This window comes from Lissotriton helveticus, chromosome 1_1, assembly GCF_964261635.1.
Source record: "Lissotriton helveticus chromosome 1_1, aLisHel1.1, whole genome shotgun sequence".
NCBI classification, from domain to species: Eukaryota; Metazoa; Chordata; class Amphibia; order Caudata; family Salamandridae; genus Lissotriton; species Lissotriton helveticus.
In genome coordinates, this window is record NC_136057.1 from 681,590,566 (window position 1) to 681,662,654 (window position 72,089).

Sequence of the window (72,089 nt, forward strand, 5' to 3'; positions counted from 1 at the left end):
GAGGGAGAGAGGTTTTTAAAGTAAGTAAGATTGTTGCAATCACAATCCCACACACAGCACAGTATTTTAAAAAGATTTAAAAGTTTGCTACAGCCTAACCCCCGGCTTCCGCCTCAGGGGAAATACAATGCTAATTCTAAGCGCTCGCGTATCAGCGCGCCTTAAGTACTATTGAGAGGGCGGGAGGCAGCCAACAGCTGGAGCGCTAACCTCGTTCACACCTAAGATGGCGCCCAACCCTGTCTGCGCCCGTGTCAGAGCCTACTCGCCTGATCGGGGAGCGGGGTTCTAATTACGGCGAGGGAGCGAGGTTTTTAAAGTAAGTAAGATTGTTGCAATCACAATCCCACACACAGCACAGTATTTTAAAAAGATTAAAAAGTTTGCTACAGCCTAACCCCCGGCTTCCGCCTCAGGAGAAGTACAATGCTAATTCTAAGCGCTCGCGTATCAGCGCGCCTTAAGTACTATTGGGAGGGCGGGAGGCAGCCAACAGCTGGAGCGCTAACCTCGTTCACACCTAAGATGGTGCCCAACCCTGTCTGCACCCGTGTCAGAGCCTACTCACCTGATCGGGGAGCGGGGTTCTAATTACGGCGAGGGAGCGAGGTTTTTAAAGTAAGTAAGATTGTTGCAATCACAATCCCACACACAGCACAGTATTGTAAAAAGATTTTAAAAGTTTGCTACAGCCTAACCCCGGCTTCCGCCTCAGGGGAAGTACAATGCTAATTCTTAATAATTACTTAGGGAACTGGTAGTGTGATCCCCAACTACCCTTATGCTCTCTTCAGTTTAATGTTATTCTGTTATGCATCATGTGTGCAACATGTTCCACGTGTTATTTCCATGCACTTTTATACCTTTATTTTCTTTATTTCCTGTGGTAACATGCATGGTCCTTTGCTATTGATATCTAATGACATGTTTCCTATTCAGTTATGCATCATGTGTGCAATGTGTTCCGCTTATTATTTCTATGCACCTTTATTGCATCTCGTTTGCTATAGTGTAAACATGTATGCAAGAGTTTCTAATGTTATCCTTTGTAAAGAAGGGAGATGTGTTATACCTGATGCTCTGCCAGTGTGATTGGGGTTGTGAAATGTTGGTGCGTGGTGATGGTGATGCTGTGGAATGTTGGATGAGTGAGCGAGTCAGTTGGAGAATGGGCTGAGCAGCAGGAAGGCTGCTCCTGGTAGGGCTCTTCATGCCATCTACTTAAATAAACATCTTACACAATCTACCCTGGACTACTGGACGTCTTTCTATTACATCACTGACCTTGTTATGAAGATTTATGTTCCTTGTAGGCAGACTCCTATGTCATCTTTTGGGAGGTGCCTGGCTCCCAGGTTTAGTTCCTGGTTGCTGCGAGGGCTATTGTTACAAGGGCGGATTCCCTTTTATGTTTATTTTGATTGTTTTTAATTTTTGCACTTGTCTTCTAGTTTATTTTTATTCACTAGTAGAGACTGTCTCACAGGGGGGCCTACAGATGAGTCCCAGGGGTTGCTAGGTGGGTGTGTGAGTGTCTGTGTGGTTCTGTGAGTGGGTCTGGGAGTTGGTAAGTGGGTCTGTGAGCGGGTGTGTGAGTGGCTGAGCGGCCCGCTCCCCAGGCCGATTTTGGTCACGTAGACTCCAACCCCGGGACCTGACATAATTGAATGGGGGAAAAGGGGAGCACAGTCCCCCTCCCTCTACTGATTTCTCCATTTGGGATTCCATGCTCCGGGGCCTGGCCACATTTGAATGGTGACCTCAGGACACAAGTGGATTTCATCCCCCGAGCAGCAGTGCACCAAGAGGTGCGTTTACAGAGTGGTGTAAAAAGGGGGCGTGGCCTCGGACCACCTCTCTGCAATCAAACCGTGTTGCGCTTACTAGAAGGACCTGGTGGGCTAGTTGGCCCCAGGGACCCTCAGTATTCCAGGGGACTTAATCCCCCAATTTAGAACGCACCAGGGGGTGCGTTTGCAGAGTGAGGGAGAAAGGGGGCATGGCCTTTGTCCACCTCTCAGCAATCCACTGTGTGGGGCTTACTTGAGGTAAGAGGTAGGCTAGTTGGCCCCTAAAGGACCCCCAGCAGTGAAGGGGACTTCAATCCCCATCCAAGAGCGCACCAGGAAGCGCGTTTGTAGAGTGGTGGGCAAAAAGGGCGTGGCCTGCTACGAGTACTTACCAATGCTGCTGTGTTGGATTTGCTGGAGGTAATAGGAGGGGTAGTTGGCCCCCAAGGATGTCCTTGGGGGCCAACGACCCCTCTTGTGACCTCCAGTAAGTCCCACACAGTGGGATTGCTAAGACGTCTTCGGAGGCCTTGCCCCTGTTCTCCACCACTCTGCAAACGCATCTCCTAGCAGACTACGATGACGTCCAATTTACTCCTAAGGGAGTTTGGGGGCCAAAAAGCCCTCCTGGTACCTCCTGTAAGTCCTACGCAGTGGAATTCCTGAGAGCTGATTGGAGGCCCAGCACCCTTTCTCCACCAGTCTGCAAACATGACTACTACTTAAAGCAGCATCTTTCTGCACATCTGACTTAAAGGCGTTGTTTGCTGAAACAAGTGTAGACAGATGAAATTGAAAGATTAAGAGAAGGCACTTGGACAGAATATCTACAAGCCACAATTTAAATTTAATATAATATAGACTGTACATCCGGAATAGATCAATTCTGCTACTAAAAATTGTGTTACCAAACATTGAATAAGAATGTACAACCAATGGTGTTGGTACTTCAGGATCTAACTTTTCCAGATTATGTTAGGCATCACAAGATTTGAGAACATGAATGTGTATTTGATTATAATAATATGAAGGATGGTATGATTGGTGTGAATGCTGCATGTTGAAATTATACTATAAGCTGTATGGTAATGTTTAGTATTGATTTAGGAGACATTATATACAACATGAGAATATTAGTATGAATCTCATTAATTTTGATTGTCAATAAAGATTTTGATACAAAGAAGAACCATTTTCTCTGAGCCATGAAACTGTATGAATTTACAGAAGAATGAATGAGGTTGCCGAAGTTTCTTGTACAATGTAGTTATTTTCCCTGCCCTAGGAACTTTTATTCATAGCAGGGGGTCCTGTTTTTTTCATATGTCATGCATGCCCAGCTAGTAATCCAACCTAGCCCAGAGGTCATGTGCGTTGGAGATATGTGTAAGCGACAATAGTGACGGGTGCCTCTGCCACCACAAATCGATCTACCCATTAGTCTCCATTATATTCTAAACTTCACTGCCTGTGCTCAGTGAGCACAGGATTCTGCATTGGAACAGTCCTTGACTCAACGACCAGGTTGAAGTCCCAGCCTTGGCATGTTTTTGCCATACCTGCTGGATGAACTCTTGGTTGTCTGTGTTAGGGGCATAGATGTTTATCGGTGTGATACATCTACCGTGTATGAAGACCTGAATAACGTTGGATTGTCCCTAAGTGTCACTGACCTGACCTGCTTGAATAGCAAGCTGCGGTTTACGAGAAGGGCCATGCCTCTACCAGCCCCAACCAGCTAGTGCATCCCGACCCAATTTCCCCTCACAGTTCAAATTAAATGAAAATTTGATTTATAACGCGCGCTTATACCCGGAGGTGTTTAGGCGCGGCGGCTCCCCTTAATATACTAACCAGAATGGATAGTTAAAATGCTGTGATGGGCTAGTTAATAAAATGCTGAGTTTTTTAAAGTTTACAAAATCCCAGTAAACTCTTTTCTGTTTTTAGAGCCATTGGGAGGGGGTTCTACAATCTGGCTCCACCTGAGATAAAACTTCCCCCCCACAGGAGGCCATCTTGGCCCTGGGGATTATCAGACTTGCAGAGGTCGCAGAGCACAACTGCCTTCCAGGAATATACTACTTGAGCTTGGCTGTGGAAAATTCAGGGCCCAGCCCGTGTATTCTTTAAAGGCGATACAGAGGGCCTTGAATTATATCCTTCTTTTAACTGGAAGCCAGTGTAGAATTGGGAGGGCATGGGCCACTGATTGACGTTTCGGGATGTAAAGTAAAAGACAAGATGCTGCATTTTGGAGGACTTGCATTTTGTTAAGGAGATGTGACTATATAATTAGAAACACCCCGCTACAGTATTCTAAACAGAATCAAGGCTGTTTACATCAACATGCCATTAACTAAATTAAGAAGTTAATTAACTGTTTCTTAATACCAGAGGGGTTTACCCCAAGGGAGAATAAAAGCGCCTGCGATCCAGCTGATACTTTTGGAAGTATCTGGCAGGATGAAACATCACAGTCAAGTCAGGGACATTTGTATAGCGCACAAATCACATCCGGAGAGTCTCATGGCGCTTGCAGACAGCTCTGACCAGAGGGGCAGGACAACTAGTTTGCACAAAGCCAGGTCTTTAGCTTCTTACGGAAACAGCTGTGTTCTGGAATAATGCGAAGGTGAAGGGGCATTTTATTCCACGAAGCAGGAGCTAGAAAAGAAAACGCGCGGCCGCCGTTTCTGGAAGTTTGTATTCTTAGAGGTGTCAGTAGGAGTTCATTGCTGGATCTGAGTTTTCTTTGAGGCTGATACCATCTTAGTTTTTTTGACAAGTATCTGGGCCTCTTTCATACATGTGTCTATGAGCCAGGCATAGAGTTTTAAAAAGGATTTGCTTTTTCACCGGAAGCCAATGGAGGCTTCTCAGGCATGTGGCTAACGACGTTCTTCATGGGAGGTTAAGAACTGGCCGAGCTGCCGTGTTCTGAAGAACCTGGAGCCTGCTCAGATGATGTTCATTTATGGAGGCTAAGAGCTCGTTCCCGTAGTCCATTCTGTTTATGATTAGACCCTGAGCTAGGGGTTTCCGGCCCTGAACGGGAATCCACTTGGAAATCTTCCTCAGGCTACACATTAGTCCGAAGCAGGTACCTATGATGTGGTTGATTTGGTTTTCCATAGACAGTTTATTGTCCATGTATAAGCCCAAATTTCGAAATGATTCCTTGAGCACTGGACAGCTGCCTAAATTAGTTGGCCACCAGTCATGAGACCAATGTTCTGCCGCTTTGCCGAAAAGCATAATTTCTGATTTGCTGCCATTTAACTGGAGGTGATTGGTATTCATCCATTCCTCAACATGAGTCAGGCAGTTTTTGAAACGTTGTTTGGTTTCATTCGGATCAGGGCCCAGAGTGACAAAGATCTGGGTATCGTCGACATAGGACAGAACATCAAAGCCATAGGTTCTAATCAATTCGGCCAGTGGGGGTCATATAGACATTAAAAAGCATTAGGCTCAAGATCGAGCCTTGTGGAACGCCCATCTTAACAGGTCTTTCGCCTGCTCTGTTTTTGTCAATCTGGACCGCTGTTGTGCGATCGGATAGGTAGCTGGAAAACCATTTTAGGGCATTTCCTCTGACACCAATCTCTCACAGTCGTTGAATTAGGATGCTGTGGGAGATGGTGTCAAAGGCCACGGATAGGTCGAGCAGGACAAGGATGTTTGACTGGCGTTTATCCAATGCCAGTCTGATATTATCAGCAACCTCGACCAGTGCGGTTTCTGTGCTGTGTAGTGCCCTAAAACCAGATTGCGAAGGGTCCAGGAGTCCATGAATTTCTAGGTGGCTCACAAGCTGTTTGTTGACAAAGGATTCGAGCATTTTTCCAAAATATGGAAGTAATTAGATGGGCCGATAATTTAGAAGAACGTTGGGGTCGGCCGTGGGCTTTTTCAAAATAGGTCTAATTTTTGCTGCTTTCCATATTGCAGGGAAGTCTGCATCCGCAAATGATTTATTGAAAAGATTGGTGAGATGTTCCACTAGTGCCAGCATAAGTATAGAAAAAAGTTTGGGGGAAATGTGATCAGAAGGAGACCCTGACTTTATTTTCAGCCCGGTAGACATGGTCGCATCGCAATCAAATTTTGTAAATTCATTCATTATATAGGGAGGGTCAGGTAGCAGTGTTGCCAGGGCATCGGACTGAATTGGGTTTTGATTAGAAGGAAAGGAGAGGTGAATAGTAGTGATTTTGTCCTCAAAGAATTTAGAAAGTGCATTGGCCCACTCTAGGGAATTCGGAGTTGCTGTTGGAGATAGTAAATTCTTTCATGATTTGAACGAGTTCTTTAGAGGAATTTTGAGCTTTGTTTATACGCTCCATAAGGAATGCTCTCTTTGTCGACTTTATGTCACTCATATAACTAGAGTGCAGTAGTTTGTATGTTTTCCGGTCTATCTGATCTTTTACTTTTCCGCCATTTTTTCTCAGCGGTTCTGCATTTAGTTTTCGTGATTTTCAATTGCTCTGTGAACCAGGGAGCAGTTCTGATCTTGCGCTTGACTTTGCTCAAAGGAGCAGTTGTATCCAATGCTGTCTCTATGGCTTTGTCAAATTGAAGTGCTGCAATACTAGCGCTTGAAGTAGAAAATCGTTTATCTAGATGGAAGTTTTTTAAGAACATGGATAGGGTGATTTTTTTCAGGGGTCTGCATAATGTAAAATCATTTTCTAATACCGTTTTTGTTATGGTCGTAGGAAAACAATTTTTAAATCGGCAGTGGTCTGTCCAGAGCAATGAGACGGGAGGGTCTGCTATAAATCAGGGGTATTTGAAAAGAGGAGGTCCTACGTGTGGCCAGCTTGATGAGTAGGGCCAATGACCTTCTGGTCAAGGCCCAGAGTGTTCATGTTGGAGATTAGCTTTCCGGTGTCCGAGTCAGATTGTATTTCCGCATGATAGCTAAAGTTGCCTACAAGAAGGAATCTATCAGAGGCTAGAACATGTGGCGCAATGATTTCAAGTAGCTTATTTGCACAGTCTCCTTTGGCACCAGGGGTCGGTATATTAAGGCTCCTTTCCAAACATTCTTCGGTTTTCCCTCAGTCTTAAATATAATAATTTCTAGATAGTTGAAGACAAAGTTTTCCAAACTAACCACATTTACATTTGTTTTAGTTGCAATCAATAATCCCCCCTCTAGTTTCTTTCCTGTCGAGTCATGTTATTTTGTACTCTGGCGGGAAAGCGGTATGTATATCGGGAGTGGCATGTTCGTGCAACCAAGTCTTGGCAACAAAACAGATGTCTGGGGCTGCTAAGTCAAGAAGGGCCCAAATTTCCAGTGCATGTTTGGGGATAGAGCGAGCGTTAAAATAAATGGAATTCAGTTTTTCAACGGGGTGCTCGTATTAGAGAAATTAAGTCTGGGGGGGGGGGGAAATCTCCGTCTGATCAAGTGGACGGGCGAATCGAGAGATTTGAGGACATCTAGCTATCTCAGCTGCTACAGTCCCGGTGGGTTTGATCAGAGGGGTGTTTAACTTTTTAATTTCTTCGCTCGATTATCTAAAAATAGTCATGTTTTCAGATGAGTCAAGGTTAGGATAGGGGATGTGTTACCGGAGAAAAGATGCAGGGGTCCTGGCATCTGGCGTCGTTCGGGCGCAGACAGGCTTGCTTTTGGCGCGCCATCGGCGCGCCGCTGCCCGCGTCCATGCCCCGCTCCTGTTGAAATAGGGAATGAGCAGCGAAAGACTAGAACGCCAATCTAGACTTCCGGTGATCCCACCGGAAGTGTAATAGTGCCAAGAGCAGACCCTCCGTACAAACGGCACAAGCCGTGACGGACCGGGGTCAGTGGCAGCGGATGGGAAGAGAAACAAAGTTTACGGCGCAATTTAAAAGTAGTGAGTTAAAAGCACGTTTCAATATTATTTTTATGCAAACAACATCAGATATTGGCAGATTACAACAGCGTGTACCTCAGGTCAGAGGCACCGCTTCGCGCCTCCGCGCCCTGCTCCTGTTGAAATAGGGAATGAGCAGGGAAAGACTAGAACGCCAATCCAGACTTCCGGTGATCCCACCGGAAGTGTAATAGTGCCAAGAGCAGACCCTCCGTTCAAACGGCTCAAACCGTGATGGACCGGGTTGGTGGCAGCGGATGGGAAGAGAAACAAAGTTTACGGCGCAATTTAAAAGCAGTGAGGTAAAAGCATGTTTCAATATTATTTTTATGCAAACAACATCAGATATTGGCAGATTACAACAGCGTGTACCTCAGGTCAAAGGCACCGCTGCGCTCGTCGGCACCCTGCTCCTGTTGAAATAGGGAATGAGCAGGGAAAGACTAGAACACCAATCTAGACTTCCGGTGATCCCACCGGAAGTGTAATAGTGCCAAGAGCAGACCCTCCGTACAAACGGCACAAGCCGTGACGGACCGGGGTCGGTGACAGCGGATGGGAAGAGAAACAAAGTTTACAGCGTAATTTAAAAGCAGTGAGTTAAAAGCATGCTTCAATATTATTTTTATGCAAACAACATCAGATATTGGCAGATTACAACAGAGTGTACCTCAGGTCAGAGGCATGTGCTAACAGTAAACAACCAATAGTGAATTATAGTTTAGTTGATTGCTAGTGGCAAGATGATCATGGCCTTACTTCTCTTCACTTAGTCCACCATCCAGAGTGTTTGGGCACGGGAATGAGATTCCACCCTGTGTTGTGACGACCTGCTTGACAAATGGTGCTGCAGCCTTAGGTGTCTGAAACACATGTGGTTTATTTCAGTGAGTTATTTCCAGGCATGCATGCATGTATATCTTTCCGTATTGGATGTCAGCTTGGCAAAGTTTACATTTCATTGGTAGATATTTGTGTTGTAACTCCCTCACAGCGAGGGTAAAGTCTGGTAATGGAGAAGCAAACCCTGACACTTGAAGGCACAACCATCTCTGTTTTTCCAGATGGACCACTGAATCATGGTCTCTGTTCAGTAATCTGAATATAGTGGGGCACTGGAGGCTCCCATCAAATGCTGGTGCGCAGCAGGTGGTGCGCCTGTTCCCACGCAAAAAGCACAGAAAGGTTGTCTGGTCCAAACAGAGATTTTACCAGCTCCTTCACACAGTCCAGCGTGATGCAAGAGTCAGTGGATTCAAATATGCCCACCATGTGCAAATTGTTTCATTTAGATCTGGCTTCCAGGTCCTCATTCTTGGCTTTTATGACCTTGAGCCCTTTCACCATATCCAGCCACTTTTTATTGTTGTTGGTTGCACCATCTTCAGAGGTAAAATTCGTGTTTCGGCAGTGGATATTCATTTTTACTGCTTGTCAAGCTTGGCATTGGCTTTATCCACCCTTGTAGTGAGCATGTCAAGTTTGCTGTCTATGGAAGTGAATATTTGTCTCATATGAATCAGGAGTGGTTTTACGTCAAAATCTTCCATCTCCCCTGAGGTCTCTCACTTGGCATCAACCTCATCAGAAGATGTCCTTGAAGTCCAGCTTGGCCTGCTTGTGATCCTTTTTGCACATGCCAGTGATAGTCTGTAGTAGCAGTCCCTGCTTTAGGATCGCCACTTGATAACCACAAATAGTTGTGCTGTTGGAGGGCAGGTCAGATCACTATCTGAGTTGTGTCAGCTTCCGGAAGAGGTCCTCAAATGGCAAGGATCTGCTGGACAGGACTAGGACTTAAGTCCTCCTGTGCACACTATCTCATCAGTCTCAACGATCTTCTGGAGCCGGCAACCCCTAGTGCACTGCTAAATGAGTCACACAGGCCAGTATATACCCCTGCGATCCTCCTGCTGGCCTCCGGACCATCATCAATAGTATCTAGGCCAGACTTACTGGCCTGCAGCACACAGTGAGCTCACAGCACCCCCGACATTAATGTTGGGGAGCTTGAGCAGGCCTCGCCACTTTAAGTGCAGTTTGTCTTCCCCTCAGGCAAGCTTTTACTGGTGTTGCACTGCTTCCATCCTGCATGTACGATCACATTGGAACCAACCCCGCCCCATGTCGATGGTTCTCAAGGCCACTCAACCCAAGCAGAGTTCCAGGCCAGTGGCTTGTATGCCTCATCTGCCTCTATCTTGTCCATTTTACTTCATCAGAGGAATGCGGGTAGTGGGACGTGAATCTCAGCACTAGTGACTCACCTTCGAGTCCAGTCACTATGCCTCCGGCCCCAGTTCACGGCCGGCTTTATCGCAGCTCCTGCCATCCAGCACACCCAAGTCAGGTAGGCCAAAACGTGGGACCTCAGGCAGCTGCCTCCTCCCCATCCCGCAGGGCCAGGCTGAATGACTTTGTCAGTTGGCAAAAGTGTTCATTTTTATTTTTCCGGCCCATTCACTTCTTTCCTGCACCAGCTAGTATTGAATATTGTTTGGGCAATGAATTATGCCTGTAGTTGCGATGGTAAACAACCTTTACCACGCAACTTTTACAATGCACTACAATTACAACAAAACTTTTACTATGCAACATCCATTACATCGCATGCCATTGCAATGCAACCATTACAACGCATAACACTACAACGCATACCACTACAACGCATGTCATTACGACGCAGTCGTTACAACGCATACCATTACAACGCATAACATTACCATCCAACACTTACCATACTGTTGCACCCCCTGGAGTTAGAATAGTAATTTTTACCCCTACACTATCCAACACTTACCCTACTGTTGCACCCCCTGGAGTTAGAATAGTAATTTTTACCCTTACACTATCCAACACTTACCCTACTGTTGCACCCCCTGGAGTTAGAATAGTAATTTTTACCCCTACACTATCCAATACTTACCAAACATGCAATGTAATGTTATGTGTTGTAATGGTATGCGTTGTAAAGGTAGTATGCGTCGTAATGGAATGCGTTGTAAATGTAGTTTTTTAAAATTCGTTGTAATGGCATGCGTTGTAATAGAATGCATTGTAATGGATGTTGCGTTGTAAAAAATGCGTTGTAAAGGTATGCGTTATAAAAGTATGCGTTATAACGTCATACATCCGTTGCGATGATGGTGTTTTATGTTGGTCCCAGTACCAAAAGTATCATCCAAGGGCAGCCATGTTTAGACCAGGCATTCAGGTGCCCCCAAATGTCATAGGAACTTAAGATGAAAGCAATAAATACAAAGCTAAATGATAAATCTGTTTATAGTTATTTATAACAAAACTGTGTAATCCATAGAATTTAGAATACAATCTTAAATTGTTAAATTTTACTTTAAAAATTATACAATTAATAGCAAAGTTTAAATATGTCAGGTAGATAAAAAAAAAAGGAATTGCTCCTAACCAGGGTACAATCCCACGTGTAGCCATCATAAGAGTTATTATATAGCGCATTTGCTCAGGAGATAAACACAGGCAAGATAATAAATAGTGCACGCACCGAATCCTGAATTGAACAGGAACAGAGACTGCATTTCCTTGCAAAGGCTGAGAAAATGGGACCACAGTTTGTCAGATATTTGAAAAGCTTCCGTTTTAAAATTGTAATGAAAACGACAAACCTACGCGTTTAAGTTAGCTCTGAGATAAAACTGCATCCAATGATTAGGCAATCCTTACAAAGCAATCCAAGTCTTCCGACAGTAGTTAAAATCATGTAAGCGACTTTTGATCTTTGCCAGCTTATTTTAAACATTTTCTAGATTTATTCATGGGCATTGCATAATCAAATGGATCAAAACTGATTACCACATCACTAGTAGCATTGTTTTAACAGGGTGATAAAAAAGCAGATTTAGCAGATCAAATGCATCAAGACTGATGAATAAATCACAAGCAGCGTTTTTTTTCACAGTTTGATAAAAAGCAAATTTAGAATGCGATTTAGCTAATTCGTCATAAACATGACGCTATAAAGATAATGCTTCATTTGTTCTAAATGAAAATCATGTCCGTATTATTTGAATTTACCCCGGTGTAATATGTCAACCATGTCGAAGCTCTAACCTTAAAGCTTCAACAGGTCAGCATTTCCTAATCCTCAAGTAGTGTTTCCAAAGTGGGCTTTCTACTTTTGATAAAATATGATAATCTGAATTTCTATAGCATTCGAAGGCATAAAGTTAAATACCAGGGATCTGGGCTGTGTAGACCTTCAGAAGTGCACCAATGTTTTGCCTGCCTATGGAATTGGAGAATCAAAGTAGCCAATTACGTGCACTTGTGGCTTTAGAAGCCTGGACGTTTGCAATATCTTTAGTAGAAGAATTATGTTGAATTAAAACCTCTGAGTAAGTGTAGCGAGACACTACTTCCAGCAATAAGAAACTGTAGGAAATAATATAGTTTGTGTGACTGGCAATGAAGGTTTCAGTCCAAGAGGGGCCCTGACACTGCACATCTAGATGTTGTAAATACTATATTTGACATTCTGCATGAAGGCTCAGTTGCCACGTGCATGTGTCATCCTTGATCAACCATTGCTTCTTGTTACAGTGCCTTAGCCAATGAAAGAGGTAGTAGGAGTGGGACTGAGAGAGATAAGGTCTTGTTAGCAACACATGGCTGAAATTCAGGATTTGGACATTTCATACCAGATGTGAGTTGCAGGTTCCTTTTCAAGGTTTAGCCCATTTTGCCTTGTTGTGGCTAGATGCTTAAAACCAGAAATTCTATGATGAAACCCAGTCATGGAAAGGCTCTTTCCAAGCAAGACAGTAGAATTGTCTAACTGATATTTACCAATATCCAGATGTCGATGGGACTTTGTTTGTGGCGCTAAATTGAATCAAGGTAAAAACTCTTTGTTTCTAAACAGTAATGGCCAACACTTTTAAAATGTAATAGATACAGATAGATGTGCGAAGTGGTGAATGTATTGAATGAAATCTTTGCCGCTGAACGCGCGACACGCAGGGGAGCATGAGCGGGCAGCGCTCTAGTCCCATACCCATACCATACCCATACCCATGCCCTTTGCGCATCTCCCCTCCCTGTGCCTCCTCCCACGCAAGCAGCCAATAGGGAGGGGTCACCTGGGAGATGGGGGCGTCCCCTATGGACAGTAAGGGTACCTCTGCGGCACAAGGATACAGTCTAGATACCTCTGCCTGGCACAGTAAGGGTGCCTGAGCCAAGCACCTGGAGCCGAAGGGGGTTCCAGGAAACAGCGTAGGCGCCCTGTTAGTCCTTCGGGCGGTCGGGGGGCCTGAACCGACCGGGGGTGTGCCTCATTGCTCCGCCCTGACAGGGGGGGCGGGAGTATAACAAAATGGTAATTTACTGCACCGTCAGAGCATCGTCTCGCCGTGCAAGATGGCTCCTTAGGCATGCGGGTCAGCGAGGGGCTGCCGCATTGGATCGCCTGTAAGATGACCCACCTTAACTGCTACCTGTGTTGTACGAAATAAACCTGCAGCACTGCTTTCCCCACAAATATGTCTCATGAGTTTCCTTTGGTATGTAAGTGGATAATGTATAATGTGCAATGCGGGGCGAGCACTGGCGGTGTGGGCACTAGAAGTCTGGTATGACCATAGAAAAGTAGCCGAATTCTTGTTCTCGTTAATCTGCCTCATTACTATATAGGAGATGGCTATTTCTAGTATATATGCACTGAGCGCCTACAGCAATAATGTTTATTTGCGAAACAATTGAGTAGTGTGTTGATGGAGACAGCATCAAGACATATTTGAAAACTGCAGTCTACAGAATGCGGTGGCCTAGATAATTGCAATTGTTTTTGGATAGAGCATATGTTCCTTGTTCTCAAAAGGTGAATTGATAGATGGCTGAGACACGGCAGCAGGTTAAGATTCTCACACTGACTCCTATGATGATAAACACATACATTCAACAAGACATGGTGTGGTTTCTAGATTAACGTCTTTCAGCCTGGCTTAATGATTGTATTGCATGTGTGACTGTGCGCCTGTAGTCAGGACATACAAATACAATGTAATCAAGGCTAGTGCAAATCTGAATTTCAATTAGCAAAGAGCATATATTTATATTAATAGAGCTTGATTGTGCATGAACACTCCTGTGTGTACAAAGTTCTGCTTTTGGTCATTTGTGCAAAAAAGGGGCATGTTTCTGGTGTTCACTGATTTTATACAGTTCCTTTGTTCTGTTCTACAGGCAGAATAGGCTGCATAACGTTTTACTGGCAAAGAGAAGGCCTATCCTCGGGATGTTTGTTTCACAGCTTTCTAGAAGACTGCCATTGCCAGCATACTAAATTGGTGGCTGACTGCATAAAAGAACACTCACACTGCACATGATTGTGACTTGTGCTGGCCAATGCAGTCCATATTTGAGAGTGCAGATGCCTGCAGACATCTGGAATTAGTGTGTGTGCTGCTGCAACTGTATTGGAATAACTCATTAAGTGACTGAGCTGTTTGCAGGATGTCACTTTATATTCTTCCTGCATGGTCACTTCTTTAGCACTCTGTCTGAGTGGATTGTCTCCTTCTCTTAGATTCAGCCTTATTTATTTGTATGTCATTTATAGTTGTGTTTGTGTAGCTTGGACCTGGCCCACAAGTGCAGGGATTTGCTCCTTAGGCCTGACAAGAGAATGACAACATATTAGAAAAGATCCATAGCACAATATTATAGAGTTAACTTGAGGAAGCAGGTGAGCTTTGGGGAGGCGCCTTCACAGAGTGCCAGAGTGCTATGAGTACAGCGGCCAGAAGAGAAACTCCCAAAGTAAGACACGATGGTGGAGAGGACTCGACTTTGTCTATAATTTGTTGAATTTTGGATTTTCCTGCATATGTGGTGTATCCTCAAGGTACGCGAGTTGAGGACAATAGAAGGCATTAGGCACCAATGCAATGCTGAAGGAGATGGAGACATCCAAGGAGTCAGCAGGGAGCAGTGATTGTTAACAAGTGGGAGTTTCAGAATGAAGAATTAATTTCAAAGGAGCTGGTATAGATTTTCACAAACCAACAAAGATTGCAAGATTGAGAGGGTATAGGAGGGATGGGAGGGGAAGTCGAGCAAAGATTTGGGGCCTTATTTATGAGGCCTTGCGACAGTTTTGCTCTTCCGTTGCGTCACTTTTTGTGACGCATCAGCGGTGTAAAGCATGCCTTCTGGTGCGCCCTATTTACAAAGTGACACATCTAAGCAGATCCGTCACTTTGTAAACCCATGCGCTACATTATACCTGCATCAGGTATAATGTATGCAGGGTGGGCGTTCCCACGTAAGTAAGCCTTGCAGAAGTGACGCAGTGAAATCTACCAGATTTCACTGCACCACTTCTAGGGTGCAAATGCTTTAATATCTTACGCCTGCCTCACAGCAGGCGTAAGAATGACACAGGCCCTTTCACATGGGGCTTGTCCCATGTGAAAGGACACATTGCTGGAGTTGCGTCACTTTTGTGACACACTCCAGCAATGCGTCACTTTTGCACCATACAGATACGTCAGAAATACTGACGTATCTGTAACTTCTTCCGACATCTCATACAGTAAATATGACGCATCAATCATGTCGCAAGGAGGGCGCACTGAGAAGTGACGCATCGCTGCTTTCACGCAGCGATGCGTCACTTCTCATAAATGAGGCCCTCTGTATTTTGACTAATGTCTTAACCAGGGACGGTTCTAGGATTTTTGGGGCCTGAACAGAAACGGAATGTACGAAGCTATCTAGTTTGCATATACCGTGCCCCATTCATGGCTCCTGCATCCCAACAGATGATCCTGCTCCAGAAGCTGCTTCCGGCAGACCGCTCCTGAGCTGCAGCTCCTCCCTCTCAGCCACCCAGAAGCATCTCTTTTACAGTTCATGAAGGGCTCAAAGTGTGAGAGCTGCTTATCACAGAAAGGGTTAAAACTGCTGGGACAGTGTGCGCCCTGCAGTGCCACTGTATGGGTAGCAGGCTTGATTGCAGGAGAAAGTGGAAAATGAGTCTCCTTGCTACTGTGACTCAAGGAGGGGCCCCTCTCCTCTGGGCCTCGCCTCCCTATTCAATATCAAAGTGGCCGGGGGAGAAGCCCCCCTCCCTGTGGGAACAATTGCAACGAGACACCTTGTTCTCAATTAGATGAGCAGGGGGCACAAGACGACCGATGTGCTGTGGCATACTGGGTGGGGCCCCATATTGGTGGGCTGAGTGTGGGGCCCTGGCCAGCTGCCCACGTTGCCCATGCCTAGCTCCAGCCCTGGCCTTGACATTCTGTGAATTGGAGAGGAGATGTGAGTACCCCTTCCCCGCCCGCCCCATCTTTGCAAAGTGGAGAGGAGTGTCTATGAAAAGGCACCCACATTTCCTGGGCGGAGCGAAGGAGAGGTGGGGGTGGGTGCATGGCAAGCCCCTGGCCTCTTCACAGCTGGAATGGTAAATCTAAGGCCTGCTACACACGGCGGCAGGTCAGCAAATCCCAAAGCAAAGCCAGGGCGTTTCAAAACCTGAAAAGAAGCTGCCATATTCCTAACAAGTCGTATCCCTCCAGAAGACCGGGATCCGCATGCCATGTACGCAGGGAACAAACATGCAGCAAGTCCTACCATGCAAAGTGTTGCCGGTTGTAAAGACTGGACCAGCCAAAGGTGCGACACCCGTGCTGACTTGATGGAAAGGCCCCTCGATCGCAGACAAACAGATGAATATGGTTACTGGGTGTGTGGCCAAGTGTAAATGTCCTCATGGGAAGAACAGAGCGCGGACATACGTTTAACGTTTAACAGACCAGCCTGTTTCCCAGACAATATTTCACTTTCATAAACAACGACAGACAAGGAAGAGAGGACGTGGCAATGTCATTTTTCTTTTTTTGCTGCAATATTTTTCTTCCCATTTTTTATTGTTGTTATTCAAGAAAATATACTTTTTTATCGAATATCTTATTATATATTTTGAATATTTGACATGAAAATGATTTCCAGGCCTCGAGGTTTCATTGGAAACAAGGTTTTAATTGCAGCGGGTAATGCGCTTAACTTTATGTCTGGGTCGTCTCAGGTTCTTGTGCAGTGTCTGCGGTGGGGCTGAGGGAATATGGAGTCCAAATAAGTTCTTTTAGCACAGAGTATAATTACCATTAAACTTTTTGAGACCAGCACAACTGGTGCGTGCCGGATTATGCATCTCCGAGGCGCGCGAGGGAGCAGCTTTGACTTTGAAGTGCAGATCTGTGATCATATTTAATAATGAGATCTTTTTTTGAGAGAGGCTTACTGAGGGCTGTTGATAATTATTCTGCATCACTGATAGCGGCTCAGGCACGCGAGAGTTTCCAGCAAAACCTGGCCTCATTTATATGCATGCTGCATAATTAGCATGGAGCACCGATTTTGCTACTAAATTGATTTTCATTTTAATAGAGAACGTTATTATGGGGAACGTTAGGAGAAGCTGGTTGCACACCTGGAAGAGAATACTTCTGCGTCTCTTGTGGATACTAAAGAAAGCAGCCAGGAACGTGAATTGCTTTTAATGGACACTGAAGCCGAAGGATACGCGCTAGGCTGCCATTTTAGCGTCAGATTCACAAAGGTTTCTCTAAGCATAAGTTACAAGTATGCAGAGGCATAGCAAGGTTGCCATCGGTACTAATGAGAGCAAGCAAATTGAACCCCTGGTCCCCTCATTTGGTAGTCAAAGTATGCTCAAATTGGGGCAACTGGGCCCTAACGGGGGCTCCTCACACCATGGGCCCGGCGCCACAGTACTTGCTGCACTATTGATAGCTACATCCCTGGAGGAAGGCCTGAATTAAATGTATTAGATACTCATTTACTACTGGGCATGATTCATAGCAGTATGCAAGGTACAACTGAAGGACTGTGCAGGTGCTCATTTTGAACTTCTGTGCAAACCTCACTTTATTAAGATTATTGTAAGATCATAAGATAACAACAATCAAAAGATACTAGAATGTGATTTAATGAGCCATTTTGGTGTATCATTGTGAATATAATGAATTAATCTTATTCAATATTACCAGCTACACCCAATGTGTTTTCACTTATATCTTAGAAAAAAAAGGATTAATTTGAATATGGGATGAAGGGATCTTGTCTGATTTTAAACTTGACTTTATTATATTAGGAATAAAAGCGAAGAAGTAGCCCTCCAGTGGACTCCCTCAACAATGATTAGGTACAGAAAGAAAGAGTAAGGGGGTGAACCCACTCTGAGCCTTCCTGTCTCCCTCTAGTGGTAATAGAAGATCTTGCAACCCCCACCTCTGGTTTACGGGAAACAACAAAATTCAACCTCATTCAAATACCAAATGATTGCAGTGTCCATCACCTATCTGCAATCATAGGATACTGGCAGAGCCGGACTGGCCGTAGCGGGCATCATGCATTTTGCCGGAAGACTTGAAGGGCGCGGTCGGGTTGTGCAGCAGTGGGGGACTTTTTTGTTACTGGGGACCAGTTTTGCAGCGGTGCTGCAATATTGGCCCCCAGTAACAAAGGCAGCAGCGCTTCACACTAGCCCCCTCCCCTCACCGGGGCTGGTCCTACAAAATCTCCAGGGCTGCTTTGGGTTCCCAGTCTGGCCCTAGAGACTGGCATACAAGAAGCGAAGGGCCCAGTGCTTCTGGCATTAGAAGATAGAAGGCAGGACATCACGGGGGCCGGACTTGAAAGACTCGGAGCAGCATCCGGCTAGAAGCCTGGCCTCCAGATCACATGTCTTGTCTGCACATGCATGCTAAAGAAAGAGGGCAGAGTCTTTCAAGTTTATATGTTTATCAAGAAAAGCAGGAAAGCAACACCATGACCTTGACGTTTATATTGATAAATCTTGACATCTTGCATCCATACTGCCAAGAAGGAGGTAGAAAGAAATTAATTTTATGGCAGAAAACATATCTTGTCACACTTTATGTTTCTTTGAGTCCTGCTGGTCAACCTCGAGTGACAACCATGGACAAAACTGACTAAATAAGTACTGTTCACAATAATATTCTTTAACTGGGCATTTTCCTAACGCTAGAATATTTGATAAAAGTCTACTCTGAAGGGCAGTTTAAGAGCACTGGGCAGTCACTCTTCTTGACAGTCCACTCTCCATCTCAGTTTGCGCACCTCTCCTTTGTATCTGTGCTTTCCTCCTTCTCTCTTCCTCTTCCAGGCTCTGCCACTTGTTTATTTGCTTCCTTCTTGCCTTGGTGCCTGCACCAGTGTCTATTTCTGCCTGCTCCTCATCTCATCTGAATGTTTTGCCATCAGAAAATCTATATACACTGAATCCATAGGGAGCAGGACACACCAAATGCACCCGGACCCCCTGAAAAATATGTATCATTGGCGGAATATCGGAAACAAAAATATTGTGTGGCCAGAATATCGTGTCAAAAATATTGAGGACGAAAATATCAAGAAAGTAAGTGCAAATAGGTAAGTATATATGTACTATTCTTACCTCCACATCAACGTACCTTGAAGATATATTTATTTTCAAAGACATGTATGTAGAGTTTTATATATAGTAAAACTTTGCTTACCTATAGACATTTACCGTCACAATATTTTTGTCCTCTATATTCTTGACAGAATATTTTGTCTCACGATATTTTGGCTTCTGTTATTCTATCTACCGAAAATTATACGTACAATAACATGCCTTCTGCATATTATTAAATAACTAAGCAAGGATCAGATCCATGATTTGTGATAAATAAGTGATAAAGAGAAATAGATTACAGGATTAAAACATGGCATGCAAATGGGGGAAAAATAGAGTACCCTAATGTCAAAACTGTTCCATTTTCCCTGGGCGCATAGTAGTTCACTGAGACCCTAGACACCTCCCTGCCTGGCAAAGATCCGCAGAAAAATGTCCTTGTGCATAGTATTCAATTCAAGAAGTTTTTGAAAACAGAGATATTCAGATGAGCTTTCGGCATGGTATCTTCCTGATCAAGTGGATTAACTGAAGAACGGAGGACCTAGAATCAGTTTCCCCAACCTCGCATGTAGCTAGACTCTAAGGGGCATATTATTAAGGAACGGTGTTAAATTATCGCCGCTTTAGCGGCAGGAAACTGCCGCTAAAACAGCGATAATGGGCTTGATAATATGCCATAGCAGAGAATTCCAATCGAAGCCCATGTTAACACCAGAACATGGGCTTCTATTGGAATTCTCAAGGGCATATTATCAAGCCCATTATCGCCCCTTTAGCGGCAGTTTCCTGCCGCTAAAGGGGCGATAATTTTAACGCCATTCCTTGATAATATGCTCCCAAATCCCTTGACCTTTTTCCTCTCTTTAGTCTGTGTGGTGTCTGCAAGTACTCTGAAGTAGCTTATATGCAATGTGGCGCTTCATAATACGACATAGCAATGCATATGTAATAAAGTAAAAATGCTCGAAGTTTATCAATTTCAGTACTCAAAATCAATCAATCAATCAATCATAAACATTTGTAAAGCGCACTACTCACCCGGAAGGGTCTCAAGGCGCTTGGGGGAAGGGGTCCGCCATTGCTCGAACAGCCAGGTCTTGAGTTGTCTCCTGAAGGCGAGATGGTCCTGGGTCAGTCGAAGGTGGATGGGGAGGGAGTTCCATGTCTTGGCCGCCAGGAAGGAGAAGGATCTTCCTCCGGCGGTGGCTCTTCGGATGCGTGGTACGGCGGCGAGGGCGAGGCTTGTAGAGCATAGCTGGCGGGTGGGCGTGTAGAAGGTCAGGCGGTCGTTGAGGTACTTGGGGCCCAGGTCGTGGAGAGACTTGTGTGCGTGTGTGAGGAGCCTGAACGTGATTCTCTTGCTGACGGGGAGCCAGTGTAGGTCCTTCAGGTGGCCGGAGATGTGGCTGCATTGGGGGATGTCCAGGATGAGTCGGGCGGAGGCGTTCTGGTTGCGTTGGAGTCTTTTCTGTAGCTTGGCTGTGGTTCCGGCGTAGAGGGTGTTTCCGTAGTCCAGTCGGCTGGTGACGAGTGCCTGGGTGACCGTCCTCCTGGTTTCAGTCGGGATCCATCGGAAAATCTTGCGGAGCATGCGAAGGGTGATGAAGCATGATGAGGAGACGGCGTTGACTTGTCTGGTCATCGAGAGGGAGGAGTCCAGGATGAAGCCCAGGTTGCGTGCGTGGTCTGTTGGCTTGGGAGTGGTGCCCAGGGCGGGGGGCCACCAGGAGTCGTCCCAGGCGGAGGGCGATGGTCCCAGGATGAGGACTTCCGTCTTGTCTGAGTTCAGTTTCAGGTGGCTGTTCTTAATCCACTCTGCGACGTCTTTCATCCCTTCGTGTAGGCTAGTTCTGGTGGTGGCGGGGTCTCTGGTGAGGGAGAGGATCAGTTGGGTGTCGTCGGCGTAGGAGATGATGTTGAGGTTGTGTTGGCGTGCGATGGCTGCAAGAGGTCTCATGTAGACGTTGAAGAGGGTGGGGCTGAGTGATGATCCTTGCGGTACGCCGCAGATGACTTCGGTGGCCTCGGATCGAAACGGGGGAGGCGGACTCTCTGTGTTCTTCCGGCGAGGAACGAGATGATCCACTCCAGTGCCTTCTCTTGGATACCGATGTTGCTGAGGTGTTGAACTAGGGTGCGATGGCAGACAGTGTTGAATGCTGCAGCAAGGTCCAGGAGGATGAGGGCCGCTGTTTCCCCGTTGTCGAGCAGGGTTCTGATGTCGTCGGTGGCTGCGATGAGGACGGTCTCGGTGCTGTGGTTGGCTGGAAAACCGGACTGCGAGGGGTCGAGGGATCCGTTCGTCTCAAGGAAGGCGGCAAGCTGTCTGTTGACGGTCTTCTCGATGACTTTGGCAGGAAAAGGGAGGAGCTGAGGTTCTAGAAATCCTCAAACTCCTTCTCAGGGGTCTTACCAATAGGTAGTCCATTCAAAAGCAGCAAAGGAATTGACAGAGAATCTGAAATATGAAAAGACATCTTTATTACATACAACTGTGAGGCTACGTCGCCCAGCCACGCCTAAAAGCGACTGAATGAGATAGCCTGCCTTCATGGACTCCGCACAGTCCTTTTATACAGATTGTTTATGCCTTAGGCACATATTTGAAATACATTCCCAGAACGTGCACACAGATGCAAAACCCACTTTCAAGATAAGTCCAGGCCATAAACAATGTCCACATAATGAATACATTCTTTAGCTGACAAGGCCGGATAACCCCAAAACAGTAAGATCACAGCCCATGGCATAAATAGCTCGTGGTGGCAGGAACAGGGACAGATGGAAGTAAGATAGGCAGGGTGTGTATGCGATGAAAAGGTTTATGGCATGTTGGGCCTTGATGCTATCTTGCTCGGCCACTGGGAGAGGAACTGACCAAACAGGCTCGGCCTGGGGCAATGGTTTCACCTGGTCCAGGTCAGGAAAAAGTCAATCAAGGTGTACGTGGCTTTTTGGAATCGAATTTAGCTGTGTGTTATAGCCTATGTAAAGGGCAACACACAACATGGCTGCTGTACACAAAATGGATGCCAAGGGTTCAAAACGAAAATGACAATTTCGAGGTGAAATTGTTACTGGAACATAACGAAAATGCTTGTACATAGTGTACTGGCCATTCTCGGTCTTTTGATATAAAAATCGTTATGCTACGACAAAGTTTATTACATGAGTCCAGAATTTTCAGTACCACAGACGCACCTTTTGCCCTTACATAGGCAATAACCTATACTCACGCTAGTCTGAGTCCAGATCTATATTTTATAAAAATCCTCAAGATGTTACTGAAGCATAATCCTATTACCTAGCGACTCTCTCGGGACAGGTCTCCCTACACACGCAGTAGCACAAAGGCCATATATGGCAGGACAAAAATAGGGAATGTCTCTATCTGTAGTATGTGGTACAAGACCACACACCCAACAATAAGTGATGTTCAACTACTAACTGGTGTTGATGAAAACGGTACAAAAGGGATTTATCAGTAAACTCTGATCTCCTAACTATCCGTGTTCGGGTAACATCTGGAAAGATGAAAAGAAGTAGAAGTAGGAAAAGACATAGGTTTGGGAGGTGGGTGCAGATGTGATTTGGGCAGCAAAAACAATCCCACCCATAAAAGACAATGCCTGCTTAAAACACACTAGAAAACACGTCATTAGGAACATAAGAACAAAGTAGTGACCGCTATTACAAATGAATCATAATTTTCCACAACCCTAAGCAAACGTACATCCTAAAATTATCTAGTACATTTTAGGTCTTCTTATGCATTTCTGTAATTCATTATATGTTCAAGTGAAACAGTGGTGACTCTCATTAATGCTCTGAGGTGAAAAGGGAATACTCTTTCACAGAAAATGGACGTTATTCTGCTTCTACTCAAGGGAATAGTACTTTAAAATAATGCTAGCAAAGCTGCAAAAATTACTTTCCAAACTCCAATTCTATACAAGCTCACAGAAAATACCCAGAGTCCGTCAAAGCCTCTGCTGGTAGGCTTCTATTGTCCATCAAATCCGCTTCCAGTGTCTTCTTCGCGTTGGGCCTCTCCATTCAGGCTCTTCATGACTCAGTATCCGTTGGAGTGCCCTCCTGGCAAACACTCATAGCTCAATTACAAAGTCTCAATGTCTCAAGGCAGTGCACCAGTGTCTCTTCTTCGTGGCAGATACTACAGATGATGCACCCTTCATTGATCAAGGGCACAAAGCATTTCATGCAGATCCAAGCACTACTGAGAAACAACCCAGCAAGATCAGCAGCACTTTCAGACTCCAACACTCATCAGAGTGTCAGAGGACGCTCAAGCTGCTCTCTCATGGGCACCGGAATGTAGTGTCTTTTTATCCTCGGGTGCACTGCCTTTCCGCTGGAGCAAAGGAAAAGAGGTGTGTGGAGGGCCAAAAACTTAGGCCAAGGGGATCAGGGGACCGCGCGCTGTCAGAGGTTCAAGCACATGACAGTTGAACAAACTGAACAAACTGGATGACAGCCCTGCCATCAACAACAGGGATCCTTCGCATCTTTGAAACCAGCTCCTCTTTTCTTTTTCTGTTTACAACGCCTTCTGATGAAACAAATGGCTTGCTTGGGAGGTACCATTGGGGGCACGCTGATGATCGCTGTCACGCTGATGATTGCTGTCACACTACTTTCTGGTTGTAGGAATTGTAGAGCCAAGAAGTCTGTCTTTCATCTGTCACTGATGGAGAGTGTGCTTAGTCTCGATCACAGGTCTGCAGGGTATCACTCTTCCTTTGACTCTGGAAGATTCCCGCAGAACCTAGTGATATAGGAAATGTGACAACTGTTAGTTTCCTTCAAATCAAGCACAAAAACAGTTCATGGGTTTTGACAAGGGGACTGAAAGCAAGTGGCCTGCAATCTGCAAAGGAGTGGCCACACGCCATGGGACAATGTTGGTCTAGAATGCACTGTCATTTTCAAAAAGCAATTTAAAACATAAAGGCAGTAGGCAAACGGTATCTCTGGGCTTTTCAATTGGGTTTCCGTGTCAGAGCATATCCTTCATCATCTAAGGGTAAATAACTACATGAAAATTCTATCTAAATGGATGTTTTTACATATGGTGGCATTGTCTAATGGTGCAAATACATATATTCCTCAATGATTAAGCCTAGGTGTTCTAAATTCCTTATCTAGAACATCTCAAATAGAGAAATGACATAATACAGAATATCAAGGACATGAAGAAAAATCCCTTCAAAAATGTGCATTAAGTGCACTATGCAATACAAAGGCTAATGATCAAATGTGCAGACAACAAGACCAGAACTGGAGAGTCCCGCTATTTGCATGATTAAAACACATCTGATCCCACCACAAATTAAAGCAGCAGGAATAAAAGAGAACTGAGGAATTAAAATAGACATTGAAGATTCGTCATGTTAAAAAGGTAAACTTAAGATATCTCCTATTGAGATGGAAAACGTGTCTTACTAAAACATTGGGTCAGTTAACCAGCCTGTCACTACCCCGACGATCAGTCTGAAAAAAACTTTTTACATAACATGGGGGATCCCTGATACATCACTCTAGTCTAAAAGTGTGCACATAAACAATACACCCATAATAATAAATGGGCTGACTGGTGAAAGGAATATGGAAAAGTGAAATGGAAATAGGACACAACTAAAATCCCCAATAACTAAGCATGATGCGACATCGGTCAGGGGAGAAACAACAAAAGAATAATCTATAGGAAGAACAAAAATTCTTGGGTGATAGTCAAGTTTGTGACATAATACCAAAAAGCATGGACACAAAAGTCACAAATAGTGCAGAAATGTGGACTCTACCACGCCCTTACACCATATACGGTAATGTCAGTTAATGGTCCAGTTCCTTCTGCAGGGAAAAAAATGAAAAGTTTAGGTCACCTTTAACAAGAGCCACAAATCCATAATTTCATCCTTAGGTCCAATCAAGGATACATAAATTTAGAATTACCTGGTCCATAAGGGAGAGGGCAATATCATGACTCATGTATATCTCTTTTATTTTACTTCAATACTATTATGGCCAAATTTTGACATACACTGGTGAGGTGTTGTCTATTCGTGTCAACAGCATGCAAACATCATGTCTGTGAAATTTAGTATCAATACAAATTTTACCCAATTATTGTAAAAGTGACACATATCGTCATACATGCCTCCTTGCAATAAAGGCAAACTTGTAATAATTTCTTAAGTAGCAACATAAAACACAGCCAACATATACCAAGCCATCAAATATACATGCAGTATAGCAAGCACAAAAAGGCATGGACAAATCACAATAACATAAGCAGTGACGCATGTATTCATGCAGCCCAAAACCCATCAATGCAGGCCTGCTTAATTTGTCAGGTTTAGAATCAAAAATCAAAATTGCACCAAAATTATACTTTCATTTAATCGCAAAATTTACACTTTCACTTACTCCCACCCTTTTGACAGATCATCACCAGCACTGGAGATTGAACTGTCAAATAAAACTTACAGTATCGACCAGTAGGAACCATTCATAAAGGGGAAAATGCAAAATCATGAAAAAAACACAAACATTTCCTTGCAAAGAAGTCATTAAAAAAAAACATCTCTTTTCAACATACTGCTGACTGCACATAACATACAAAATACCAACTGTAATTAACCATCTTCCAAAAACATACTAATTCCAACTTCTCAAAAAGCAGAACTCATTCACAGACACTCTACATCCCCTGCACCAGAATGCCCTGAGGTCCGAAAGGCCCTCAGCAGAACATCTGGTTTCACTTACTCCTAACCCCCACCTCACTGACCTTCAGGTCAAACTCTGCCTGACATACTTCGTGCATTCCTTGACCATCCTCCTATTCGTCCCTGGAGCTGACAAATGCAAAAACTGTCCCACTCTTTTTAACCCTCCAATAATCAACCCTATTGAAAAACCACATATTATAAATGACTTCTTTAAAGCGTTAAAAGTCATTTATTCTTAGAATTTTTAAAACATTCACTGTGAAGAATTTGCTGAGCACAACAACACAACATACCAGCTTAAAACAACTGCTTGTTACCACCCTATGCAACGATACCCATTTCATCAACCCTAAACATGAATGTCCAAGTAGGCCCTGCCAAAGCTAGAACCTTCAATCCTGATACAAAACAAAACCCGTGCACCATTCACATTGGCTCACTGAGGCAGCATAGCACCCCAAATAAGAATAACTGGCAAACTTATATGATACCTAAATGTATGTATTTACTAAAGCCTAAGACACTGTGAAAGTTACTCTAATGGCAAGAATGCCTCTTTAAATAGTCTAATTACCCATTTTCGACTTTGGCATTTAGGGAACTTAAAAGTTAATATCCTATGATTGCTTTACATATTAATCATCCTCAGAATGTCCTTTACACATGACAGAGGTTGAACATTGGGCATCTCTCATGTAAATCCTAGAAAAAAAGTCTTTTACGCCTGCGCCAAGCGAAAACCAACATGCAAATTACCTAATTATTCAGTAACACATAACTTAAATCAAATTTTAATGCTAGGGAGTCATAGCATGAGTACTAAGCTTTATAAATATCAAAAAACGATATTAAAAAGCACTTATTTTTTTTCAGATAATTTTTTTCATATTGAATAATTTTTCTTTCAAAGAAACCAATTATCTTTTTATGAGAATTCCACATATAAAGGTAAGTTGCATCCCTTGCCTATAATTTTAGACGAGTTCATTTATGCGCCGAAGCACAAAAACCTAACTTTAAACATGACATTTTCCTGCGTCACATTTCTGCGCCACTTTCATTTAAATGGACGGTTATGCAAAGTTCCACCCATCTTTATCTGGGAAAGTGCTGGCTGAATGAACATTCCTATCAAATGTACTGCAGCTGAAAGGCTTGCCTGTAAACATCTAATACAGTGCAATTTAAGAAAAAATGCTGTTTATTTATTTTTTTGAAAAAAATAGACAATTTCGTTTTTTTCTTTTTGGGGCCTTATTTATATCCATTGAATGTTTTTCCTAATTTTATCCTTTTTAAGCGTGTAACGGCAGTTTTGTATGCGTGCATATACTAATGCATGTAGGTACAAAAAATGCTATAAATTCGTTTTTCTATAAAACACACAATTTATTTTTGAGGCCTTTCATATTCCTAGTAAATACGAATTTTAACTTTATCTAATTTCAATCCTTTAACATTTTGCACATATGCGTTTTGCTTAATGTATAAATTAAATAGCAACATATAGCGATTTTAGCATGTCGCATGGTAAACTGCTGCATTGTTCATGTAATTTTCGACCTAATATTAATTAATCCAACATTTCACTCAACAAACTGAAAAACATCAAAACTCTTAATACACACATGAGCTCATTTCAAACAGAAACAGAAAGTGTTCAAAACATTCAGGACACACAATACAGCGCTTTTAGGCATTATGTTTCATAAATTCGCGCCAACGCTATTCACAACAGAAGTTACAGTAACGGCAAAAACCACATTTAAACACACATGGAACCCACAGGTCAATACATAGGACGGAAACAGGGCAGCCCAGACTGTACTCAAAACCCAACCAGTGTAGCTGTGACCATATTTACAAGAAACACTTCTCAATAGTGTTAAAAAAAAAAACTGCATAAACAGCTCAACAGACCACTGTATGTGCAGGAAACCAAAAATACACTTAATACACTAGCTTTAGATGGCAGAACACCAAAAATCGTTTTGCATGTAAAATTGCCCAGAGCAAAGGATCCTTGTTTTGCATTATGTCATATTTTAATTCCCTGGGGATACAAAATCACCAAGGAAGAAATATGTTTGTATATCTAAACCTATTTAGATATTCCCTAAGGGAAACCGGCAAATTCAAACGTATACCAGAGTTGGCCAACACAAATCTCCAAAAATGCTAAGATCAGGCATCCTATATCCCACTAATCTAGCTTCTAAACTTCAAGGGGTTATCTCTATCAATACACTCGTAAATTTACAAGACCCTTGGTTATTGAAAATTGCAATGTTCAAATAATCTTAAGCGCAATACCAAAGAACTAAGTAATGGGCGCGACCCACAAATACTTCAACTGGAGCAGATGGAGAAAAGTCTCTTCATATCCGCCTACACAAATTGCAATTCGCATATCCAAACCTATACAAATCTATCAAAGCTATAGCAAACAAATAGTTGTCCAAATTCTAACTGCCAATTCCCAACCGTCCCAACAGTCTCTTTTAAAATACTTACGCCACAAAAAGAAAGGGTTTCTCAATCAAGAGTGGCATCTTTTGGAGATTCTGAGTCAGAAAAAAATAAAAAACATACTGAGCCGCAAAGACAAAGAATCCCCCAGAACCTCTGTGCCCAGAGTACCTTTTTAGTAGATTTCTGTCTTGCCTTCCCCAGCAGTTTTTCCATCCTCTGACACAATTACTCCTCAGATAGCCACTGGACGATTGAGCCCAACGTTGGGCGCCAATTGAGGTTCTAGAAATCCTCAAACTCCTTCTCAGGGGTCTTACCAATAGGTAGTCCATTCAAAAGCAGCAAAGGAATTGACAGAGAATCTGAAATATGAAAAGACATCTTTATTACATACAACTGTGAGGCTACGTCGCCCAGCCACGCCTAAAAGCGACTGAATGAGATAGCCTGCCTTCATGGACTCCGCACAGTCCTTTTATACAGATTGTTATGCCTTAGGCACATATTTGAAATACATTCCCAGAACGTGCACACAGATGCAAAACCCACTTTCAAGATAAGTCCAGGCCATAAACAATGTCCACATAATGAATACATTCTTTAGCTGACAAGGCCGGATAACCCCAAAACAGTAAGATCACAGCCCATGGCATAAATAGCTCGTGGTGGCAGGAACAGGGACAGATGGAAGTAAGATAGGCAGGGTGTGTATGCGATGAAAAGGTTTATGGCATGTTGGGCCTTGATGCTATCTTGCTCGGCCACTGGGAGAGGAACTGACCAAACAGGCTCGGCCTGGGGCAATGGTTTCACCTGGTCCAGGTCAGGAAAAAGTCAATCAAGGTGTACGTGGCTTTTTGGAATCGAATTTAGCTGTGTGTTATAGCCTATGTAAAGGGCAACACACAACATGGCTGCTGTACACAAAATGGATGCCAAGGGTTCAAAATGAAAATGACAATTTCGAGGTGAAATTGTTACTGGAACATAACGAAAATGCTTGTGATGAAGCAAAACTTTGCATATTTTGCGACTTGCTGAAGTCATGAACCTCATTTATGTGTAACGAGGTAACAAGTGTATGTCTTACTAACGTTTATATTAAGTTTGAATAAAGATCACGAAGCTTGCACATGTGTTTTACTAAAATAATTTACCCGAGTCACTTAAAATGGCCGCCGCTTGTATTTAGTTACTGCACATGCGTCAGCCACACTCACGTGTCCTGACGCGTCTGCAGAATTGGAGGGAAATTCCTGCGCATGCGTAATACATAGCTTATACTGCTCGTGCAGTTTGCTCTTGTCCTCGTTTTTATGTAGCTAACATTTAGAATGCATAAGTATATTTCTTGATGATGAGTCAAAAGTACAAACCTTGTGATGTGTTTACATAATGACATTATTATGTATTAATTTGTTTTCGCTTACTTTTCATGTACCGCGGGGAATGGGGGTCTGAAAGAGAGGAGAGCCATCTTGGAGGTTCTTTCTGCGCCTGCGCAATTTTCTGAGGCACAGTGGACCTTGACTGATGGAACACAGCCAGTTGGCAGTGATGGGCAAGATGTTCCTGAGAAAGTCACCTCTGCCCTGCAAGAACAGCGAATGTGGCTCCTTATATGTTACATTGTAATATTGCGCTACTGTTTGCCGTGTAGTTTCTCATGGGAACCCCAATCTAGCTAGGCGGTTCCCAAGTATGCAAATACAGGCTTGAAATATTGTATTATGATTGGTGTGTTACCCAAATCCTACCTTAGGACCAATCCAAATTGAGGGATTCTGACACTTTGCAACATTGGGGGGTGGTACACTGCCCCAAACAGTATATCTACCCTGGGTACACCTAGGGAAGTCGTCCGACTTGTCTGGTTTAGCTGACCTGTCACTGACCCATCGTACTCAATAGGTGACTGAAGATACAGAGAGCTGCGGAGCACTCTGTCCGAAATTGACCATAGACTAAGGTTTTACTGAACCTTAAAGTGCTGGCGAAGCATTTTGCTGGGAGTTCGCTGACCCAATCGGGGTCTTGATCGATAGCTGCAGAGAGGGTGGAGCGCAGGCGTTGCTTCCAAACTGCGGGTGCGGTCCTGTCCTGAGCGGTCCTGTCCTGAGGGTTTGCTGTCCTATCCTGAAGGTCCCGTCCTGATTCCTATTCCGAGGGTATCCTGTCCTGTCTTGGGTGTCCATTCTGCACCTGCTGTCCTTTGAGGGGTATCCTTCCTTGAGGGTTTCCTGTCCTTAACTGACCCGTGGCCAGGGTTTGGTTTCCACACCATTCTAGGTAAATACTGTTCTGAAACTCTTAAACCTTGCACCTTCTGAATTTCTAACTTTTGCTTCAATAAAGTTTCCCATTGCATATGTTATTTTTCCATGTCTTTCCGCAACTATTGAAAGTCATTTGCATTTTTTCATAAACTTGTTCCCATGTCATCTCACTTGTTAGAAATTATATTTTGCATTGCAGTTTGTCATTTTCTGATATGGTCTAGAACCTCCTTACCTAGACTGTTTAAAGGTCCATTCACTTTAAGCTTAGCGTGTTACTCTTTATAGGCCCTCCTATAGTTGCACTTGCATAGTCTGTTCATGCTTAAACATTACTGAACAAAAAACAACAAGTGATGGACTGAATGTGGATCAATGTCACACACTCCCCCAGTCAAAAGATCTGGGCCCAATTCCATCGTTTTTTTGCACTCCACACCACCCTGGGTCAGATAATGGCTTTATGCAAATCAGCTCTGACCCTGTTGCCCCATGGGAACAGTCCAGTCCGAACTACAACAGCCATATCTTTCCCAGGCCGGAATCAAGCATCCGAGGACCGGACCGGTTTCGAGGTAACACCTCTCTTCAGCCCGGCTAGCTTGACTCCAAGTGGTGTGGAGTGCCTGGGACCCACGTCTGGGCATCCCCAGCGCACTTAGGGCGGCAATTGCAAAAAACAACAAGTGATGGACTGAATGTGGATCAATGTCACACACTCCCCCAGTCAAAAGATCTGGGCCCAAATCCATCGTTTTTTTGCACTCCACACCACCCTGGGTCAGATAATGGCTTTATGCAAATCAGCTCTGACCCTGTTGCCCCATGGGAACAGTCCAGTCCGAACTACAACAGCCATATCTTTCCCAGACCGGAATCAAGCATCCGAGGACCGGACCGGTTTCGAGGTAACACCTCTCTTCAGCCCGGCTAGCTTGACTCCAAGTGGTGTGGAGTGCCTGGGACCCACGTCTGGGCATCCCCAGCGCACTTAGGGCGGCAATTGCAAAAAACAACAAGTGATGGACTGAATGTGGATCAATGTCACACACTCCCCCAGTCAAAAGATCTGGACTGTTCCCATGGGGCACAGGGTCAGCGCTGATTTGCATATCGCCATTGTCTAACCCAGGGTGGTGTGGAGTGGAAAAACGATGGATTTGAGCCCAGATCTTTGGACTGGGGTGAATGTGTGACATTGATCCACATTCTGTCCATCATTGTTGTGTTTGCAGTTACCGCTCTAAGTGTACTGGGGATGCTCAGACGTGAGTCCCAGGCACTCCACACCACTGGAATCAAGCTAGCCGGGCTGAAGAGAGGTGTTACCTCGAAACCGGGCCGGTCCTCGGATGCTTGTTTCCGTTCTGGGAAGGACATGGCTTTTGTAGTTCGGACTGGACTGTTCCCATGGGGCACAGGGTCAGCGCTGATTTGCATATCGCCATTGTCTAACCCAGGGTGGTGTGGAGTGGAAAAACGATGGATTTGGGCCCAGATCTTTGGACTGGGGTGAATGTGTGACATTGATCCACATTCTGTCCATCATTGTTGTTTTTGCAGTTACCGCTCTAAGTGTACTGGGGATGCTCAGACGTGAGTCCCAGGCACTCCACACCACTGGAATCAAGCTAGCCGGGCTGAAGAGAGGTGTTACCTCGAAACCGGGCCGGTCCTCGGATGCTTGTTTCCGTTCTGGGAAGGACATGGCTTTTGTAGTTCGGACTGGACTGTTCCCATGGGGCACAGGGTCAGCGCTGATTTGCATATCGCCATTGTCTAACCCAGGGTGGTGTGGAGTGGAAAAACGATGGATTTGGGCCCAGATCTTTGGACTGGGGTGAATGTGTGACATTGATCCACATTCTGTCCATCATTGTTGTGTTTGCAGTTACCGCTCTAAGTGTACTGGGGATGCTCAGACATGAGTCCCAGGCACTCCACACCACTGGAATCAAGCTAGCCGGGCTGAAGAGAGGTGTTACCTCGAAACCGGGCCGGTCCTCGGATGCTTGTTTCCGTTCTGGGAAGGACATGGCTTTTGTAGTTCGGACTGGACTGTTCCCATGGGGCACAGGGTCAGCGCTGATTTGCATATCGCCATTGTCTAACCCAGGGTGGTGTGGAGTGGAAAAACGATGGATTTGGGCCCAGATCTTTGGACTGGGGTGAATGTGTGACATTGATCCACATTCTGTCCATCATTGTTGTGTAAACATTACTGAACTGCATAGTATTTTCCCGTTGCATTTATATCAGTATTTCAATGATTACCCTGTCTTTATTTCTCTATAGTTATATCATTTACATTATCCTAGTTATTGAATGTCTTATCCTTGTACACCTTATGAATGAAAATAACGAACTTTAGATAAACATTTTAAAACTTCCAGTTGTCCGTGGTCATTTAAACAGTATTTGAATGTTATTGGTTGGGTTTGTATTTTGCTGCCTTTCCTTTTACAGCTAGGCCCCTGATTCATTGAAGTCATAGGTACCCGTATCGGTGGATGGTAAGTTGGGTACACTAAGTAATAATAGTAGGGAACACACAAATTGGTAGAGCTCGTGAAGTCGCCCTGTCAATGAATAGTGTGAATTGAAAGTATATGGGCCCTGAAGCCGGAAACGGCGAAATCATTGGCCGGGTGACCTCGCGCGCTCTATCAGTTTTTCTGGTAGATCAGAGGATGGTTAGGGACTAGCTAAAGGTTAGGTAGGACTAGTTAGACTAGTTAAGTCGGAAGCTGCTAGTATATCGATGCTGCTACAAGAGTAGGCACTTCGGGAGGATTGATCACCCACTTGAAATGTTTGCTTTGAAAATTCATGAAATGTTTTAAACTGTTTTCTTACTGTTATATTGATATATGTATTAACCCGTGCGTTCGTAATTGTTGTATGTCGTCTGGAACTCCCCGGGGAATTGAAAGGGCAAGTGGTGAATAGAATCCATTGTCCTGAGGTCACAGGCTTGAGGAAAGTTAGGTGCAGGTTAGGATAACCGGGAAGCACTAACTAGGGTTTTTCTGAATACATGTGTGAATAAATGTCAGTAACGAGGTTCATTGGCAAAATTCCCATAGTGGCGTAACCTAGTAAGGGTCACATCGGAAGAGTAGCAGGTTCCTTGGAGCTTGGGTGAAAGCAAAGGGGTCCGCTGGGAAACCTTAGACTCAGAACATATCCCGGAAAGAAGTGGATGAGTTTAGGGGATAACAGGTTCACCGATGCTAGAGTGAAGGGTAGGCGGAAGAGATCTACCCGCAGCGCGTGAAAAGTAAATGGAAGTAGTTTACTTGCAGTAGAAGAAATCTTTCTATCTAGACACTTGAGCACTGTGGCGAATGTGTATTTGTTGTTAAATAACCAAGCACTGAGCACTTTAGAAAGAAAGAAAGTTTCCGTTACCTTGTAAAGGGAGGGAGTCAGCCGCGAAGCGTCTCTGACGTCACTCCGTGCCGCGCTGGGATTGGTGGAAACAGCGGGCGGGTAGCGGGACTGGAATTGTAAAGGAGGGGTGAAGCGCCGAGGAGTGAGAACTGTCTCACGAAGGGGCCGCGCACCCATTGGTTGAAACTATTTGAACGCGTGCACCCCATTGGTCGCACGGAATTGCAAGGCGCGTTCGGATTGGAGGTAGCTTTGTAAACAGAATTAAGCGTAGAAATCGTATGTGGCACTCGTATTGTCCAGAGACTAGACCCGATCCAAGGAACCAAGGGTTTGAAAGGGATCAGTGGAAAGCCAATAGATACGATATTATGTACGGAGGAAAGAGAAAATTGTCCCTTGTAAGTAAGGTGAAGAATTATTTCAAAACGGACAAACCAATTAAATCGAGAGAGGGTGTTCTTGTCCCACCACCTAATACTCCCGCCTCATTCATGATGTTTGACCGAGGGTACAATACCTGTGTGTGGTTGGAGAATTGGGTGAAGTACACAAAAGATGACGGAGTATTGGCTTTTCCGTTAGAAGGTACTTTCAATAGTAGGATCTTATTTAATTTAAGAACCCGAATGAATGACCTGCATCCCAGACCGAGACTAACGCAGTATGAGGCATTAGAGGAATGGGAGATTGAGGCTTTTGAAAGAGAGAAACCCCGGTTGGACAAAGGTCTGACCAAGTGGTACCCCAGGCTGAAACAGGAGTCCAGGGACAAAAGGATGAAACAGTGGAGGCAGAGCATGATTGTTGAGGGTCTGTTTCCCATGATGCCAGCATGTCATAACCCTGCAGCGGGTGAGAAAAGTACTGAAAAGTGTAAGCATTGGGGGGCCCATGGGGAGTCAGATGATGAATTGATAGATGAAATCTGTACCAGAAGTCCGCCACCTTATAATGAGGGAACCCAACCTTCCAGTGTAGGAGATGCTCCCCGACGCCACTTCCTCAAGGAGGAGGACAGATCCCTAGGACTGGGAGGGGGTGGTCAGGTATTGCCCTATTTTGAGAAACCGGAACCAGTGGAGGTAAGGGAGATGTATCCCAGAGTGCCCACAAGCCAGGAAGAAAAATATTCACGTACAAAAATGTTCCTTCCCAGACCTATGTATGAGAACGAAGAGAAACCATCAAGTTCAGGACTGCCCTTTGTACAGCCTTCATATGAGGAAGAGCGCAGGTCTTTTAACACCGGAACTTTATTCCCGAAACCAAATTATGGTGGGGGACCAAGTGAAACGCATCCTACTGCCCCGGGTTTTACTCCCCCATTGACCCCACAGATATTGCATGACACGACTTTAAGAAGGATACTAGTGGAAAAGGAGCAAGAGGCTCTAGCTAGACAAAGGACAGAAATAATTCAGAAAATCTCCCAGTTAAATACCAGTCCTGAGGCATTGACTATTCCAGTAACTATTGGACCAGTGGTTCCGTTATACGGAAATAGTCAGGGAACTCCGATTGCTCCAGTTATTACCCCAGTCATGGCACCCCCGAGACAGGAACCGATAATCATAGATGATCAGTCCAGTGAGTGTGAGTCTGAAGTTGCGTTCTTAGACTTGCCAAACAAACAGACCGGAAAGGGAATGCAGCAGAGGCATAACCCTTTTAATGCGAAAGAAATTAAATTGGAATCAGCAACAGGTACGAGGAGTGTCTCTTTGGTAACGCCAGAAGAAATTGAGAATTGGAGTCGCGAATTAGAAAAACAGACTCCGCAAACGAAACCTTTAGACCTCTACAAGCTGAGGGTAGAAATAGAAGAATTAATGGCAGGAAATGTGGGGTTGGATCGATTGAATACCTACTCTGAAGAAGAATTGTCGTTTATGTGTAAAAGCCTTACAAGAAACACCAGAGTACTCCACGAAAAACTGACAGACACCGCAGCTAGTATGGGGGTAGATATTTCAAAATCCAAGCCCTTGCAGAAACCGTACAGAGCAGACTTCTCAGACAAAGATATAGAACACCTGAATGTGGCAGGGAAAAAGTTGCAGATTAAAGAATTATTGGGGGTACTGCAAAAATGGGGAGATGTGGAAAGATGGAGAAGCAGGTGGGCAAGAAAGAAAGAAGAGGCTCGCTCCCGACAAGCGACTCCTGAATTTGCTTTAAGGGAGGTAGAAAAACCTGAGCAGTTATGCCCCATGCGCGAAGTACCAGGAGGGAAATATGTGCATGTCCCCTGGTCCAGACAGGATATTGTGTCCTTTACGAACGATTTTCCAAAATTGCGCGAGAAGCCAGTTGACTGGTACCGGCAAGTGGAAAGGTTCGTAAAGGTGCAGAAATGCCTGTGGAAAGACCTGGATGGGTTTTTCGACATTGTGGTCCCGGTTGATCTATGGACCGAGTGTAAAATAGCCATAGCCTGGCCTAGTGAGGAATACCCGAGAGATGAGAAAACCGGGGAACCATCGAAAGAAGTCATGAGAAAATATGAGCAGGTAATTCAGCATCTGAAACTAAAAGTGCCAGCTAAGGAAACTGATTGGACCAAGATAGATAGGACAACACAGGAAAGGGACGAGACAGTGCACTCCTTCTATGAGAGGTTATTGCAGGTGTTCAAAACATACAGTGGTATCGATAACATCGAGATGAAAGACATGACGCATTTTATTTACAGGTTTGTAAATGGTTTAAGACCCGAAATTTGTCAGTGGATAAAAGATAATAAAATTTGTTGGCATACCAAAAAGATGGATGAGGTCCTGCGGTACGCAAAGTACTGCGAGGACGAGATGGCAGAAAAGAAAAAGGCCCTCAAGGAGAAAGTGATGTGGGCTCAGGTGAAGCTTGCAGAACAGCAGGAAAAGCAGTTGAGTAACATGGTTAAAAATGCTGGGAACAAAGGTCCTGGGGGTGGGGGTGGAGGAAAGCCCCGGCCCAAATTTAGCAGGGAAGAGGCTATGAAGAAATTTCCCTGCCATCAGTGCGGCGAAATTGGACACTGGCGTAACGAGTGGCCCTATTTGCTAGATGATAACGCCAAAACACCTGATTTAACTCCACAGACGCAGAAAGAGAGACCAAGAAAAACTCAAGCACAGGTAAAGACGGTTCAGGTGCCCCGAGCACCAAAACAAGTATACAAGGGGAGGCAAGCAGAGGGTGAGGAAATAGAAGTATGGGAAAGTAATGAGAACAGAAATGCAGCAACTTCGCAGTATCTGCTGAATGATACCTTCCTTTGTAATGACCAGTACTGACGGGGCCTGAGAGGGGAGGACGAGGAGTGCGTACTTGGCGCTTCCTTGCCGGTAGACCAGTCCGGACCATACATCGAAGGAAAGGTTGATGGAAATGATGTCACCTTTCTGTTGGACACTGGCGCTACCCGTTCTACTGTAAGAACAGTGGACGTTCCAAACCTACCCCTCTCGGGAGAAAATATCCAAGTAGTGGGTGTATCTAATCAATTGATTAGTACTCCTGTTACCGAGCCAATGGAGATTTCAATTGGAAATTTTAAACAAATGCATAGATTTGTCGTCTGTGACACTAGTCCAGTGAATCTACTGGGTCGTGATTTGCTGTGCAAAATGAACTGTACCATCTTTTGCACACCAAAGGGAGTTGAAATTCAGACCCCAAATGAAGATGGCATTTATAAATTATTGTTGCTCAGACCTGACTCAGAAATCAAACGATTGACCCTGCAGGACTTGCCCAAAGAACTCCAAGAAGCAGTAAAGCCGGAGGTGTGGGATTTCACTGGAAAAGATGTAGGATTAATGAAGGATGTAGACCCCATACAGATAGCCATCAAGGATAATGCAGTATACCCTAACACCAAGCCCTACCGAATGAATGCTGAAGTGAGAGCCGGTGTTACACTGGAAATACAAAAATTGCTAGAAGGAAACATCATACAGGAAGTAATGAGTAGCCCATGCAACTCACCGATTATGGGCATCAAGAAGCCTAGTGGCAAGTACAGAGTAGTGCAGGACCTGAGAAAGGTAAACAAAATTGTAGTTCCCTGCTGCCCTATCGTCCCGAACCCTGCAGTGATTCTGTACCAGATTCCCTGGGATGCTGAGTGGTTCACTGTGATTGATTTGTGTCATGCATTCTTTTCGATACCCTTGCACCCCGACAGCAAATTTCTTTTCTCATTTGCCTTCGAAGGTCACGTGTATTGCTGGAACCGGGTCCCTCAAGGGTATACAGAGAGCCCCTCTATCTTTAATCAGATCTTGAAAAAATGTCTAGAGACTTTGATCCTACCTGGGAACTCTGTCCTAGTGCAGTACATAGACGACCTTCTACTGGCGTCTAAAAGTCATAGGGACTGTGTAGTTGACACCATTGCCCTACTAAATCACCTGTGCGAGAAAGGACATAAAGTGGCCCCTGACAAACTACAGTTTTGTGCAAAATCAGTGAAATATCTAGGACACCAGATAGAAAAGGGCGTCAGAAAAGTAACATCAGAAAGAGTGAGAATAATTCAAAAGATGCAGTTGCCCCGTACTCAAAAAGAGATCAGAATGTTCCTGGGCGTACTAGGATACTGCAGGCAGTGGATTCTGGGATTCGCAGTCCTAGCCAGGCCTTTGATAAAAATGACCAAGAGAGGAATGCCAGATATTGTAGAATGGGATGATGAAAGCCTAATGGCCTTCACAAAACTGAAAAATTGTCTGTGCACAGCTCCTGCGTTGGGAATGCCAGATTATTCCAAAGAGTTTGCCCTATTCTGTGACACTCGCGATAATTGCGCATTGTCAGTCCTGACTCAAGAACATGGCACGACCAGAAGGCCTGTGGCCTATTTCTCTGCCACCTTGGATCCAGTAGCTGCTGGGTTACCAGGTTGTCTGAAAGCAGTAGCTGCTACCTGCGCAAGTTTGGAACAAAGTGAGTCCATTGTCATGGGACATCCTGTGACTGTGTATGTTTCGCATGGAGTGGTAATTTTATTGACCAGAACAAAAACTCAGTATCTCACCCCTAGTCGGCTGACTAAATACGAGAGAATTCTTGTGGGTGCTGCAAATGTAAGCATTGTTAGGTGCGGTATTTTGAATCCTGCCACCTTACTCCCCGACCCCATGGATATGGAAGGTGGGGATGATGATGAACATGACTGCATTGATCTGACAGAGTTCAGCACCAAGCCACGCCCAGACATTAAAGAAACTCCATTGCCCGTGCATGACATGGAATTATTTGTGGATGGTTCCTGTCTAAGACATGAACTAGGAGGCCTGAGTGCTGCCTATGCTGTAGTCTCCTTAACCAAAATTGAAGAAGCAGGTTATCTATATAACATAAAGTCTGCACAAGTAGCCGAATTGATCGCTATGATAAAAGCTTGCCAAATTGGGAAAAACATACGCATAACAGTGTACACTGACAGTCAGTACTGTTATGGGGTTGTGCATGACTTTGGTCAATTGTGGCTACAGAGGGAATTCCTGACTTCCTCAGGTACTCCCATTCGAAATGGAAAAGTTGTTCATGACCTTTTAGAGGCCATCCAGTTACCAAAGGAACTGGCAGTGGTAAAGTGTGTTGCTCATAAGTAGAGCATGGACAAAGTATCACTGGGAAATGATTTTGCTGATCGAGTGGCCCAATGGTGCGCCAGAGATCACTATATCATTAATCCCAAACGAGGGGGGATCGGAACCAGCTGCCAACTTCAAGTGTTTGAAGAAGTGCCTACATGGGATGAAGTGAGAGAGTGGCAGGAGTCGGCCCCATGGCAAGAAAGAGAGAAATGGAAGGAGGATGGGTGTAGACCGAGACGTGTGGATGGTGTCATCTTGGGCCCAACTGGTATGCCTGTATTACCCAGACACTTGCTTGGCACAATGGCAAGATTAATACACGAGGGATCACACATTGGTAGGGATGCCATGATTCTGGTATTTCAACAGACTTGGTACAGTAAAAAGTTCAGGAAAGTAGCAGAGTCCCTCTGCCAGAGGTGCCTGTCATGTCAACAAATGAACCCAGGAAAGAGGACAATGGTAGAACTGAGCAAAATTGGGAGATCAGGGGGTCCCTTTATAAGGATACAAGTTGATTTCATCACCATGCCACGTTGTGAGGGGAAGCGATATGTCCTTGTCATTGTTTGCGTATTCTCAAAATGGGTAGAAGCTTACCCTACTTCCCAAAGTGACGCACTGACAGTAGCCAAGTGTTTACTAAAAGAACTGATACCTAGATTCGGGGTTCCATTCATTATTGAATCAGATAAGGGTGGACATTTTCAGAATGAAGTACTGGCTGAACTCTGTAAGGCCTTTGGAATAAGGCAGAAACTTCACTGTGCATATCATCCAGAGGCTTCTGGAGTAGTGGAACAAATAAATGGAACTATCAAAAACAGACTAGCAAAGCTGTGCGATGCATCTGGCATGAACTGGGTGAAGGCCCTGCCCCTGGTCCTGATGGGACTGAGAAGTGTTCCTGACCGCAAGACAGGCCTAAGTCCCCATGAAATCATTATGGGAAGAGTGATGAGACAAGCATGGGTGCCAGGAAGCAAACTGTTGAATATTACTGATGATTTGGTGCTTGAGTACTGCAGAAGATTGGGTGACCAAGTGCGTTCTATCTCTCGCCAGATCGGAGACGACGGCATCCTCAATCCAACGACTCCTCTCCACAACTTGGTTCCAGGAGACTGGGTCAAAATAAAGAAACACACTCGGTCAAGCTGTCTGGCACCAAGGTGGGGAAAGAAACGCCAAGTAATCCTGGTAACAACCACTGCAGTGAAGTGTGCAGGTGTTCCCCAGTGGATCCACGCCGGACACACCCAGAAGGTATTACCAGACGAAGAGCCTGAAGAAGAAGGGCGTCCAGCAGAGGACTCTGCAGGAGCCAGACCAGAAGTAGCTGACGACGTACAGCCCAGTACCAGTCAAGCTGCAGGAACAGCAGACGTTGGCCCAGGAGTAGTTGACTATGAACTGCCAAGAATCCAGCCTGCTGAAGGGGTCCAAGAAACTGAGCCAGGAGTAGCTGATGACGAGCTGCCAAGCATATGGCCAGAAGAGTGGATACCATTGATTGATCTGACCGAAGATCCCATCCGAACAAGAGAGCGACTTTGTGAAGGTAGAGAGTGGACTAGTCAGGAAAAGCAAGGCACAGGCGAAGAACCTCAGCCTCTTGAGATTCACATCAAAACTGAGGAAGGAGAAGGTCAGACAGGGACAGAACAGGGGTTCGATACTCCTCCACTGACTCCTGATATCGAGAAGGGACAGACTAGACATAGCGTAATAGTTAGAGCAGAAGAAAATCAAGAGATCGAAGTGCTTGAACAGGATCAGATAGGGTTAGAAGAACGGGTTCAGGAAACAGAAATAGAAACAGAGACAATTGAAAGCAAAACACAAAATATTCCTGAACAAGGCCAGATTAGTAACCAGGCAGAAGAACTAGATGCTAGCCCTGGAACTAGCCAGATAGGGGAAGAAGAAGAAAGTGAAGCGGAATTGCCACATGTTAAAGAGAACAAGAGGATAAGGGAAGAAAGCGAAGTCCAAGTGCCAACTAAAAGACTTAAGAAAAGAAAACACCTTGAGCCTAGGTTCGTAAAGAAATTGAGGCTAAGGATAAAGACGGTGGAAGAAAAACGTGCAGAAGCAAGGAGAAGTGCGCGAATAGCAGAACAAGAGGAAAACACTTCCAAAAGAAGAAGTGATCGAATAAAGAGACAAAACAAGAAGTACAAGTCTCCTGAATGGACACTCGTTTTGGAAGAACTTGAAGATCTTGATATAACTGACGTAAGCAACGGAGAGCCCGTCCCTGAGTACTCTGCTGAAGAAGAAGACGAACCACCGTGAATTTGCACAAAGTAAGCTAGTTGTGTAAAGACACAAAGAGGGGTCGAGAAACTTCTTCTGAGCCGAAATGTCTGATTCAACTGTGAATGGTAGACCTAGTTGCAGTCGTTTCAAGACGTGCTGCAAGGTGTGTATATGTAGTATAGTAGTACTGATAGTCATCTGGATAGGACTAACAATTTTCATTCCCTTTGCTGTAAGTAAAGATACTAACATTGTCCCTACTGAAATTGTAAATACTGACAGTGAGGAGCTGACAACACAGAGTGTAGCAAGACATGAGAGAGCACTGAGACAAACAAAACAAGATTTAGAAGCATCAGATGAGGGAGGACTACATTATCATGGAGTTAAGAACAAGACACACTTAAATGTTTTCGCAAACTTGTTAATACACTATGTAGAGACTATGGAAATTGAAGATTGCTATGTCTGCATGAAGCTACCTACTTCTGTAGCTGAAGGCGTGACATACCATCACTTGCCGTTGACATATGGAATCTCCTGTAGTATTTTAGCTAGTTTATTTTACAAAAGAGGACAGTTACAGTACTATTACTCTAACAATGACGTGATCTTTTCTGAACTTCCTATACGTGGGAACTTGAATCCTGTACATACCAAAAGTGACACCATAAGATATATGGGAGACTATTTTCTGACTATAGGTAACATTGACATAGCAGACGCACACAGAGACAACTTGACTTGTTCTTTGCGTGAGCAGGAAAAGATGTTCCTGAACATGGCAGAGAAAAGGAGAATTAAAATTCAAAAGAAGGCTAATGACGAAAGTCAGAAAAAGCCGAGATGGGCAGAGAACATGGAAGGCACCTCATCTGGTGGAGCGGGTCCTGCTCTGTTGCTGGATTTTGAAAAGAAAGGCAAGCTATGTCTTCACCGCGAGAAGACTAGCTATTATAATAAAATTTTCATTGGTTCCAGTGAATGCGAACATAATTACAAGGTAATTGGAGGTTGGGGTTTCAAAAATGGGTCAGAGCCCGTGTTTCCTGGAATTTATTATATTTGTGGGGACAAGGCTTATTTCAAATTGCCGGATCACTGGTATGGAAGCTGCTATTTTGGCATTGTCTTCCCGAAAATATACCATGTGAATGGAAATGCTGGAAGCAATGAAAATACTAATGGCTTAGTGCGTAGTAAAAGAGAAAGTATAGGTGAAATTATGGGTAGTATTTTCAGTGCACTGATACCTGGAGTGGGAGTGGTTCTGAACACTCACAGAATTTGCAAATTGTCTACTATAGTGGATGTATTGTCTACTGAGACAGCTCATGGATTTCTGCTGGTCAATACCGAAATGGTTGCGATTAGATCAATGGTTTTGCAGAACAGACTTGCTCTTGATACCTTATTAGCAAAAGAGGGCGGAGTCTGCCGGATGTTGAGGGCGCAACATTGTTGCACCTATATTCCGGATAAAAGTGTACAGATCAAAAGATATGTGAAGAACATTACTAATTTGGCAAAGGAACTCAAACCACTCGAGGTTGATAGTGCCTGGAAGAGACTGGTAGATGGTCTCTCAAATGTAGGTCATTGGTTTGCTAGCATAGGTAAAGGCTTATTGTTCAAGGTACTGATGCCAATTGGAATTATAGGTCTCATCCTATTTTTCATATTTGTCTGCTGCAAGTATCGTAAACACACAAAGAAGTATGAAGTGAATACAGGAGAAGGGAATGCTAGAGGAGTGAAACGAAGTGTGGATGAGATCGAATTAGAGGAAGTGAATGATCAGATATACAAAAAGGTGAAGACTTCTCACCCTACCAAAACTGAAAGAGAAAAATTGGAACGCTTGCTGGAAGAGATAGAATTATATAAAGTGTGAAAGAAAGTTGGCATCTGGTTCCATTTATTTTGTGATGATAGTAAATATCATCAAAGAGGGGATTGATGAAGCAAAACTTCGCATATTTTGCGACTTGCTGAAGTCATGAACCTCATTTATGTGTAACGAGGTAACAAGTGTATGTCTTACTAACGTTTATATTAAGTTTGAATAAAGATCACGAAGCTTGCACATGTGTTTTACTAAAATAATTTACCCGAGTCACTTAAAATGGCCGCCGCTTGTATTTAGTTACTGCGCATGCGTCAGCCACACTCACGTGTCCTGGCGCGTCTGCAGAATTGGAGGGAAATTCCTGCGCATGCGTAATACATAGCTTATACTGCTCGTGCAGTTTGCTCTTGTCCTCGTTTTTATGTAGCTAACATTTAGAATGCATAAGTATATTTCTTGATGATGAGTCAAAAGTACAAACCTTGTGATGTGTTTACATAATGACATTATTATGTATTAATTTGTTTTCGCTTACTTTTCATGTACCGCGGGGAATGGGGGTCTGAGAGAGAGGAGAGCCATCTTGGAGGTTCTTTCTGCGCCTGCGCAATTTTCTGAGGCACAGTGGACCTTGACTGATGGAACACAGCCAGTTGGCAGTGATGGGCAAGATGTTCCTGAGAAAGTCACCTCTGCCCTGCAAGAACAGCGAATGTGGCTCCTTATATGTTACATTGTAATATTGCGCTACTGTTTGCCGTGTAGTTTCTCATGGGAACCCCAATCTAGCTAGGCGGTTCCCAAGTATGCAAATACAGGCTTGAAATATTGTATTATGATTGGTGTGTTACCCAAATCCTACCTTAGGACCAATCCAAATTGAGGGATTCTGACACTTTGCAACATTGGGGGGTGGTACACTGCCCCAAACAGTATATCTACCCTGGGTACACCTAGGGAAGTCGTCCGACTTGTCTGGTTTAGCTGACCTGTCACTGACCCATCGTACTCAATAGGTGACTGAAGATACAGAGAGCTGCGGAGCACTCTGTCCGAAATTGACCATAGACTAAGGTTTTACTGAACCTTAAAGTGCTGGCGAAGCATTTTGCTGGGAGTTCGCTGACCCAATCGGGGTCTTGATCGATAGCTGCAGAGAGGGTGGAGCGCAGGCGTTGCTTCCAAACTGCGGGTGCGGTCCTGTCCTGAGCGGTCCTGTCCTGAGGGTTTGCTGTCCTGTCCTGAAGGTCCCGTCCTGATTCCTATTCCGAGGGTATCCTGTCCTGTCTTGGGTGTCCATTCTGCACCTGCTGTCCTTTGAGGGGTATCCTTCCTTGAGGGTTTCCTGTCCTTAACTGACCCGTGGCCAGGGTTTGGTTTCCACACCATTCTAGGTAAATACTGTTCTGAAACTCTTAAACCTTGCACCTTCTGAATTTCTAACTTTTGCTTCAATAAAGTTTCCCATTGCATATGTTATTTTTCCATGTCTTTCCGCAACTATTGAAAGTCATTTGCATTTTTTCATAAACTTGTTCCCATGTCATCTCACTTGTTAGAAATTATATTTTGCATTGCAGTTTGTCATTTTCTGATATGGTCTAGAACCTCCTTACCTAGACTGTTTAAAGGTCCATTCACTTTAAGCTTAGCGTGTTACTCTTTATAGGCCCTCCTATAGTTGCACTTGCATAGTCTGTTCATGCTTAAACATTACTGAACTGCATAGTATTTTCCCGTTGCATTTATATCAGTATTTCAATGATTACCCTGTCTTTATTTCTCTATAGTTATATCATTTACATTATCCTAGTTATTGAATGTCTTATCCTTGTACACCTTATGAATGAAAATAACGAACTTTAGATAAACATTTTAAAACTTCCAGTTGTCCGTGGTCATTTAAACAGTATTTGAATGTTATTGGTTGGGTTTGTATTTTGCTGCCTTTCCTTTTACAGCTAGGCCCCTGATTCATTGAAGTCATAGGTACCCGTATCGGTGGATGGTAAGTTGGGTACACTAAGTAATAATAGTAGGGAACACACAAATTGGTAGAGCTCGTGAAGTCGCCCTGTCAATGAATAGTGTGAATTGAAAGTATATGGGCCCTGAAGCCGGAAACGGCGAAATCATTGGCCGGGTGACCTCGCGCGCTCTATCACTTGTACATAGTGTACTGGCCATTCTCGGTCTTTTGATATAAAAATCGTTATGCTACGACAAAGTTTATTACATGAGTCCAGAATTTTCAGTACCACAGAGCGAGATGGGGCTGAAGTTCTTGAGGTCGGTGGGGTCTGCTGTTGGTTTCTTCAGTAGGGCGCTGAGCTCGGCATGCTTCCAGCTCTCCGGGAAGGTGGCGGTGTTGAAGGAGGTGTTGATGATGTTCCGGAGTTGGGGTGCGATGGTGGATGAGCTCCTAATACACAGCAGTGCTAGCCTGTTCCATATTTTTGGCTGTTACACACCCACATGTTTTGCAAGTGCTTTTGCAAGTGGAAAATCCCAATCGACTTCATAATTTAGGGCAATTAGAGAAGTAATGAAATTTGATAGAAACTCCCAGACCCACATCTCCCATATACGTTTTAAAAAGGGTGATGATCACTACTTCTCTGACAGGAATAAGAAAATGAGACTTACAGAAAGAGTAAAATGTTCAGTACAATGAGTGAATTAATCCAGCCACTGGCAATCACTTTGTTTTTACCTAGTTTGCCATTCCAGCCAGGGACCAGCTGTATGCTATTCCGCATTGGCACTGCTTCGATAAAAACAATCCAACCAGAACTGCCGGACCAACTTCCCCCTTCTCCACAAAACAAAGCAACAGCAGACACGTTTCAGCCTCATTGCACTTCATGGGTTCAGTGACATAGTGAGCAATGGTCCCACGTCTGGCCATACCCATCACTCTTAGCCTGGCATACTGAAACTCAGTGGTGATGGGTGAATGCTTACAAAAGTCTCAGCCACTATCAATCACTCTGGTGTGCATACCCAGCCCACTGTTTTTTTGCAGACTATAGTGTGTAAGACCAGCTATTGGATCCCTGGCTCTTGTCCAATGAGAACAGTCCAACCCGAACTGCCATTCTAGGTTCGTTGTAGACAGGAATGCAATCAACTCCAGTCCTGGGTTGGTTTCACAGGGCTTCATCAATGTGGTGCAGTGCGAGTCCTCTGAACCAGCAAGCACAGGGCCCATGTCTGGGCATTGTGCCTGGGCAACAAACCACAGGGGCCCAATCGACCATATTTGTGGAATGCCCACATTCATAAATCCGATCTCTACACATAAGTGTCCACTAATTCTGAGTCAGAGAATTTCCACTTCACATATACATTTCACCTAAATACACAAAGCTGGGACTCTAGACTGTTGTGCATTCATGGCTGAAGTAAGATCCCCTCCAGTTATATTCTGCGACAACTTGGAATTCCTCATTCTGAATCAACTAGTGCTTCCATCGCTTTGATGGAAGATATGTGGTATATTATACGAATTCTGTTTCATCAAGCAATTGTCTGCAAATCAACACGACTCTAAGCAGTAACACAAATGCATACAATCACAATTTTCGTTGCAGCAACAATAATGTGGATTAATAAAATCAGTTGTGTGCAGCGATACCAGTGAATGTGCAGTAGCAGTTTGGTGCACAGTAAGGCAAACATATAACAGTGAGTACACTAGATAGCAGGTACATCCAGTTACCCAACTGTTTTGACAAAACAGAGCATGAAGTAAAACAAGTGTGTACATTAATACGTCTATGTATGGGAACAAAAATACATGCAAGTGTGTAATCCAGTATCTGAAATGTATGTAGCAGTACAACAGTTTGTACAGTAGCAACATGTTTTGCTCTGTTACACAGTGTCTTTACAGTGACACGTGCGTGTGTTTGCAGGCGAATCTGGGGACACAGTAACAGAACTGAAAATAAAATTCAACTTCGCACAAATATGAAGTGACAATTAAAGCAAAACACAGCAACAAGATCCACCAACACATACCAAATATAACCGAGTCCAAACAATGTGATCAAAGGTCTCTCTGATGTCATGCTTTCAGATTTATAATTCTCATTGACTGGCGTGATAATACTTCACCCTAGTTGCTTTTAGTATCCTTTGAATTTGTGAACAGGACATTGTAAAATAAACAACAACTTTGTGCTTTTGCCATTGTGCAATGAGATGGTAATTTACTGTACTTTCAGAACCATAAAAGTGTGGCGTAGAATGCAGTGGCATAGTGCAGTGGAATAGAGTAGAGTAGAGTGGCGTAGAGTGTAGTTGTGTACAGTAGAGATTTGTAGAGTGGCATAGAGTAAAGTGGGGTAGAGTGTATTGGTGTAGAGTTTAGTGGCACCGCGTATAGTAGAGCGGCACAGAATGGAGTTGTGCAGAGTAGAGTGCAGTGACCTAGAGTAGAGTGAAGTAGAGTGTCATTGAGTGCAGTTGCGTAGAGTACAGTGGCATACAGTGGAGTGGTGTACGGTGCAGTGGTGTAGAGTTGCGCACAGTAGAGTGCAGTGGCGTGCAGTGGAGTAGAGTGGAGTGGTGCAGAGTGCAAGGGTGTAGAGCACAGTTGTATAGAGTAGACTGACAAAGAGTGCAGTGTTGTAGAGTGGAATGGTGCAGAGTAGAGTGGAGTAAAGTGCAGTGGCATATAGTAGAATGGTGCAAAGAGGAGTGCTGTAGAGTAGAGTGGCATAAAGTGCAGTGGCATAGAGTATAATGGTGCAGAGTGGAGTGCTGTAGCGTAAAGTGTCATTGAGCACAGTAGCGTAGAGTAGAATGGTGCAGAGTAGGGTGGCATAAACTGCAGTGGTAGAGTAGAGTGGTGCCAAGTAGAGTGCAGTGGTGTGATGTAGAGTGCAGTGGCATGTATTACAGCATTGCAGAGATGAGTAGATTGCCATTAATTGCAATATTGTGCAGTTGAGTAGAGTGGAGTGGTGCATTGTAGAGTGCAGTGGCCTAGAGGAATGCAGTCAAAGGCCTACGTCAGAGCCTCAGTTCAAGTTCAACGGGATCCTTAATCTTTAAAGGAAGCCACTCTCATGGGTTCTGTAAATGTTTCACAGAAACAGTGCACTGATGAGACTGCACTTTGGCCAAATTAGGAGACCTCTGCAAAAACAATGTTTTACTCTGCAAATGATATTTGGAGTCAAGAAATAATGTTGCAGCATATATTTGGAAGTCACACAGAATCCCAATCACACTTTACAGTTCAAGGACCAGCACATTGTTGCTGTCGTAGGATGAGCTTATTTGCTTACATTGTTGGATATGGGATGGAAGGGGGTGGGTGGGAGGGAGGGATATAGAAGCTATATGGACGGGGATATGAGAGATGGACTAAAAACACAAGCACTCATATCGAGTGCTTGAACTAAAAAAAAGCAGCTCAAAAAACAAAAGCAGTGGAAGGACACAAGTACGTGGGCCATGCTCCAGGATAGGGCCAAACACAAGAATAGGACATGACACAGGCATGCCCAGATGAACGGGAATGTAGGAAACAAGAGTGCGCTGGCGCTAACAAATGGTAAGCATGGGTGGGCTGTCGCGCAAGAAAACACTGTCCACACCTCTTTGAGAGCAAGAAAGGCCACTTTATTTAAGACAGGTGTGTACATCAAACATCTTTCCAACACATTATTTAATAATTAATAAAATCCAAATCTTCCAGCTTGACTAAGCATCCCTACCTAGGAGTAACCCCCCCCCCCCCACCAAGTTAACCTAACCCAAACCAGAAACAACTAACTCTTGAAGAATACCCCCTCATTTCCTTTAACTGCCCTTTGAGGATGGACCAACCCGCTCCAGGCTGCCCACCCCCCACTAGAAACCGCCTACAAAAGATCAAGACACCTGTCCTAAAGTGGCAAGGCCAGAAGGCCATAGCAGTACCGAAAAAATACTGCAAAATGGGGAAAAAACCTAGAGAAAAAAGGGGAAGGGTGGGTGGGGCAAAAGAACCTTCCTCCCCAACCTCCCACTAGCGCGTTCCTTTCCCGCCTGCCCTGGACCTCTTATATAACTTTCCTCCTAATCAAGGAGAACACCACCTGTCCTGCGCCCAGTCGTCCTCGCGCGAACAAACCCAGGGAGAGACCGGCTCGCGCACGGCTCTCCCTGGGTCCCTCCTCGCGCAAGAAAACACTGTCCACACCTCTTTGAGAGCAAGAAAGGCCACTTTATTTAAGACAGGTGTGTACATCAAACATCTTTCCAACACATTATTTAATAATTAATAAAATCCAAATCTTCCAGCTTGACTAAGCATCCCTACCTAGGAGTAACCCCCCCCCCCACCAAGTTAACCTAACCCAAACCAGAAACAACTAACTCTTGAAGAATACCCCCTCATTTCCTTTAACTGCCCTTTGAGGATGGACCAACCCGCTCCAGGCTGCCCACCCCCCACTAGAAACCGCCACCCAGGAAAACCTTTAGAGTTTTCCTGCCCCACCCAAAGGAAAGGACAAAAAAAAAAAAAAAAAAAAAGGGGGGGGGGGAACACCACAATTGCACATCCAGTGCTGTAGCTATTAAATCACGCAAGTCCAAAAGATAAAAGAAAGACCCAATTGCGACAGGTGGACTCCAACCCCGCAAAAGAAATGTCTCAGAAATTTGCAAATGAGGTTGAGCCAACTAATAAATGCATAAGTCTGTACAAAACAGTTTCATCGAACAATTCAATATTTTGCCCGCGCCGTTTCCATGGCTGAAGAAGTCCTCGTCCCAGTCCATTGGAAGCATGGCACAAACGCCGTCCAGATCACCATGGTGCACACCTAGGTTTTTTTTTTTTTTTTTTTTAAAAGACCTAGGAGAAAAACAAATGTTAGGAAAACAAAGGCGAGTCATTGTCTTACATACTTTGCACCACATCTCGACCTGCATCTCCCAATTCAGCAAGTCTGGGACCAGTCCCACCCCAACCTGTCATCCTCCGTCGCCGCCCCAATCCGAAAGGAATGAGCACCAAATTGAAAAAGGATCCCGCCCCAGACCTAACAGCACCTTTCTCAGAACAGCCAACAACTGCGAAACAACAATCAGACTGCCATCAGCGGGACAGAGAATTACCCCCAGTGGAAAAAATGGGGGGGGGGGGACGCCCAGAAAGCCTCCCATTCCCCCACAGGACAACAAGAAATGACAACCGCTCCGCCCCAAGAAAAACCCATGTACCCCTCCCAACTGAACTGTTTTAGACATTCGCAACCAGAGGCGAACCCTGTCTTGTGCCAGCACCACTCCACCCGTTAATCATACCCGCCCTGTTGCACAAACCCAACAACTCAGAAGCACGGGATGCCCCCAAAAATAACCACACAAAAACCCAAACGAAACTTCCGGCACTCAAAAGCGTCAGAACAGCAGACAGCCAACTGGGCTGACAGCAGTTGAAGCAAATCAAAATTCACCGGCTGCCGCAGCCTCCGGGCACCGGCCTGCAAACTACCCAAACCTTTCAAAACCTGCATGACCAGCACCCCCCCAGCAGGATCCCTCCCCCACCGAAGCTGCCCATAAAAAAGGGGGACCCTGCCAGCTTACTCAAAATTGTCGTGAGGGAGAGGCCTCCGTACACCAATGCAAAACAAAATGCAACAAAAACGCTCCTCAGACAAAAAACCCACCGATGCCAGACCGAAAAATTGTTCTCACCGAACTGCAATGAGTCCCCCCAATCCTGGAAATAGCTCCGACGGGTGGTGTCAGCCCTGAATGCACAACCAACTGTAAGACTTTCAATCCCCCAAGGCCCATACGTACTGTGGGATCGTTAACGGGTCTAGATCTGCCCCAGGAGCCAAACGTCGGAACTCCAACCACTTAAAGCGAGATACAGCATCAGAAATGCAATGAGTGACCCCGTGAACATATCGAGTAGTGAATACAATATCCAGCTGCGAATACCACAACATGAAAGCAAGCGACAGTGTCAACGCACGCAAAAACCCGTGCACTCTGCCTGTTAGCAAGGTCAACCATCGCCATATTGTCCACGTGGAACAACACAGATCGGGTCCCGAACTCTTCCCCCCAGCTGTACAAAGCCGCCAGCAAAAGGAACAGTCCTAAAAAAGCCATGCTGCACCCCTGCCCCCTCCAATGAACAGGCCAGCCAGCCGCGCACCAACGCCCGTCCCAAAAGATGCCGAAGCCGTGGGCTCCAGAATGGTCCGTGAAGAGCGACACCTGTCAGATAATGTCCTCGTCCGCAAAAAACAAGGACACGCCGTTGAAAGCCTGCAAAAATGTGCAACCCGATACCCAAAGCTGCACGGACAGGTGCGGTAAGGCGCACGGAGCTCCAACTTGCGTTCGCCCAACACCAACCCGATGAAAGCAGAGATTTCACGCACCGTGCCAGCAGGCAGCCTCGCAACCACAACCGTGGTATCGATTGCAATTCCCAAAAAGGTCAACATGGTACATGTGCACGTGGTCTCATCAGGCCCAAAAGGGGCACCCAGCTCCATGGTCATAGCCTGAAAAATCGCAAGGGCCAACCGACACCGCCCAGACCGTGCATCAAGGAAAAGGAAAGCATCCAAACAATGACATACCAAAACATGGCCACTGATGAAAGTGAAAGCGCTATTGCAGAAAAAATACTGAAAGTCCCGAAGAGGGCACAGGACACCGAACAGCCCATCGGCAAAACCCTGTCAACATAGAAAACGTCCCAAAAGTGCATACCCAAGAGACCAAAATCCTACGGATGAATGGGCAGAAGGCGAAAACCAATCGAATGTCACTGTCCGTCAGCAGCGCACCAGGGCCCACAGTGCAAACCAGCCTCAGGGCGTCAGCCACCGACGCATAGGACACGCTATAAACTGCCTGGTCGATGAAATCATTGATAGAGGAACCCTCCGGCCAGGACAAATGGTGTAGGAGCCGGAACTCCCCAGCCGCCTTTTTGGTGACAACACCCGGAGGGGAAAATTATCAGATCCGGGAAAGGACAGCTAAGTAGAAGGACCAGCGATCCCACCCGCAGCAAGCTCAGACTCCAACATCCTCTGCACAACCTGGGGACACTCTGCGGCGGACTTCTGATTATCAGACCACCGACCCAACCGAGGACCCTGGTACCCAATCCGGAAACCTACCCGGAAACCCCCAGGACAAAGCCTTGGCCACCTCCAAATCGGGGTATTCCTATCCGTAGGAAACAAAATGCGAAGGCTGTCCTCTGCCCCCTGTACCCCTCCCTTGGTCCAATTGTCAATAGACTTCGGAACTCTCGGCCGCCGAGCCAATTCGAAATCTTCCTTAAACCCTGCCGTTGCCTGCCCAACACAATGCAGGAGCCCGAACACATCCACAAACTCACCCTCCCAGATCCTGGATTCAGTTCTCTCCGATAAATGAGACCCCAAAGGCATCCCAGCACCAGAATAAGGCAATTCGCTTAGGAAGGATACTATCCCCCGCCACCTGCTTCGTAGGTGCCGCCGAATCCCCTGTCCGCACAAGCCACTAGCGGAAACATCCCCTGCAACATTAGCATGCACCTCCGACTGCCGCACCAGCAGCGGTGCTCGAGCGACTCGCTCCTCAATCACCCCATCCCAGTGCCAATAGATCTGTCACGCTGAGCAGGGAGACTCTCCCCTTGTTGCCAATCGCTTAGCAAGGATACTATCCTCCGCCATTCCAGACTCTAAATTTAGTGTTCTCAAACAAATGAGACCCAAAGGCATCCCAACTCCAGAATAAGGCACTGTCTTGGGAAGGATACTATCCTCCGCAACCTGCTCCATATGTGTCGCTGACAGGAGCATTCACCTCCGCATGCCGCACCAGCAGCGGTGCTCGAGCGACTCGCTCCCCAATCACCCCATCACCAGGGCAATCTTTTTGGCAGGATACTATCCTCCGTAACAGGTTTTGGCACAGCCACCCCATCCCTAACTGTAGAAACTTCCCCCGTAGGTTGCATATTAGAAACATTCAAACCCACCGGCCGCTCAAGCCTCGGTGCCAGAGCGACTCGCTCACCAATAACCCCATCACCTGTACCAATTGATCTTGTACTCTTAACTCCCTTGGTTTCCACATGGCCCACCAACCATCCTTACCTCTTGGCAACGACGCCGACTGCTGCTGAAAATCAACTTGATGCCCTTTAGAAGGTCTATCCCTCACTGCCTCACGTACCGCTGCATGGTCCGCACGTGACTCCTGCAAAATACGAGAAACAGGGGGTTGCCCCAGCCCACCCCACTGGGCCCGTGCTGCCAAAAGCCCAGCATCTTTAACCCTCAATTTCCCTTCTTCCAAATCATCATCTTGTAAATCCAAATATAAAGCTTCTCCAGAAAAAATGCAACTTGCGCACTGCCACTTGGCAGCGCCCCATCAAGAAAAAGAAAACTGCGTACTACCACTATGCAGAGCCCCTTCACCATCCCCCATCGAAACATTGCCATGTAATGCCATCATAGCGCACTGCGCACATCGCTGCAGAAGAGTAATCCGCTCCAGATAACTCTCCCGTACCACACATGAGACAGCCGTATGGTCAGTCCACAAGCCTCTCACCAGCCACCAGCCGACCAGCTGGAGCCGAAACCGGGAAAACGAGGGCCGCTCGAGCCAGACTGCGAGGAAACAGCGAGAGTGACACCCCCAACGGAGCCAAGGGGAACGCCCACAGACAACCCACCAAGACAAGGCACAACCCATGCGCCACCGCCCAAACCGCCCGCCAGCCCACCCTGCAAGGCACTGGGCCCCCACGCAATGCTTGGAAAACCGGACTGGAAGGCTCAGGAACCACCCCCCCCCCCAAGAGCCCGCCCCACCCAGACCAGCACAGTTGTCCCACCGAAAACCACAACAAGGCCCAGCAAGCCCCAGGACCGCAGCCCGAGGCCGGGGGAATGGACAGCGCGGACAAGCCACGGGAGCAAACCAGCTCCAGGGAAGCACCCCCCCCACCCCCCCGCCAGGACCAACCCAGACCGGACAGGGAGACAGACCCGAAAGCAGCCTACCCCCCTGCAGCACTGTACAAATAACGAGGGGGGGGCTGGGAGGGACAGGGGGGAACACTGCCCGCCCAACAAAAGGTCCGAAGAAGCACCTGGGGACACAACCGGCAGGGCACAGGGCGCCCGCCCTCCACCTGAGCAATACCACAAACATGGGGAGGCACAACAAGTCGGGGCTCCTCCCCCGCGGAGCCCCGTCACACATGGAGGGATTCCCAGCTTGGGAAGAGGCTGAAAAAACTCCCGACCCCTGCACAAGGGCCCCTGACAGACCGACCCCGCCTCCCGCCGGGCGCCCCTCGCAAGCCGGCAGCCCCAGTGGGGGCCAAACATACCTGCTGGTGGACGCCCGGCACTTCAGGGGAGGGCGCCACGGCTCCATGAAAACCCGCAGCCACCACCGGGGAAACAGCCGGCAGGGCCGCAGCTCCATTCCCGTCATCCTCCGGTTGCGGATAAAGACAAGCCGTGGCCGCTTTTGCCACGCCTACGGCCGCCCTGCGATGGGGGCGGGCCAAACCCAAACACGCCTCACCAGGAACTCCGTAGCGAAGGGCAAAAGAACCTTCCTCCCCAACCTCCCACTAGCGCGTTCCTTTCCCGCCTGCCCTGGACCTCTTATATAACTTTCCTCCTAATCAAGGAGAACACCACCTGTCCTGCGCCCAGTCGTCCTCGCGCGAACAAACCCAGGGAGAGACCGGCTCGCGCACGGCTCTCCCTGGGTCCCTCCTAAGACCACTGAATATAAATAAAATGTCTTGCAGAGCAGCGTATGTGCTTTCTAGTTGAAACCTAAAAACCGGCTCATCTGACCATAAAACAGGCCTATAAATAGCTATGCATTGTGCAGGTGTGTTGCTGCTTTGCCATAGAAGGTACATCTGCTTGTGTTTTATGAAATTGAGATCAGAAATTCCTCTTTGCATGAAAAGCAATTTCTCTTTTGTACATCAAGGTTACATAAATATTACCGTAAAATAAAAGTGCTGAGAGGTTACATTTTCGTCATAATAAAGCATTTGCCTGCACATAATTGCATTTATAGGTGCCAGTGTGGAATAATTGAATTGCAGGCACGTTTTCATTTTTATGTTGCATAAAAATGACTTCAGAAGCTCCACGTAACGGGACAGTGTTTTATTAATATTTTTAATCATTTCTGTGATTACGTTCTAATTACATGCTTGCGAGGTGCAATACGTTGCGAGTCGGACGCGTGTATTTGTTTTCTGCTGCAGTAAATGTCAGGAGCAGGCTGGGCGCGCGGGTGATTATGGGCCGTTTTATGAGTGGCTGGCGCGCTCTGGGGGTCAATAGAGCGGTCATGTCACTGCCACCTTTTATTTACACCTCTACTCAATCTGCCCTCGGCCCAGAGGTACAGTAAGTGACCCAATCTATCAGCTGCTCAATAATCTTACAAACTGGAAGTGATGAGGTTAATGTACGCTCACCTGCGCTCAGAACGGCGTCTGATTGAGATTCAGTGTCACAAAATATGAGGGTCATTTTTACGCCATGACATGCCTTACGGCTGAGGTATCACCCTAGTGTTCCTAATGCATAAAACATAGGCCAACCCCGGGCAGATGCGGGGTAGGACTGTGCTGCCTAAATCATGGCACGAGGGAAGGATTCTGGAACAGAGCCTCTGGTCGTGTAATAGCTATACAATTGTTTATTTTCTTTATGATAAACCCTGGTATTTGCATGCATTATACCGCATGGTATTTACATTGAATTCACCACATCTATCCAAGCAGTGCATCACAAAGTAAATATAGTAGGAACATGTAATAGATACTAGGGTTAGGTAGAAGAAACAAAGGTTAAACTGTTTACATTGTTGATGCAGTGATAGGAGATATATTGGGCGCACTTTCATTGCCATTCCATACTATCGATCTCGATTTAGTATTATACACAATTTGTTAGCGAGTTACTAAAACATCTTTGTTTACTTGAGATGGAGCACATTTATGAATGAATGAATGAGGAGGCACTTATAAAGCGCCTGGTTACCCGAGGGCATCCCAGCGCTGGAGAACACAATTTCAGACTCATGACATATCAAGGGAAGAGAAAGGTTTTGAGCTGTTTACGGAAATGGTCATGATTTAATTATATTTGTTTTTTAATTAGCTTTCTTGGGCGTATTATTTCCTTTCTTCGCAATCAAGCACTTGTCTGTGATACTGAAGTATGAATCTCTGTTGCGATAATCAGTACAATTGCTCATGTAGTCCGTAAGTTGCGCGCTGCGGAGCTCATAAATTGGTGGACCCAGACTCATTGGATGGTAAGGTGGACAGGATATGATTAATTTGATATCCTTACTTTGATGGGGTGGTGTGGTAAGAAGACCACACTTTGATCTCCACTGACAATAATGAATCACAGCGAAAAACCTGCTATATTTTAACAAAAAAATGAATTGTGGTATAATTGGAAAAAAGTTACATTGTGAGATGGAACCTGCAAGCACAGTTTTTTGGGGTGACCTCAATGCAGGCTGTTTGTTTCTGGAATCCCTCTTCAAGGCAATGGTCATCTTCCTATGTGCAGTACACTTTCCGACATCTTCTAAGTCAAAGTAGTAGGGAATACTCCAGGTTTTAAGCGTAGCGACAGAGTTGCGGGGCAAACCGCACCTAGCTCAGTCCTTTCCCGGACAAGCATCTCTGTGAGCTGGTGCACAGTCCAGGTTATGGTTCAAGATACTGGTCAAAGGTGTTCTAGTAGGCCTTCTCCTTTGGGGGCACTGGTTGGAATCCACTTCCAACTACAGTTTAAGTTACTGTTTGAATGTTAATACTCCTCAAGTCAAAAACTAGTGCACTATAATGGCCTTTTTCTCACCTTCTCGGGCATTTGCTAAGGGGCAACCGGCTGGCATGAAATAGTCAAAAACCTGTATTTAGCATGAGAAAAATCTGATCATGTCAACCAGGGCTTACATTTCATTAGACACAAACCAACCAAGTGCAGGGGAGAGGAAACCCAGGTATCTGTTTCTGAGTTGATTTGCTGGGTCTAACAGTCACACAATGCACATTTAGTATGTCATGAACATAGTAAAGATCGATGACAGGGTGTGAGAAATGGGCGCTACTCCATTAATCGGCCAGACTTTTTTTAATTTGTGGAACACCTTATTTATGTATTTCTGATGTGAGTGAAACCCACTCACTGTAAGCTCTGTTATAATGAACTGAGAGTGCTAACTGCCAGTGCCTGCCTTTTAGGATACGGTCCGCTGCTGCTGAGTTAGTCTCACACCAAATTCTCCTGACTCGACTCCACTCTATTGGCATTGGGGTGACGGCCTGGAAATGGCTAGCCTCCTTCCTAGAGGAACGTACACGTATTCAGCCGGGTCTCGCAGGCTGAATGTTGGTGTCTCGCAGGGCTCGGCCCTAAGCCCTACCTTGTTTAATGTCAACATTGCACCTATGGCTACAATGGTAGTAGTCTTGGGATTGTGTCCTACGCTGATGACACTCAGCTGCTGTTCACGTGGAAAAACAGCGAGCCCTGCCCTGGCAAGTTAATTAGTACCTGCCTCTCAGCAGGACTTGGGTGTATAGCTGCAAATCAGTTGAAATGCAATGCGGGTAAAAGAGAGCTACTTTTCTTTGGCATGAATGCAGATCTGCCGTTGCAATCCTTCTGGCCACCAGACGCCCCCACCTGACCCGTCATAAAAAAATTAGGCAGTAAAAAACTTGGCTTTTCAATTTGACAACCTATTGCTGTTCCATCCCCAGGTAAATTCAGTGGTGGTCACCTGTTTTGCCTTCCTCTGTCTTGTGAGAAAGTTTTTGTTCTAGCTGCAAGCCAGCAGGTAATCCAGGCCCTGATCGTATCTTGCCTCGATTACGGAAACAGACACTACTTGGGCATGCCCGGGTATCTGTTGGACAGACTTCAGCTAGTCCAAAATGCAGCAGCTCGAGCTATCTTTGAGCTCCCTCGCAAGGCTCATGCGTCCAGCCTTCTGAGGAATCTTCATTGGCTCCCTGTAAGGTAAATAATCCTATTTAAGACTGTACTTGTAGCTCAGAAAGCCCTATACGGGATGGGCCCTGTCTAAGTTAAACGCAGAATCTCATTCTACGTCCCACCCAGAAATCTCCGCTCTTCTAACCTCCTCTTGGCCAACACTACTCGTCTTAAAAAAGCCAGGTCTGGGGGCAAGGCCCTTTCCTTCCTTGGTCCATCCCTCTGGAATTAACTACCCCCGTCCCTCAGAAGCATCAAGTCTACGCCCCTGTTCCGGAAAAGGTTGAAAACGTGTTTTTTTTCCCTTGCTACCTTTTGGCATCCAGTGCCAGGACACTCCTATTAGTAGTAGCAGTTGCACTTTACACATACCCCTACATAGACATAGTTAGGGTAAGTGAACGTAACACATGCAGACATGTGTGTGTGTATAAATGTCCAGTCCAAGCATGTGAGACTACTGTGTAACTCAGCCAGGTATTTGCACTAAATTACAGAGTTGAGCGCGATGCACCAATATTATGGTAAATCAGGATCACAAAGGCAGATCTGACATTAATTTCCACCTATCTGCACTCTTTGTGGCTCTTCAAGATTTATCATTTTTCTCAGACTTAGAGCCTGATTTAGTGTTTGGTAGGCAGGGTACTGTGTCACAAATGAGATAGATTACCCTGCCTGCCAAACCATTGATCTTCCCACCTTATTTAGAGACAGGAGGGCCTTAAGTATTCAGTTGACAGAGTTCCCATTAGCTCAGTTGATGGAGTACTTTCTACTACAACACAGCAGAGTAGGCAGAATATTACACTATGTGCCCATTTACAGCAGAGGTGTAATGTCTCTTGGTAACCTGGTAGTGAGAGATAGAAAGAAACATTAATGACCCCCTCCCACACACACACACACTTGGGATACAACTCCAGGGGTTTTGGCATCATTAGTTTTTTGATTTAAAAAACAAACTTTCGTTTTGGTAATTTGTTTCTCAAAAACAAAAATGTGTAAAACATTTGGTAGATTGCTGTCAAACATGATGGTGGGCATCCACCAAAGTTTTAGTACATTGAAAGGAAGAGCCATGATGGTGGTTTCCTTCAAAAACAGAGATGATCTCTGGGCCGGAGGTCATCTTTAACTTTGGGGGGCAGTAGCAGTGGTGGAGGGAATTTTCTCGCCACCCTGATAGACTATAGTTCTTCTGCCAAACTCTAAATCGTGCACTTAGATACTAACGAGATTCGAGACTTTTAATCACCCTGCTGGGCCAAGAGAGGCTGTCCATTTTGGAACTGAGGAACTCGATTCAAGTTTCACTCTTAACTTAATGGCCTGTGATTCTGGGCTAATTACTTAATCTCCCTGTGCACAGAAATGCAAAAGGTGCTGACGTGAAACGCTTTAATACCTTCGGTATGAGTTTGCGCTATAATAACTTACAAAAAATGAAAATAAATAAATCAATACTGCCATGTATCCCGGTTGGGCCTAGAGAGAAGCACTACCATTTACATGCATACAGGTTTTTTTCCTAAATTCCATTTGCATCCATGGCAGTGCGGATTACTTTCCATCAAGCTATACTTGATTATAAAATCAACTTCGCAAGAATACTGTCATGCTACCTTGAACATCACGTACGAGGTCTATACATACATTGTGCAAATGCGATCATTTGTCTTCGCCCATGTGGCATCACAGCTGTCTGTAGCACATAAAAATGATAGCCTGACTAGAATCTCGGCCGAGGGCAAGTATGCTCTCTGTTATAAATAAACACGTATTTCCATCTTGAACCAGAGGAGCACTTACTGTCCTTTGCGAGGTCCAGCTGCTAGCTGATCCCCTGATGAGGGATTTCCAATCCATGACCACTACAGGGACCTACATTCTTTCCCTTCAGGTAACTTTGTTGGATCGTCCGATGGGGGATTTCTGGCAGAGCACATACATACAACTAGCTGTGGTTAATTTGTAAAAAAAAATAAGCGCCATGGCTCTCATCAGGAAGCAGCTTGTACCAACCTCTTTCTCCTGACCATGTAAGTGGGGAGAGGATTTGGCGTATCGACCAGAGCTGCCGACTTCAGAGCTGGCGAATCTGGTTTGAGTCTTGGTGTTGGCTCAACATCCTGTGATTCTGGGCAAATCACTTAATCTCTCTGTAAAGGAATGTGTCCTTAACTGGGCCTCATGTAAAATGGTGTTGATAAGTTAGTGCCAGTGCTGAGCACCAGAAACCACTGGCTCAAATTAAGCACTGCAACCTATGCATAGTAGGAGTAGACTATATATACGTTGCATTAGCAAGATGGTGGAACTTTTCATCCTGTTCACTTTTGTGGTATTGCTAATCACTTTAATTTTTTCTGTCTATTGATGGATGCAGGGCATATATTTTATATATAAATCACTTTGGTTCAATTAATATTGAAAATACCCTATTGTGTATTCCTTGTATACGTCTCTGAGAGAAAGACAGCACAAGTGACTGAGGGAAAGGGTTCTAGATCTGCTATCAAAATCCCTGGGAGAGCTCAGGGTTGTCATGCTCTGTGGTTGCTAAAACCATTTGAGACCCATCTATGTTTAGGGGGGTTTATGGTGGCACTGTGGGCTAGTTGGTCTTTAGGACCACATATCTTGCAGGGGTGCACGGAACCAGTCTGGCACCATCCCTACATTTATGTTGCCTAACAAATGCACACTTCCTACTGTGAAGTGGGGAACTACATGACATTACTTTTCTGGCAAATTGGAGGATCAAAGTTTTCCCCACTCAATAGGGCCAATAGACAGTAATTAGGCCTTGTCCTGGGAGAGAGGGGGGTCATATTGGAATCTTCATGTGCCAATTTTCACACTGCACCTGGCCTCAGAGAAATCAATACCACAGAAACAAAGGAAAAGGAGGGTATCTAGACCTTTGGTGTAAGACACAGGAGGGGTTGCCCTTAGACATTCCAGAGGTAAGGGGCAGGGCTTAAGCTCTCAGAGAAGGTCTTTCCATAGACCAATCGATGGGATCAGCTTGGCAAGTCCCAAAATTCTGTGCGGGAAAGTTGGGGCAGGGGTGGAGTGATGATGTGCTATCCTTGAATGGATAGGTGTCAACCTTCTTGGAACTTCTCATCTACACTTACAAAACACATGTCCATGGGTGACACTTTAGAGATCAGCTTCGATTTGAGGCGACTGACCCTAGAAGGATGCCCAGCAAGAAGAGAAATGCCAACTGGACCCATCGACTCAAGGACCTCTTTTTTCAGTTGGCAGCATGTAATGTAAGCCGGTCTTGTATAGCGCACTATCACCCAACGGGTATCCTGGCGCTGAGATTACCATGCATTCCACTGTGCATATTTACAACCATGCCAGACGAAAGTAATCAGAGGTGCGACTGGGCTCCACTATACCCTGGGGAATAGCCAAGTTTTAAGCCTTTTCCTAAAGTACAACAAATCTGTTGTCTCAGTTCAACCAAGAGTTCATTCCACAGCCGCGCAGCTGCAGAACTAAAAGCCCTGCCTCCGATCCTAGGTGTGCCTATCAACTTTGCTGATGAGGTGCGGAGGTTTCTGGCTGGGGTACACCAGGTAAATTTGCTCTGTAGTGGTATAGGTTTCATTACATGTGCTGCCTTGAAGACAAAGCAAAGTGACTTAAACTGTATTCTTTGCATAATCAGTAGCCAATGGAGATCTTTCAGTTACAGGGAGGAAGAAGCCCTATATTGTCTCTTTAAAGCTAACTTGGCAGTTATTGTTTAAATTCTCTGAAGCTTCTTTATCAGATAATTCAGTGCTCCAAGTAGCAGAGCTTTACAATAGTCTAGCCAACTCAGGAGAACACCTCTCACCACCTGCGCCCTGGCGGAAGTTGGCAACAACAGACGTATTTTCCATACAGCTCTGATCAAAGATAGACAAGTGGCAACTGTTGTATTCAGTTGGGAGTCTAACTGTAGACTATCGTCAAACATCACCCCTAGGTTGTGTACTGTCTTGGATGGAATTAGAGTTTTTTCTGTAGGGATGGGACAGAAATTGGCTGGGAGTGGACAAGATATTTTGTTCGCGGTACAGTGTACAACTTCCGTCTTATCTCAATTAAATTGTAGGGAGTTATCCTTTGGCCATTTTGCAGTTCTTCGCATACACTCATGGAATCTGTCAAGCGATACTGCTTGATTCCCTTCCATCGAGAAAACAAGTTGTGTGTCATCTGCATAGTTCACTAATTTAATTCCATAAGATTTAATAATCGGAATAAGTGGGCGCAGGTATATATTGAACAAGATCAGACTGATTGCAGATCCCTGAGAAACACCATGCTGGATGAGACTATATTTAGATAGGAAGGGAGGTATGGCCACTGCCTGTTGTCTGCCTGATAAATATGATGTAAACCAATTCAGTGCCATTCCCTTAACTTCAACATCCATAAGTCGGCTTTGGAGGATGTTGTGGTTGACCATATCGATTGCGGCTGACATATCTAGTAACACTAGTATAACCGATTGACCTGTGTCAGCTTGCATTCTAAGTTCATCTAGCACTATCAATAAGGCCATTTCGTTCCATGAACTGGATGAAATCCAAATTGTACCTAATCTAGCATGTGATTGTCTTCTAGAAATTGTGAGAGGGTTTGCTAACTCACCACTCCAAGGTTTTTACCGGCTAGGCCAACAGGGAGATGGGTCTGCAGTTGGATGGGCATAGGGGATCAAGCATTGTTTTCTTCAATAAAGGTGTCACCATTGCCTGCTTCCAGCAGCAGGAGACTATTCCACTGCTCAATGATTGACAACAGATTAGGTGGACTTCAGGAAATAGCTCTTCCTTAAATCCTCTCCATATCCTATGCGGGAGAGGGTTCATTGGCGACCAAGAGGAGACACTCAGAGCTAATTTATTAAAATCCTCCTCTGTAGGGATCTGGAAATAATCCAGAGTAGCCAATTAGAAAGTAGCCAATAGCATGAGACTATGATTTGTTTTTCCAAGGCCAGTAGTGCTGCCGTCCTTATACTCTCTGGGAAACAATGGAGATATAGCCTCTTTCCTCAACTAGTGCTGGGATGCCCACCGGTCGGTCAGCGCTCTATAAATCTTATAGAATAGAGGGATGGACCTGGTGGGTATGACCGGATCCTCGGCAGACCACTCATGCAGGAGTGTGACCTCCAGAAGGAGACAGCCTTTGATTTCCGCTCAGCCAGATGATCTACATGTGACCGAAGGAGGCCAATGGACCTGGAGGGTAAAGGCAGGGTGGGCACTCTGCTTGAAGTTGTTGCTGAGCAAGACCCCAGGCCCAGGAGAAGTGCTAGGCATCCAGACAAGGGACAGGTCCTGTGCAAGGGTGGAGAGCAGTAGAAATCAGGCTCCCCAATAATTGCATAATACAGAGGCTAGGAGGCATGACAAGACCACTCCTAGTGATGGGAGCATGGCACAAGGAGTAAACCACTACCTTTGCCATGCAGGGAATCATTACATGTGTTAATGAATGTCACTATAAGATTGTACCTTCTTTAGTGATTTTAATGGTTTTGCAGTGGTTTATTATGATACATGTCTGCATATATTAATATGGTGACTTCCTAACATAACCAGTAGGCCTGCTATTTTTGATAACTACACCCCATTGTATTGTTTCTTGTACATATAGGTGTACTGTGGTTATAGGATTAAGAATTCCCTAGGCTAGTGAACTGTTAGGAGGCTGTCAAGATAGGTATTTCCATATGCCACCATGTATATATTTGTACATTAAAGTGTAGCATTGAGCGGCATAAGTAAAAGCCCCAACTGGATAATGATTTATCGGGTGCTGTTTGTTGCTTACCTGGAGTTCTAGGACAGGAGGAAAGCTCTTCTCATATCAGGTGCCCTCCTTATGGAATCAACTTCCTATAGCTTTAAGGCAATGCCCAGACCACTTGAATTTTAGGAAGGCTTTGAAAACTGCCCTCTTCTAGACCTGCTCACTGTGACAACCTACTTTTGCAAGTCCACGAGTGCTGAGATACCCCTTAGGGGGTGATTCAAGCGCTATATAAGCACATTAACTAAACTAGCCCACACTACCATGGTCAGACTGGGACGGAAAACAGGATAAGACACCAAAATAAAAGTGACCCAAATTAATGAATTAGAAAGCTAAAAAAGTGATCACAGAGTGACACATGTATGCAAATTGGGGCCGTCTTAAACTTGTGAATGCACTCTGTTTAAGTGTTTTGCAAGGTATGGAAGACTGTAAGGATTTCAGCTTGCTGCAGGCAATGATTGTTTTAATATCAGGCCAATCACAGTAAAAACTGGTGCGCGGGTGGTGTAGCGAGGCACAATGAGGAATAATGTTTACATTTCTCCTTGTATTTTCCTCTTTCTAGGGGTGCTGCATTCTGCAGCACACATAGGAAGAGGAAATCCCCTCTTTTTATTTTTTTTTGTTATTGTTTCTGTGCTGGAAGGTACCCCTTCCTGCACAGAAACAATCTCCATGCAACGCAGGCACCCTTGCACCATGGCACAAGGGTGCCTGCATGGCACATGGCAGCTGATTGTGTGCCAGCGCAGGGGAACACACATGGATGCGTCATATTGTAAATAGGATGCATCCCTGTGCTTTGAAAGGCCGCAGCGCGGTGCAGCCAAAGAGCCTGCACTGTGCACTGCAGCATTTTCTTGTAAATGAAGCCCATAATGCATTTTTCTAGTGAGACGTCAGCAGAAAGAAGGAAAAATAACGAAGTTGCTAACTGTTATGGGCTGCAGGCTAATGGTCACAGCAGGTTCTCCTTGGACATGATGATGTGGAAAAGCATGTATTTTTATCTTTATTACTGTTGTGGAGAGAAGTGGTAGAGTTCTCAAAGAACATGTCTTATAATTAAGTCCACATGTCTTTTCTAAAAAACAAAATGCTCAAATATCACTTCTGCCAGAATGTTGAATTTTATAGCCTATTTCTACAGTCTCTAAAGCTCTGAAGTTTCTGACTTCTTAACCAAAAATATGATAAAACCAGGGACATTTTTGTTACAATTGAAACATTATGTCAAGAACTAAAAATATTTGCAAATAGTTAAATACTAACAAAGCCAATGTTAATTGAAATACATTCATTAAAAACTTGTAAGCAATATGAATGAACTTTAACACCGTCAAAATTGAGCTTTACGCCCACATGCATCAAGGGATTTTGGAGTCGCAAACGGTGCGAATCGGAGAATTCGGCCGTTTGCGATTCCAAAATCACTTTTTGGGATACATTATACATTTTTTTTTTAAATCGCAATTTTTTGCGATTTCTAAAAATGCGATTGCATTTAAGGAATCGCATTTTTGCGATTCCTTAAATGCAATGCATGAATTTTTAAAAAAATGTGAATTCGAAAATAGGAGGTGCAAATTAACACGAGGTTGACCCTCGTGTTAATTTGCGAAATCTTTCAAAAATGCTCAAAAAAGCATTTTTGAAAGTGTCATGTTACACACACACATGTCCTTTGGACATGTGTGTGTGAAACTTGCACTTAAAAAAAGATTTCAAGGGTGCAGGGGGGGTCCTTTGGACCCCCCTCAGCACCCTTGAAATGCATCAACAAATTGCGATTCGCAAAATAAAAATTGCAAAAAGGCATTGATTCCTATGGGCCTCTAGGCCTATAGGAATCAATGTAATGCCATTCCTTAATTGCGATTCGCAATTAAGGAATCGCAAATACAGAAAATTAAGAAATCCCAAAAACTTTTAAGATTTCTTGATGCATAGGATTTTGCAATTCCTAAATTGCGATTCCTTAATTTTCGCAATTTAGGAATCGCAAAATCCTACAATGATGCATGTGGCCGTTAGTCTTTTAGTGTACAAAATCAACTTTGTACAGAAATAAAAAGAATGCAACGTTTGACACCATTATTAAAATCCCAATTTAAGTGGAGGGGTAAGAAATAAAAACACTTGTTAACTTCAGACCAGTTTCCTCATTCCAAGCATTATATGAATAGAAGTTGTTACCTTGGTAACACGTTGGGCACTTAGAATAAGAAACAAAGCTCCCCTTCTGATCAGCCTGTATTTCACAAAGGTAATGAAGAGAACTGATTACATGGGTAAAGGTTCATTGATGCTGTTGTTGTTCTAATTATATGTGTGAAAAATAGGAAAAACTTGTTTGCAGCATTAATCAAATCAATTAGAATGAATGAAGCACATCTAAAGTCAAGGACTCGGAGAGGAAATAAAACAATGCAATTAGTTGGTTGGAAAAATAATTTAACACATCCTGCTTCAGTGCAGCCACAACACAAGAATCTGGCCCCTCTCCTCCTTAAGTAGCAATGCAAATTACACATTATTAAATAAATGACATATTTCTAAGAATCCGCTTGCAGGTGTGAGCCTTACATGTTGTAAAGGTTTTTCTTGATCTCTGAGAGAGCTATCGATCTGATGAGGTACATTATATTTTGGGGGGAAATATATCTTTAAACGAGGAAACAATTGTAGGTCAGATAATGACAGGCACTGGTTTGGTTCAATGGGCCAATATGATCTAAAAATTTTCTTGCAAACTCATAACTTATAATGATTATACAATGGATACATTGCTTCGTAAAATGAATATTAAACTGAATATATGTCCGATTTTGAAATGTCATTGAGAATTTCGTTATTGACATAGGAAATAAATTATGCATCGGCAAAGCCATTAGCTCTCGGCCTTAGCACCTATTGGCTTTGCAAATGGTTTTTGACAATTCTGGCCAGCATCCCTGATGCTGGGCAGCATGTCTAGAGCAGCTGCGGCCCGTGCAGGTAAGAGCGGTGGGGATTGGTGGGGGGAGGGGGATTTCGACAGACGACTGGGGAAAAAATATAAATAATTAATTTTCCCTCGCTGTCTTCTGTCGAAATCCCCCCCACCCAACCGCTTTTACCTGAAGGATCGCAGCTGGGATAGAGCAGACCCTCCCCCCAGCTGCAACTCCCAAGAAGCTGCTATGTCGCTGTGGGTGGCATACAAAATGACAAGAGCTTTTTATTGCTTTTTTATTTACCTATCGGAATGTGACCAGTAAATGAGTAGCACAAAAGCATTTTTTTTCCAGAGTGGTGGGAGAAGCAAAAACGGAGGGCAGAGGAGTGACAAGCCAGACTTTACAAGCAACAGCTGCAACAGTCTTGAAGCACTCAGATGCTGCTTAGTCACAGCAAAAACAAAATGTACTTGAGGCGGTACAGCTGCATGTGTGCCAAGCACTCATTATGGACACTGAGAGTGATCATCAGGAGACGGGATTGGCATGGAGTGACTGGAGATGGAGATCCAAGCAACCAGAGGGAGAAGGACCACAGAGAGAGATCAGCAAAGTGTACATTTTGCTTTAAATTGTTTGCCAGTGATACAGCTTATTTGGTTAATATGAACTCTGCAGATATGTGTAATAAGGATGTTAGATTTTCAGCCTGCAAGGAAGACCTCCATGCCCTCATAATCATCCTTAAATTAATGGAACTGGCATCCTATCACATCACTTCACTGCAGCCACTTACAAGGTGTCTATTGCAAACACTCATCTTCCAACTCGTACTTCCTTGCCTCACACCAACCAATCCCACCCATTAGCAAGTTTGTTGCCTCCTCTTCCTGAAAGAGACGTCTCACGAACAGAGTCTTGTTCCTCCTTATGCCTCCTTAAATCCCCCTCCTACCCTACCCATCCTCCTTGGTCACTCTCTGCCAGATTCACTCTCTCAAGCCTGGTTTGTTCTCATCCTATGCTACCTCTTCTTTGTCCGCTCATCAGGCTCTTTTACTCGTCTGCAGAGATCTTCTCTGCTTCCAATTCGCTCGATAATGGCATTGCTCGTGAAACCGACACCCATCTCCCTCTCATTGTCCAGTATTTTTCAAAAATATATGAGAGCAACCCTTCTGACAAAAGGGTCACGGTTTAAATACTTTGTAACAGTAATGAATCCCTCTTGTGTATCACGTATGTGGTAACATTCCCATCAATTCTCTTCTTCCGTGGGAAGCATTCATTCACCAATTTTCCACTCATCCATCCATACGATGAGACCTGTTTGATGCAACAATATCTGTCCTTTATTATAATAATACAATTCGTATTCTTCTTGTTCCATGAATATATCGAAAAACAATATCACACTAAATTCATTTATGAATTTGGGGGCCGATTATGATATCGTTTTTCCCGCATCCGCCGGCCCGGAGGATTCAGGAAAACCGCTGCGGACTGAAAAAAGACCCCCCGCCAGATTAGGATGGCTGGGGGATCTTTTTTCCGTCCGCAGCTTTTCCGCCGCGGTCTCCTCCGGTATTTGGCGGAAAAGCCATATTATGATATCTGGAGTACTATGCCTTTACACGGCGGCATTTCCGCCGTGCAAAGGCATACAGATTTTTGTTTGGGGGCCCGTTGCGGGCCCCCAGAGGTGAAGGGGGGGTGGGGGGTGCACATGGGGGGTACCTATGGTACCCCCCTGCATTTGCGTGTACAAAGCGGCAGGCACCGCGCGGTGCCTGCCGCTTTGTGCATGCAAATGCACAACTTTCATTTTTGACATTGCGGCGGGTGCTGCTTCAAGCATCCGTCCGTCCGCCATCATAATCGGCCCCTTAGTGTGATACAGGTTTTTTTACATACATTCATGGGACAATAAGTAATGACATGTTTTGATCTAATGAAATTTGGTTAATATATTGATACAGAAAAGCTCTGAAAGAGGAGAAACACATTAAAAGAGCTGATCTTGATAGGATATGATGATTTTTAGATTGTGAAGAATTCTTGCTAATATCCAATGTAATGACATTTTAGATTGCTGATGAGCTACTATTGTATTGTGACAATTTTATATTAAGAATAGTATTATTATAATAAAGGACAGATATTTTTGCATCAAACAGGTCTCATTGTATGGACAGATGAGTGGAAAATTGGTGTATGAATGTTTCCCACGGAAGAAGAGAATTGATGGGTATGTTACCATTTATGTGATACACAAGAGGGATTCATTACTGTTGCAAAGTATATAAACCCTGTCCCTTTTGTTAGAAGGGTTGCTCTCATATGTTTACGAAAACAGACAATTTCAAACAATTGTTGGGGGACTCAAACGTGCTGAGTGGCAGTTGAGAGGGGAACACCTCCAGCTTATAGTTTGATTAGCTACTTTTTGGGGCATTTTAATGTCGTGCTGGGCCCATCATTCTCAGGAGTAAGTTAATTTTAGAGTCGGTACATGGAGACCGAAATAGCATCCTATAAAATAAATATAGCTTTTTTTTAAAACTAATTTGAGGAAAGCAGCACTTAAGTTAACAAAAGTTAGCAACCAGGGTAATCTTGGTTTTTGAGTGAAATATCAGAATGAACATGTGATGATTAACTTTAGTTCTAGAGTTTGTAAGAGAGTATCAGGAGGGACTTTTTTTTCTTTCAACAGGTTTTATAAGAGGCTGCTTTTTTGTAGCTAAAAATAAAAGATAGAACGATTTGTATTAATCAGTCAATAAAGAATATAACCATTTCAAAATTGTGATATTTGTTCACAACACAAAAATAAAATTAGAATTAGCATTTACTGGCTGTCTAATGCAGACAATAAACAACGACAGACCCAAGGTAGAATGAATTAATGAACCATAAAGCGTAGCGTGAAGGGCTGCACTGTTCTGCAGTATCAATATGTTAATAAATCCCTTGAACCCAGTAGAGGTATGAGAATAACGCTGGTGGCATTTGAATATTTAGGTACAATAATGATGTGCTAGTGGAGAGTTGGAGAGCATCAGCATGCTCTCTGAAGTACCTGAACGGTTGAATCAGTGTCAGTACAACCAAATGTTCTTGAGTGATGTAAATGTTTTACAAAGCATCACAAACACTCAATAATGATAAGAGCCATACACTACAGCTTAGGATTTCCGGGCGTGCTCTAAAAATATTGTGAAATTATAAGCAGTGCTTTAAATGGGCCGGTACTCACCGGTACTGAGTACCGGCACTTCCGAATTTTTTTGCTGTCAGTACCAGCACTTCTCTGTATCCAGAGAGAGTACCGGTACCCTGATCCACGGCAGGCGCAGGTTACTTTTGTCCTCCAGTCCAGGGCAGAGACTGCTCTGCTTCTCAGGAGCTTGTAATTAACTCGGCTGAAGTAGCCATTTGAAGAGTTGCTGGTAAAGATTCCAGCAGCGCCCATTTGAAAGGCCCCAAACTGCAGGGGTTTGACAGGGCTTATGTCACGCTGTGATTAACAGGACAGAGTCTCTAGACAGACCATGCACTGTCAATTAGGTGCACAGCGACCATTCAGGTGAAAGTGTCATCATGACTTTCATTTTGTGTAATGAGTTTCTCTGTTTGTTTTTTAAAAGCCTTTCTCATTTGTTTTAATATGTGCTGCAACTGGTACAGTAGGCATAATGTACGATTACATTTATTATTTAGCCCTGCCCCTAGCCCGCCCACTTGCCACACCTCTAATTTAATGAGTACCCTCACTTATTTTTCCCCATTTAACCCTTGTGTGCTGTTGACGAGCTCAGCTCGTCATGAGGGACGGTTGAGCTGCCCTCATGACGAGCTGAGCTCGTCACAGCCGTTGGAATGTTCACACGCGGGGATAATTTCCCCGCTGTGCTGAACGTTCTAAAACTGCTGTTGTTGTGACGAGCTCAGCTCGTCACGAGGGCAGCTCCGCTGTGCCTCATGACGAGCCGAGCTCGTCAACAGCACAGCGGTGCCACGCGCGGCCCTCCTCTCCCCCGCACAGGAGGGGGAAAACACCCCGCAGCCAAGGGGTTAAAGCACTGATTATAAGCTCCAATGATGGTTTACTGCCCTTTCATGCAGAATAGGTTCTCCGTACTAGTTATTTTGAGAAATTAATTTCACATGGATTAACCCTTCTCTAATACATGTGAAAAAATGCATTCCTTATAGAGGCATGCAAGTGCCAGGATCTAGCATGATGATGAGATGTACATGCAGGCAAGTGTCAAGCCTCACAACTACTCAAGACACTGTGGGCCTGATTACGATCTTGGCGGACAGGGTTACTCGCTCAGAAACATGGCAGATATCCCGTCCATCAATTTACAATTCCATTATATCCTATGGAACTTGTAATATGGCGGGATATCTGCACTGTTTGGGACGGAGTATCCCATCCAGCAAGATCGTAATCAGGCCCTAGGTAGTTAATGTAGAAAACTATCATTGAAATAGCTGACTGGGAAACCAGGGGAATAGGGCATGGGCA